Genomic DNA, 72,089 nt, shown 5'->3' with positions numbered 1-72,089 from the left:
CCATGAACTTTAAAACTGTTGATCCAACAATCGCTGTATGCTGACACCATTATGAGGTGGTGCCCTATTTATGTAGACTTTTAGGACACCCTGTAGATAGTGTTATCCTTGGCCATAAATGACTCGATGTTAGGAAGTTCAATTTTAAACACAACTTTGATAAATGGGACATATATTAAATCCTAGGTACCTGGTAGTCAGAAACACTTTTCAAAGAAGGAGAGCTTCCAGCCTGTTAGGAAATTTCCTTTTGATTAGGCATGAAAAGTAAAGTACTGCATGGGCGTAATATTGTGCGAGGATCATGGTGGTTCCAGATCTAAAAAAAAACTCAAAGGACAAATATACTGCCTATCTCTCTGACCCTCTATAGCAAACCTTCTACATGAGTATTTCAAATTCCTATTATTAGTATTATTATTATAATACAGGATCTATATAGTGCTAACAGTTTGCACAGCGCTTTACAAAATGAAGGTAGACATTACAGTTACAATACAATTTGGTACAAGAGGAAACAGAGGGCCCTGCTCGTTAGAGCTTACAATCTAGGAGGAAGGGTTCAGTGATACAAAAGGTAATAGCTGTGGGGGGATGAGCTGATTGAGGAAATAAATGGTGGTTTACTGGGTAGAAGCAGGATAGGCTTCTTTAAAGAGAGGTTTTCAGGGATCAACTAAAGGTGGATAGATTAGGAGACAGCCGGACAGATTGGGGTAGGGAGTTCCATAGGATGGGAGAAGTTTGGGAGAAGCTCTGGAGGTGAGCATGGGAGGAGGTGACACGGGAACTAGAGAGCAGAAATTCTTGGGAGGATCGAAGAGCACAGTTTGGTTGATATTTTGGTGATGTAGCTTTTAAAAGCTTCCAAAAATGTAAAGTATAATTAAAGGCACATTTTTTTAGCTTCAGATGGAGTGCAGAGAGACTAGAACACTTGCCAAATTTTTATTGCTGTCTGATTCCCCGTAAGGAAGATTTACCCTCTTTATTTGTTCTGGTGACCATTATCACCAAAAGTGAAAGAAAATCCCAAAATTTGGGTGTTCTTCCAATGGGAACATTAATACTGGTAACCCCTGTGTCAATCATGGATTCCCTCACTTTGGAGGGATTTCCTCTCACTTCCTGTTTTGATCATGGAACGGGAAGTTAGGAGAAATTCCCCCAATGGGATGCAGATGGAAAAAAAAGGGTTATTGCCCGCTCTTACTCTATCCAAAATGGAAAAAAAGAATTGCCTTTAGTTAAATTTAAAGCATGCTTCAGTCAGCCTTCTTGGAACTCCTAAAGCTTCCCTCAACTTCAGATTGTATTTATACACACTCAGTTCATATTTTAATGAGCGTGCTGAATGTAACTTTAAAGAGAACCTATCACCAGATTTAAATGAAAACCTGACAGCAGTAGAGGATAATAACCGCATACATGTTTCCCTACTTATAAGATAAAAATGTTTTTCGCCTGTTTTGACCCATGAAACTTTAGTAGGATTCTGGCCACTTCCTCGAAAAGTAATTTCCCGTCTGTGACATCCCCTGCTCCTGCCTCTCCCCATCTGGCTGCTTAGGGAGCCTCAAACATAAATAAACTATAGCTGGGTATGATTATGGAGTATCGTCTGACTGACAGCTCTGATTCTACATGGGGCTAACTGATGTCTAAACCAAGATGGTGGAGCTCAGCAGAAGTCTCAGGCCTTTTTAATATAATAATATCATGAACAATTACAGGGAGGTTAAATGCAGAAAACTATTTCATCTGCTTTATAATCTTATGGGAAGATTGTTGCTGATATTATTAGTACAGGGACAGGGTCTCTTTAAACAAGTTTTATTTTTATAGAATTCAGCAACAGATAAGCTGAGATTAAACAATGCTCATGTGCATGAGGCCTTAAAAGGTTAGTTGGCATTCAGTTTTGGGCAGATGCCAGTGTGATGAATTGTTCACTGACAATTCAGAACATGTTTTCCTGAAAGATTGTTCCCAGCACTTCCCACCCACCAAGGTCATTATTGTGTAATCAGACTTTATAGTTTATTTAGCATTATTGAAACACAATGAGGAAAAGTTCATTGCCAGGAAGGATAAGGTGAAGGGAGAGGAAGGATGGATGTATAGTAAAACCTAGTATACACAATAAGAATAATGGAAAACAAAACAAAAAAACCCTGCTAATCTGATCATTAGTACACAGCTTTCCAGAGCTGATCATGACAGTTCATACAAAAATATCTGAAGAGACAAGCTCAAAAAGTTTTCTCATAACAAAACAAATGATTTTGATGTGATTAGTATAGTATTTGTATGGGAAAAAAACGCATTAAAAAAGAATACGTTACAATACAATATGATACATCACATCACTTCTGAAGTTGTATTTTGCCTTACAAGAATTTTCATAATTTTATTAACCTCTTCATTTTCGATATGAGACTAGCATGCAAAATAAAAAACAGACAATCATTCGTCCGATATTCTCATTGTACTAGGTTTTAGTCTTTTCAAAAAACTTTGTAAGTGGAGTTTCCCAAAATCTAAAATCGAATAGGTGATTTAGCATAATTTAATCAAAACTGGAATACTGCCCTGTAAATTGCCTTGTAGTAAAGATTAGATCCATAGAAACCCCCTTTCCCTCCTGACATGTAACTACTTTGTTCAGTTTATGCCAAGAAACTGCCCAGTAGACCTCAGTGCCTGGTGTTAGTGTTGTATTTAAGCAAACTTATTACATTAAAATTTCTATCTCACCTGTAGCACCCTCTAGTGTGCTACTTGAATAGTGTAGAGTATTATAGGCAAAATCATTGTGGGTGACTCATGGTAGTTGTGTGAGTCATGTGATTGAGGTCGGGTTATTGCAGGTTAGCTGGATGACTCAACAGGTTATGGCTCTGGAGGATAATAGAACCTTCCGGAAGTCAGTAAGAAGCAAGGGGTGGAGGCCTAATCTATATATTCATGAGGGGTCCAGCCAGTCCCAGGTTTGGAGGCCCTGGTAGAGTGGTGGACTGGCCTATAAATATAAGAGGGTCAGGCTGACAGGGGAGACGGGTGGAAGATGGAGTGCTGAGGAGACTGCTGGTGCATAAGAGAGGTCCCCTAGGTCTGGGGGAGGGTGGCCTCTAGGCTGGGCTCAGGCTGGCTCAGGAGGATACATTCTGTGGAGAGGCTTGGATACGATCAAGGCCTGGAGCAGTAGGGAGCAAGGAGGACAGTGTGAGTACAGCAACACACTTTGAGATCTACAAGGCGAAACACTGCCAAATGTAGCAAGCTTTCCAAGGACAGCGCTGGGTTCAATCTGTTATCCTTGTCCCAGGAGATCTTCTGAGAAGCCAGGAGGGTTGGTAGTGCTTGCAGGCTGTGGAGCTGGGAGCAGCTCTATAAGGGGAGAGAAGACATCTCTGCATGTAGCTATGAGAAGTAAAGTGATATTTGAGGGGCTACTTGTTCCTCACCCGTAAAATGAAGCTTCTACTGATCCATAACGACTGACGACTTTCAGGAAAAGAACAGTCCAGGATCTGCCTTTGTACATAGAAGGGAAGTGCCCTCCTTCTATTGTTTCAAGCCAAACTGGGCATCCAATAAAATAACAAAACCAAGCCATGGACTGATCATTGTCTTTGGCTGCAAGTTGGTGCAAGAAATATCTGTTGCCTGGCTGTGCGGAGAGAGGCTTAGGGATACCCAAAACACAGCGGCTCTCATGAGGGTAGCGTTACATACACATTCAACACTCCAACTTAGTGTGTGTTTAATGTGATTTAATCACTTTCTCTATAAACAGCTTTGCTGTAGGAGTACATCAGGATCACTCACACACTAATATGGGCACTCTTTTACTATAAACATATAAATCCGCTTATTTGCCATGAAAAATTATCTAGCAACACCTTTGGATAATGTGAAAAAGTGGCGCACACACTACACAGTGCTAAACTAATCAAAGAAAATTTAAATTTAAACATATTCCACCTTACATAATAATATATATACTGAAATCAACTTCCAGTGAAAATATAAAACAAAAACTGGAAGTTGATTTCAGTATATATATTATTATGTCTGGGAGAGTATGTTTAAATTTTATTTTTTGTATGATTAGTTTAGCACTGTGAATTGTGTGCACCACTTTTTCACATAATCACTGTGGGTTTAATATTAATTTTGGATTTATGTATATAGTGGCAGGAAGGGATGTGCAATATTTACACATGATTTAATTCAATCAATTTAATTTATATATTTGTTGCATCTAGCGCAATTTGGTGTTATTCACAGTTTTTTTTACTGTTTACACTGAGAGTTTGATTAAGCCTCTGGATAGTTTGTTTTCTAAATCCGTTTTTCATTCAAGAAAGTGTTAAATGTCAGCACAGAGGGGCTGAGAACTTCCTAGGTTGAAGGAATGCAGGGAGAGCTGGTAAATCTGTCATGGCAAGGAGAGATTGAAAGCAGCAGGGAGAAAGAGCCAAGGATTATTTTAAAGTGGAACCATGCTGTTAAAAAAACATTGCAACGTTTCCAAAAAACTTTCCTCTGTCTCACAGCAAATCTTTTTTTTACTGTACACTGTATATAGCGCATGTTCAGTGTAGTGTACACTCCAAGCCCCTTTTCAGCATTTGCACATACGCAGGTTTTACATCATCAGTGCCCAATCAATGGCAAGAGAGAAAAGCTGGCCATACACTATTAGAATTTGGTTTGATCATTTTTGTTTGCAGGACGTTTGTTTGATTTACTAATCATTTGTGGGGTCAAAACGACATTCGTTTTCAAACCTAGTTACGAGAAAATTCAAAGGAGCATGATGGAATTTTCCTTTTCTTGAAAACAAATTTCCAAAAGGGAATGTTGTTTTTTGTTTGAGGAAATTCTATTCATTCTAAAAGCTAAAAGCAAACAACATTTTGTACTTTTAAATGACATTCATCAAGTCATCGAATGTACTTATGAACGTTTTCATATAAATGTTTGTACAAATGTCCAATCCTAAACCTATTAGTGTATGGCCATGATCTGATCAGTTACTGTCCTGTCAACCTCCACATTATAAGGCCATTCAGACTTGGCTGGAGAAGGGGAACACCAAGCAAAACAAATAGACTAGTATGTGTAGAGAGACAATATGTATGCGTGATGTGTGTGTCCTATGCAGTTATTTTACTCTTTGGAAATGCATATGCATCCAGTTTGAAACTAGTAACAGTGCCTGACTCTTTGCGAGTGCTTACAAATATGACTAAAACACATGCTGAATATAAAGTAAATCTAAATAACAAGATCACCTTGCAAAAGCACCAACTATGTTTTATATAAAAGCATACTCAAAGAAAATGTGTGTGTGTGTGTGTGTGTGTGTATATATATATATATATATATATATATATATATCAGATAAAATAAGTATTAAACACGTCACCATTTTTCTGGGTGTATCTGATTCTAAAGGTGCTATTGACATGAAATATTCACCACATGTCTGTAACAACTCATGCAATCCATACATACAGAGAAACCAATACAAATAAGTTCAGAAATTAAGTTGTGTAATTCAATGGAATGACACAGGGAAAAAGTATTGAACGCTTGAAGAAAGGGAGGTGCAAAAAGGCATGGAAAGCCAAGACACCAGCTGAAATCTATCAGTAATTAGAAAGTAATCCTGCCCCTTGTCAGTGCAAATTAATATCAGCTGGTTCAGTCTCAATTGATGGCCTATAAAGAGGTGTCTCATTACCAAGGTGTCACACAAGAAATATATTGTGATGGGTAAAAGCAAAGAGCTCTCTCAAGAACTTCACAACCTTATTGTTGCAAAACATACTAATGGCATTGGTTACAGTAGGATTTTTAAACTTCTGAATGTTCCAGTGAGCACTGTTGGGGCCATAATCTGGAAGTGGAAAGAACATCATTTCACCATAAACTGGCTAAGACTAGGTGCCCCTTACAATACTTCTGACAGGGGAGTGAAAAGAATTATCAGAAGAGTTGCCCAAGAGCCAAGGACCTGGAATTAGCAGGTACAATTGTTTCAAAGAAAACAATAAGTAATGGACTCAACCGCCATGGCCTGTATGCACGGTCACCATGCAAGACTTCATTGCTGAAGAAAAAGCATGTTGAAACACAATTGCTGCACAACATTTAGACAAGCCTGTGAAATACTGGGAGAATATAGTCTGGTCAGATGAGACCAAAATTGAACTCTTTGGATGCCATAATACACACCATGTTTGGAGGTCAAATGGCACTGCACATCACCTCAAAAACCCTATACCAACAGTGAAGTTTGGAGGTGGGAACATCATGGTGTGGGGCTGTTTTTCAACATACAGTAATGGCAAACGTCATGTCCTTGAAGGAAGGTTGCATGGAAAAATGTACCAAATCATTCTTGATAAAAATCTGCTGCCATCTACCAGGATGATGAAGATGAAACAAGGGTGGACATTTCAGCAAGACAATGATCCCAAACTCAAAGCTAAAGAAATTCTCAATTGGTTTCAAAGAGAGAGAATACTGTAAAGCTGCTAGAATGTCCCAGCCAACCACCTGACTTGAATCCAATAAAACATCTATGGATAGAACTAAAGATCAGAGTTCATAGAAGAGGACCATGGAATTTTCAAGATTTGAAGACTGCTTGTGTGGAGGAATGGGCAAAAAACACACCAGAGCAATGCATACAGGAGGCGTCTTGACGCTGTCAATACCAACAAAGGATTTTGTACAAATGAAATACATGAAATACATTTCAGTTAGCGTGTTCACTTTTTTCCCTGTGTCGCTCCATTATATTACACATAACTTAACCGCTTTCCCACTGCCCTATAGCAGATATACAGATATACATATATATATATATATGTGATTTTGCATTTCCGGGTAAGGGGCACGTGAGCCGCACACCCTACCAGCACCGCCATTTGTGGTTGCGGCTGTCAATCACCGGGTCATTACCCGCCGGCGCCCGGTGATTACCGAGCATCTCCGAGGGGGAGGAGGACTGTTTTGTTTACTAACAGTTCTCCTCCCTGTCAGCTTGGGCACACTGCTCTGGGTGGCTGTGCACAGCCATCCAGAGCAGTGTGATTACAGTGAAGCACACTGACACCGCCCCCTACTAAAACACTCCCTGCACACAACACAGTTAACCCTTTGATCGCCCATCCCTTCCTCCTCAGTGCCATTAGTACAGTGTCAGTGCTTTTTTTTTAGCACTGATCACTGTATTGGTGTCACTGGGGATGTCAGTGACACCAAATCAATTCCCCCCAATGTCAGAATGTCCACTGTAGTCCCACTAAAAGTCGTTGATTGCCGCCATTTGTAAACACTATAACTTTCACATAAATCAATTGATTTACACGTATTGATATTTTTTTTTTAGCAAAGACATGTAGCAGAATACATTTTGGCCTAAATTTATGACTAAATTTGATTTTTAAAATTTTTGTACTGGACATGTTTAATAGCACAAAGTCCAATATATATATTTTTTCTCAAAATTGTCAGTCTTTTTTCTATAGTGCAAAAAATAAAAACCGCACAGGTGATCAAATACCACCAAAAGAAAGCTCTATTCATGGGAAAAAAAGGACGTAAATTTAATTTGCATGCAGTGTTGTGTGACCATGCAATTGTCAGTTAAAGTAACACAGCGCCATAACACAAAAAATGGCCTGGTCAGGAAGGGGGGTAAATCCTCAGGAGGGCAAGTGGTTAATTTCTGAACGTATTTGTTTTGGTTTCTTTGTATGTATGGATTGCATGGTTTGTTACTGACATGTGATAAAAATGTTATGCCAATAGCACCTTTAAAAATATATTTACTGAGAAAAATGGTGTCATGTTGAATACTTATTTTACCCGCTGGTATGTACAGATTATTGTAATATGATACGAATCTGTGTCCTGCTTATTGTAGCTAATTAAAGACTTGTTTTACCTTGTCATTATCTTATTTTTCATTTTCTTGTTTTTATAGTCCCGGGACAGGAAGCTGCTGAGAGATGTGAATGCTGCAACCAGCTATAGTTCCACGGCCCGTTCCTTAAACATTGCCGCCACCGTTCTCTCTATTTTGTTTTCAATTGTCTTTATGATTGTAATGATAGTTGTAAGTTTGAACAATCAAAAAACAGACCTTAGCTACATAAATGAGTACGGACATGGAAAGTGATAACAGCTCAAAGACAGCAAGTGTCCGAGTGTAATTTGGACCCTTTTTCCTTTAAATTTTAACTCCTATTTTTAAATCTCTGAATGTTGGACTAATATGTTATTACACCAGCTAATCTGTAAAAGGGTGTGAAGGTAATATGGCATTCAAGCTTCAAGACAGCTGTGAAAGTCTCCTTTCATTTCTATGACTGACTGGAGAAATCAGTTGCATCGGGGATTAACGTAAGGATGGGTTTTGGTGGAGAGATGTGCAGTCCATGATGCTATCTGTTGCGATTTTGCACCTGGTACAGCTGCTTTTGAAGCTGGTTTAATTGTAGTGAACACAACTCACCCCAATCAAACAAATTCAAGTCAGTCTAATTCAATGAACCACACTGTTCTACTTCTTTAAAGTGAGCCATCGTAAGATGTCCACTATTACCAAAAACAATTCTGTACCTCTCTTGGATTTAGTTTTATGTTGTAATGTGAGGCCTGAATTGATGGCTTAGCCCTACTAATTGCCATTCCATTGTGTAATAAGACTGCCACAATAGCCACCACCAAGATGGCAGACAGTTATGCTAAGTCTCAAAACCAGGCTAAATCAGATAACATTGAAGTACACTGAAATCAGGGAGTAGCTAAAAAGAGGTATCTCTGCCTATGAAATGTAAAATGCCAACCTGTGACATCTGTTCATAGGCAAGACTTTTTAAAATTGGTATTGGTATACTGGTTTACTTTATGGTATATTTAAAAGTAACAGTTGGTATGATTTTTCTGTTAAGTTTGAAAAAAATTAGGTATCCACTCTCCTTTTCTTTATAATTCTTATAACACTTGTTCTAATCCAAAGATTGTTAGAACATTTTTTGATGTACATTATTTTATTTCTTTTTAACCAAAGTTTAATGGCTGTTGGTCATCACCTTTTCTATACATAAAGGGTTTATTGTACCAAATGTTTTTCTATTCACTTATTAATAAAACTGATATAAAAATTCTTGTAACTTTAAACTTTTCTAAGAAACTGTATTTTCTATACAAATGCTATTGTATTTTAATTATTCATTAAGAGGGCTGCTGTGTGTTGTAAATCATGAGAATAATTGAGAAATCAGTTTGTTCTGTGTATTTGGTATAATAAATTGAATACCACTGCTATTTGCATTTTTTGTTTTTTTTCTGTAAATCTAATGTTATTCATTGAAGGAAGTATGGGAAAAGGTCATTTTTTTTGTCTTTATATCTAATTGTAATAGTTGTTTGCAACCTTGTTTTCTGCGACAACGCTTTATGGGTTAGAACTGTTTTCTTTTTGTGGTTTTGCAATATTCCCAACAACTGCATGCTAAAAAAATAAAAATTAGAGTGTATCTTAAAACAACAAGCATTGTTTTGTGCTGTATCAAGCCAAAGAGGAATATGGAAAAACCTTGCAACAGGAATAGTATATAGAAGATATTGATTCAATAAGAAATTGATGCAATAACTAAAAGTTAAAGCAGGAAAAAATATACTTGGGCCCCATGAACTTTGGTCCTTTAGCTCAGCTTCATGGAGCTTTGGCATTTAGCTGTGGGTGGGAGGGCACAGGCGTCTGTTTTGGGCATCATGCACCCAGGGACGAATGACTGAAATGCATACTTTCTGCATTCTAGACATTTGTCCCCGGACACATACTGCCCTAAGCGTTTGTACAGCTAGGTGCCCTGTTCAGCCACAGAAGCTGTCAGCCTCTCATAGAGTTTAACAGGCTGCTAGCAGAAGAACTGGACACTTGTGCCCAATGCCCACAGCTAACAGCCCAGTGTGCATGGGGTCTAAGTGGCACCTAGATATGAATATGTCTAAGGCTAGGTTCACACCTATGCAGATTGCGTTTGACCTGTTTTCTGCATTGTGTTTTGTGTTTTTGCACCTGTGTTTTTTATGTGGTTTTTTTTTCTTCATTTATTTTTTACTTTTCTTGCTGCTAGGCAGATTTAAAATACAAAACGTATCAAAAACATGGCAAAAACGCACTACATGATTTTCTGCAGCATTTCCATTGAAGTCTATAGAGCCAAAAATGCCACTTTTTTCATTCAAAAAAGTCCCTGACCCTTTCCAAAAAAACGCACTGGGTGAAAACGCGGAGATGTGAACAGGTCCCGTAGAAAATCATGTTAAATGGACTGTACTGCTTCTCTGCAAAATGCTGCGAAAAACGCTTAGGTGTGAATCAAATAAGATGTATCTACAAGCACAATATCGAATAATATAAAATATTCATCATAAAAGGAAGAGGTAGTCCTAAAAACAGTCATAACAACCTGAACCTATGTATAGCAGCTAGTTCAAAAGAGAGGAAGTGGGAACTCCAACACAAAACTGTAAGGGCTTATTCACACCACTAGGCATGCTTTAGTGTGCACATAATGCGCATGAGCTGGTACGTGTACTATGATACATCATTAATACACATCATAGTTCGTGTTTTGGATCACTGCACAGATTTACAAGAAATACACAAAGAACACCAAGGAGGATATTTACTAAAAGTGGAGAGTGCAAAATCTGGTGCAGCTCTGTATAGAAACCAAACAATTTCCAGATTTATTGTCAAAGCTTAGTTGTACAAGCTGAAATTAGAAGCTGACTGGCTACCATGCACCAGATTTTGAGTGCCTCAATTTTAGTAAATGTCCACCCAAGATTCAAATAAGAATACACACCCCTCTTGTATTTGGACAATATTTGCTTATCCCGGAGTTCAGCTTTAGCCTGAAAGTGCCAACAGCATATGACAGCAATTCATCATTCATCAAAAATCATCTCTGGGATGGAATAAAAACCTTTGCAGTGGAGCCCCCCACATTGAAAAGGTTAACTTTGAGGGATAGAGTAAGAGGCTGTATTATTTAAATTTCCCCTCGTTCTGGCAGACTCTTGAGTTCTCTTCTTCTATCCTCCGGTCCAGAATATGGGTGCATCATCTCCATTATAAAATACAATGCAGGGCTATTAGTCCTGCATCGTCTGTGAGGAGGTAAGCGTGTGACCACAGACAGGTTACACAGATGGAAGGATGGAATAAGTGAGGACAAATGTATTTCACATTACTCCTCTATCTACAAATCAGCATGCAAACTGTATTAGTATTATAAACAAATATCTCAAACAAAAATTATTTTCCCCAAGTATTTCCACTGCTGTCACCTTATCATATAAAATATAAATACAATAAACCACATCCACAATGAATTACAGATCTGAGATGGCTCAGGGATTTCACTTCCCCTTCCATAATAGATGATCATATCAAAAATATTAACAAAAACAAAATGAAAATAAATCACACCGAATTGTCCACAGCACCCGTGAAACAGTGATTCCTGTGCTTCACACAGATGTTACCTGTCCCCAATCAATGTCAGTTCTTCATGCAATTCACCACGTGATTCATGATCAACCACTTCCCAACACTCAATGGCACTCACCGAACATTTACGCCTCTAATAGAATGGCATATAAGGCTTTTCCTAGGATATTGTTCCCAATTTTCCTATGATGTCACACTTCCAGCCTATCTTCTCCGTTAAGGGATCCACCAGACATCCAGCATCAACAAAAGAAGAAACTCTGTGCAATACTGTAAAATACTATAAAATGTTTTCATAATCTAATTAAAACCTACTTGCAGACGGTCAGTGAACATCAATAATGCAGAATATCATAAAGCAAGTATTGCTGTCAGAATCTCCACCACCGGCTAACATGTTGAGTTACCTACACCTCGCCTGGTCCCCTGTTCGCATCACTGATGACACGTAACGTCCGGACTGGCTTTAGTCTGTTAGTGGATGGCAGATATTCTGACAGCAATATTTGCTTTATCATAGTTGCCAACAGTCATGGATAATCTGGGACACTCACGGATTTTAATAAAATGTCACGGCATGTCCATATCCTGGAAATCAGACCCGCTCACAGACACTGGCCTTTTTCTGTATCATTGCCCGCCAGAACTGCACTGTAATTGAGGCATTTCAACATTGCTGTCTGTATAGTGGGGCACATTGATTTGCTTCTTTTGCTGCTGCGATCATATGGACAGACAGAGATCGGGGTGAATCCTCTCCCCCTCCCCAGCAGTAACTTTCATTAGCTCCAGCTCTCTGGTGGAGGACCAAAATAACATCCCCCAGTAGGAGCCAGCCTCCTCCTTGCTGGATGAGTGGGTGAGGATGTGGCCATCTAGTATTATGCAGACTCCAATGGTGACATCAGTGGGAGACTGGTCAAGTCAGAGTGAAGCATTCCAGCGGTGTTTTCAACCTCCTGCCATGCTTGGCACATGACAGCGGTCTGGTGCCCAGAGCCCCAGCACAGACCGTTCTGCTGTACTGCAGTGCTCTCCTGATCTCTCAACTTGTGAGTAGAACCATTGTTATTTCAATGTTGTTTCCATCCTCTCAGCCCTCTCCTCACCTGCCCTGTGACATCTAGAATGGGAAGGCGTTGCAGCTGTTCAGGAGACACTAAGAGAGTTACTTTGCTTGGTCAGTCTCGTCACATTCACAGTGTAGGCAGTCATGAAGTCACCCTCCACAGGCTCTGTATTCTCCATTTAGCTAGGTAAAGATGCGTTAATGGGGCCATTGCTAACAATACAGCAGTACTAACCTTCATATCATAGATACTACAGACTTGCCTGGAAAGTGGGCATTGTTGGGACACTGGCTGCCTGTATCATATGAACATTTATATTGTGTAATAGCGATTTTCTACAATATGCAGTAAGGCAAACTTTTGTACAGACAAAAGAGAGGCATGAAGAAATAGTCACCATGAAATAATGGGGTAAGAAGGAATGAGGATGAAAAAAAGAAGGAAAGAAATTATGAGAGAGAATTGAAAGCAAAGGAGAAGGAAAGACAGAGAGAGAGGAACAGAAAAAGAGAGAGATGGTGAGAGAGAGGAAAAGAGAAAATGAGGTAGAAGTAAAGTTTGAGAATTTAAAAGACAGAGGCAGTAAGAGTGGAGTAGAAAATGAGGAGAGAGAAAGAAGGAATAGAGAGAGGAAAGGAAAGAGAGATGAAAAGAAAGGGAAAATAGGAGGAAAGAGAGAATGAGAGAGAGTAACAAAGAGAATAAGAGAGAGGGAGAGGAAAGAGAAAATTAGGAAGGGAGAAGAGAAAATGAGAAAAAGGCAAGAGAGAATGAGAGAGAGGAGAGAGAGTGAGTCCCAAATGACCAACGTTCTGACCTAAATAAATCTCAAATAAAGAACATAATGAATGATTCCCAAGAAAATCTGTTTGGAAATAGAGAAATGAAATAAACTCCAAGAAACAAATTGTTTACTAATCACTGCAGAGAGACTACAAACTGGCCCTGAACCTGGAGGTGCTACAAGATCCGAAGGGCAGACAGACCCTGAGTCTGTACAGACAGCATCCACAGCTTGGAAATCGAATCAGGAAGGCACGGACCAACCTACAAACCCAGGGAGAGTAGACTGTGCCAGCAATGTGACCAAGAGGTCCTAGAGAACGAGGACTATTTTCTGCTACAGTGCCCCAAGTACTCATCATTAAGGGACACTCACTTCCAGAGACTTTCCACTCCTGGACTTCACTTCTATAGAGGAGAGGAGGAAACTCCAAATTCTACTGGGAGAAGAGGAGCCAATGGTGAAAATAGCTCCACAATATGTGATAGCATGCCACAGGCTGAAAGGGACATGAAAAATTGGGGACCTAAAAAATCCTTTATATGGACTCTTTCCCTATCCCCCCTTATATTACCCCTTATCCCCCCTTCCCAATGCTTTGGCAATGCTAGAGAGAGAGAGAGAGAGAGAGAGAGAGAGAGAGAGAGAGAATGAGAGAGAAAGGGAATGAGAGAGAAAGAGAATGAAACACACACAAAAGGTGTCCCTAAAAACCTTTTTGAAATGTTGCCAACTATGCTTTATGATATTTTGCATTGAAAAAAAGAGAAAAAGTTATGCTTAAAGCAGAGCTAAACCCGCTATGACATCCGAATGTCTGTCCGTGTTGAATAAGATAATGCTGTCTCTTTTTCATTAGGGGTTTGGTGAAAGGTATTGTGCTTTTTTGTTTAAAAAAAATTGAATTATTGATATACTGACATATCTTTGATATACTGACGTAACAGTTTTTGCATTTTCATATATACGCTATGTGAGCCGTTTGAGGTAACCTCTGTCTGGACCAGGTGTCTGTGCATGAGTCCACTATTGTTTTACCGATGGTAGTTTTGGTTACACAGACCGCACAAACATAGTGTGCTGGCATATATCTTACTTATTGATCCTGTATTTTCTTTTAGTATTTTGATATCTTTATGTATTAACAGACAAGATACTGACAAACACAATAGCAGATCTGCGCCTCTCTAAGCCTGTAGTGTCAGGCTACCAGGTTTACACTCTGTATTCAGGTGCTGGCAGAAATAGAGCACACTTCACTCACAAACGTAATCTAGTATACAGATACCGCCACACACTGTATTCAACTCTAATTTAAGGTGAATGAAAAACTGGCTTCAGCTCAGATCCCAGCCCATCGGTCACACCCCTCTGACATGTTTCACCCACATTGGGGTTAATCACAGAGAAAAGATACTGGCCACTTAGCAAAGTGAATGTTCATTGACCTTACCAAATGCAATACATGAGTTTGTTTATTCAAAAAGGTATAAAATTTCAAAGACAGTACAATACAATTACAAATAAATCAAAATAATCTGTTTGACATGGTGAGCTCAGTACATCAAGGTATACAGGGTGCACAAGTGACAGATCATCCATTATAAAGCAGGATAAATCATTGAATAGTCATAGACACATGAGGAGCAGTACTGCATAGAGTGGGGGGGGGGGTATGAGAGGGAGGAGAGAGGGGAAGGGAAGGGAGAGGGAAAGAGAGGGGAAGAGATGGGTTGGAGAAGGGAGGGGAGAGGGGAAGAAATGGGAGGGAGAATGGAAGGTGTGACGAACACGGTGCCCAACCCCTGCCCTTCCCCTCAACTCATGACAAAGGACCAGCCAATCTCACACCGTGCTATCACTTACGTAACAATGCCAGCTCCTGGAACCACAATCTAGGTGCCAGCAGTCTGAGAGCGATTGTCACTGGGTTAAGTTAATTAAGCAATTAACTCTATAAGCTATCACCACCACCACCTTTTGACTGGGAAGGCAGAAACTCACAATCTTAACAAGAGCAAATATGAAAAATAGACATCTGTACACACACTGTCACCACAGACAGGTATATTCAGAGATTTGTCATATGCAGTAGCACTCGTCAACAGACAGGAATTCTTTAGTTTGCAGTAAAAGCCTTAGGGAAAGTTTTACTACTTTTCAAAATAGGGTTTAATAATTAAAAGGTCGAAATGGTGCAAATAAAATATTTACAGGAAAAGGGTGTTCCAAAGAAATAGAGAGACAATAAAGCAACAGAGAATTAAAAAAAGAGTTAAAAATGGTGTCCTTGGTCCTAGCAGAATCCAATTGATCAAGCAAAAACGGTACAGTGGCTCTCTCAAGTGCGGTTAGGCATTCCTTGGTTGATGTTAAACGAGAGCTGTCAGAGGGTCCTGACATTTCCTTTTTCTGTGGTATCAAAGGGGTATTGAAAGAGACCATCTGACCAATTACCCAGTTTAAGGAGTGGTGACTGGGAGGTCATCACGTTTTTGACTGCGTCATGGCCCTCCCTTACACACAGTTTTATACTAATATTAATACCTTCCACTATGTACAGGTTGCATTCTGGAAACTGGTAGATCATTGTTCAACATTACACAGTATTTCATGTCCAGGGATACCAAATGCAGAGTAAATCCTGTATAATAATAATATTTCAGATGGGTCTGTCACCCAGGAGATAGGAGGCTGCTTTCTCCCTTTTCGTATGTGCTAGCTTAGTCATGTATGACCTTGATTTGTTCAGGATGATATTCTCCATTCACATATATACTTATTATCAATGTGTCTTGGTCCTGGTGGATTTTATGAATTGTGTGTGGATTTTGTTAAGTTGTGAATTGGGCAGAGGTCTCGGAGAGGTCGCCCCCACCTAGCTGTTTCCTAGGTAGATTTTTTTATGGCACGCTACAAAGCATGCATAACAGGGCTGATGGATTTTGTCATAGTTTTACAATAGGTCACTCAAAAAAGTGATAAACTGTAGGAGTTGATTGCTAGCAGGCCCTGCTATATCTCTGGCCTTAGTGGAGATAACTGGTCCTCTGAAGACCCAGACCCATGTTGACTCAAGGCGCTGCTGAAACTATAGGTATATTCTGGAAAGAAGGGGGGGGGGACTTAGAACTGCTGGATCTCTGGTTTTAAAATGACAAATAAAATGTTATGGCTGAATTCTGTAACAACATGGCTGCTACAAACACAGCTATTCTTGTGATCAGTATGCATGACCATTACAGAAGGGACCTCCAAAATACTATCTAATGGCGCAAAGCCCAGAATATGGAGAGGAGTAATACACAATCATTAGCCCCACTTCCTGAACATCCAGGAAAGTCACACTTTATTATATTTCCATTGACAGCCTCTATTCAGACGCATCTATCATGGCTTGCCAGGATGACACCGTAGGCCACTCTGCCAAAGTCCACTTCATCAGGATTTCCTTTTTACCATAATATATGAGGTAAGAAAGTAACAGTTTCAAATGAGGGGACTGTTGTGTGTCATCATGAAGTCCCAGTAAAGTCAAATCTGATGAGACAGGTAGATATGGTGTTCATTTTAATCAATCTATTAAGTCCTAGAAAATCTGACTTTTTTATTTCCAGTGATTGGGTATTCAACAGAAACACTAGTTCAATATTTTTTACCTTCTTTACTAATGTTTACTTGCCAAATAAACAGATGTTTTGCTAAGTGAATAGCATTAACCCATTTAATAAATCACCTCTAGTAAATGGAAACATTCTGCCATGTACTTCGGTTTCCTAGTTGCTTTGATGCACAATTTTACCCCTATCCCACCCTGTCCTTCTCCCCTCCCCCATCTTCCAATATCCTCAAAATAGAAAGTGAACAAAGTAAAACTAAGTTAACCCTGTGAAAGAAGGGTTACATTTTCAGCTGGCCACCTTGCTGATCTCCAGCTACTGTGGTCATATGACACTACTGTGTGTGTCAAATATCCATGGAAATATAATAAAGTGTGACTTTCCTGGATATTCACGAAATGGTGCTTTGTAGTCCCTTCCACTCTTAAGAGGCAGTGATGGGACCTGCAGCGCTCAGAAGCTGATCAGGTATTTAAGTGGATGGGTCGGCTGACATCAGTAGCTGCTAAGGACATTGAGAACTAGTTCCTATGGAAGACTTATCACAGCTTTCCTCAGCCTTTTAATGCCAGAGGAACCCTTGAAAAAATGTTCAGGTCTCCGGGAAACCTTGCTTTAGCCAATTCATGGAGGGGGGGAGGGGGAGGGGGGGTTGGGGCAGCGGGAACAATTCCATTTACATGGGTAGTAAATAAAAAGAATGCCCCTCACAGAAAGCTAAAAAGATTACTGATGTCATGCTGCAGGCTCTCACAAGGTTTATTGGTCTCAAAACTTTGCAGGCACCATCAAATGGGATATCAAAGTGGAACTAAATGCTCTCAATCCTCTCAATGTTCTAAATTGTCTGTAGTAAGTAGGGTACCCCAAGGCTCTGTCCTGAGACCAATTCTGTTTAATATGTTCAAAAACTACAGTATATAGAAGTTGGTATAAATTGTTCAATCTCAGTGTTTGCTGATAATACAAAACTAAGCAGGGAATCACAGCAGGATATAGAAACTTCACAAGAAAACCTTGATAAAATAGAGGGGTGGGCAGCTACATGGCAAATGAGGTTTAACTGGTTTCCAACCGCACTATAGCTGAAGGACGGCTACAGTGTGGTTGTGTAATCCTGGGACGACGTCCATGGATGTAATTCCAGGACACACCCCCTGCGCGCCCCCAGCGGTGAACACCCGACCCCACTAGTGATCGCTGTGTCCTACGGACACAGCTGATCATGGGGTACGGTAAACGGCCAATTACGGCAGCCTTTTACCACGTGATCAGCTGTGTCCAATGACACAGCAATCATGGGGTAAATACAGTTGCCGGTTATCAGCAGCACTTTCCTCTTGCTGTCACAGCATGAGTAAAGTACTGCTGAGAACCGGCAATTGTTAGCGAAGGGATCAGCACTGATCATCAGGGCACTGATGATCAGTGCCCTGATGATCAGTGCCCAGCAGTGTCACCCACCTGTGCCCAACAGTGTCGCTCACCTGTACCCAGCAGTGCCACTCACCTGTGCCCATCAGTGCCACCCACTTCCATCAGTGCCACCCACATGTGCCCATCAGCGCCACCTACCTTCATCAGTGCCACCCACCTGTGCGCATTAGTGCCACACACCTGTGACACTCAGCAGTGCAACCCACCTGTGCCCATCAATGCCACCCACCTGTGCCATTCAGTGCCACCCACCTGTGCTACTCAGCAGTGCCACCCATCTCTGCCACTCAGCAGTTCCATCCATCAATGCCACCCAGCAGTGCTGCCCATAATTACCACCTATCAGTGTAGCATCATCAGTGCCAGCTCATCAGTGCCGCCTATCAGTGCCTCCTATCAGTGCTCATCAGTGCTGCTTATCCGTGTCACCTCATCAGTGCCCATCAGTGCTGCCTATCTGTGCCCATCAATGCTGCCTATCAGTGCCCATCAGTGCTGCCTATCAGTGCAGCCTCAATGCACATCAGTGAAGGAGAAAAATTATCTGTTTTCAAAATTTTATAAAAGACACAAAGAAAAACTTTTTTTTTCACATTGTTTGCTGTTTTTTTGTTTATAGAGCAAAAAATAAAACACCCAGCGGTGATTAAATACCACCAAAAGAAATCTCTATTTGTGTAAAAAAAAGGATGACATTTTCATATGGGTACAACGTTGTATGATCGCGCAATTGTCATTCAAAGTGTGACAGCGCTGAAAGCTGAAAATTGGCCTGGGCAGGAAGGGGATAGAAGTGCCCGGTAGGAAAGTGGTTAATGTTGAACAATATAAGGTAATGCATTCGTGGGCTTAAAATCTGAATGCAAGTTACTTGCTAGGGGAGAGCCTCTCGGGGAATCGGGGAGGAAAAGAATCGGGGGGGGGGGGGTCCTAGTAGATCACAGGCTCACTAATAACATGCAATGTCAAGCTGCAGCAAGCAAGGCTAGCAGACTTTTAGCATGTATTAAAAAGGATATTTACTCAAGAGCTCAAACGTGCTTCGGCAGCACCCCCGTCCAGCCGTTTATCTACATGGGCCAGACGTGAAGTGGTTAAACACACTCACAACATCACAGGTTGAACTGGATGGAAATGTGTCTTTTTTTTCAACTATGTAATTTTATTTATTTTCAATGCCTTTGATACTATCAATAAATAGATAGAAAGATATAATATATATACATTTGTGTTATATTTTTCAGTTATCAGTTCCAGTGATCTGACTGCAACATTACAGTTTTGTAGCAAGTCACAAGGTAAGAGGCTGTAACAGTGGCTGATCTGTGTTGGACATTTGTGAAAACAGACAAGAACTAAACGGACAACAGGATCTATACTACTTTGTCACCACTGAGTCAGAATTTCATTCCATAAAGTAGATGCTCACCATGGATGATTCCTGAGACATTGTCCTTCTGAGTAAAAAAATCATACAAAGACATTGTCAGTATTCTGTTCTCTTTGAGAGTTAGTAAATACCTGAAAGTATTAGGCTGGGTGCACACAGGCCAAATATCAGTCAGTATCTGTCGGTTCAGTAAGCTGACATTTGGTCAGTGTGTACATTTCTCTTTCTAATAGAAGCCGGTCTATCCCTGTGTGTCAAATGCACAGTGAGGGAGATTGCTGCACTAACATCACTTGTTTAGTATGGGAACTTCATTTTTTTTCCCATTCAGCTTGCTAGGTTGAATGAAAAAAACTTTTCATGTACACTTACCTATTATTTAGAAGGCATTAAACATTAGACAATATACCATATTGATGCTAGGTCCACTTTAATAATCTAATTATTCTCCACATACTTTTTTTTTGCAGAACATCATTTTAAATGGTACCCTGAATTATATGTTTTTTTCTGTATTTGTTCAAATGCTTTGTATAGGGGCAAAATTGTTATTTTAATATAGGAGAATATCCTTCTAGATTTATAATCTTCAGACTGACTTAAAAACTGTTATCAAGTCCATGATCTCCAAAAATGCCTAGATCTGTCTCCATTATTTATTTGCCTAACTTTACTACCCTTAGATTTTTATGTTGCAAACATATTTTAGCACTCAAATGGAAAATTTTGCATTTTTCCATATTAACCCTCTGTGAAAAATGTAAACCCCTTCCTGCCCCCATCATATCCATTTGGCATTTTCAAATACCTTCAGAAGTGACCCTCATCAATGCCATTTCCAGGGAACTGGTAATCTAGAGCTGCAGATGTGTTCTCTAGCTGGTCTCCATCACTGACTAAGTGAATCTAGTGCACGGGCAGCACAGTGGCTTAATGGTTAGCACTTCTGCCTGGCAGTACTAGGGTCATTAGTTCAAATCCCAACCACAGCACTACCTGCCTGGAGTTTGCATGTTCTCCCTGTACCTGCTTGGGTTTCCTCCAGGTACTCCGATTTCTTCCACAATCCAAAGACATGCTGGTAGGTTAATTGACTCCTGTCTAAATTGTCCCTAGTATGTGTATGTATTAATGTAAGCTAGGGACCTCAGATTGTACATCCCTTGAGGGTTAGGTACTGATGTGAATGCACAATATGTATGTAAAGCACTGCGTAAATTGACAGCGCTATATAAGTGCCTGTAATAAATAAATTAAATCTCCTGGATCCTGAGAGGACACCATTGATTGACAGCATATAGGCAGTGTCCATGTCATGCAGGCTAGGACATGGACATCCAAATAAGAAACCTTCCTCCTGTGCAGACTCAGGAGCAGGAAGTCATGTGACCCTGGATTTAATTGCATAAAAGAGACATTTTGGAGTGCCTACAATTAAATGTTCATATATGTCAAGGGGATGTGGAACAATTCTGGTCTCCAAAGCCTCTTCTTCCCTGTACTCTAGGATCATCAAGACCGATGCTGTCACAGTAACGAGTCCTTACTCATTACTAAGTAATGCACAGTTCAGGGACCAGTAATAAGTAACACAGAGGGCAGACGTAAGTAAGGCAGAGTTCAGAGGTCAGCAATAAGTGATGCAGAGGTCAGAAGCAAATAAAGCAGGGGGCAGAGGTAAGTAGTAAGGCAAAGGCCAGTAGTATGCCACACATAGGTCAGAGATCACTGGCACACACTCAGTCGCAGGCAACCATTAGGCACGGTTCTCATGTACATCCTGCCTTTAATTCTTTGCCTTGGGTTCACTGGTCCTTACAGTCACATGCAGGCAGCCCCTGGGATCAGCTCTCTGTCCATTCAGTTCACCATCTAACTCCTCACTTCTCAGTCACCCTGCTTATATAAGCTTTGAGGTGGGGACCAATTACAAGTAAGATTACAAGTTTAAAAGTGGGGAGCCAACGCTTCACAGGCTGCTGCATCAGTTCTCTTTTCTCTCACAGTGAGAGCAGAGAGAACTGATCTACAGTTTTACTTTGTATTGCTTATTATGTGATTGCTGTGATTTGACACAGTAATCACATGGTAAAATACCACGTGATCACCCAGACACAGCAGTAATAAGATCCACTGTGTCCGGGTGACACGTGGATTGCCAGGCTCCTGGTTGCGCGCTGTGCGAGACGGGCAGGAGCCTCTGATGCAGACTGACATACAAGTATGTTAGCCTGCATCAACGTTGCTTCCCATCCGCAGTCTATAGGCAATGGGCGGATGGGAAGCAGTTAAACAATAGAACTGTCTTTGGGACATACCCAACCATAATAAGTAACTATTGTATGCTACTTTTAAAGTGTATATAAACGCAAAAACAAAAATGCAACATTTCGCAGCTTACCAGTCCTTAGATTGTATAGTTTTCTTTTATCTTTTTTTTCCCTCTATATCTTTTTACTTGTTGAACTTGCCAGTAACAAACTTCCTGTCCTATGTTAACAACGCTCACTTAGTATACTGTATCTCTGAACTAGCAGAGTTGTTCCTCTAGGATGCAAAGCATGTTAGGATGATAGAATACTTCCCCCTCTGTAGTCGACAAAGAGAACTGGGAACAATGCTATAGTATACCAGTGCAGCAAAGACAGAGGCACAGGATATTATCACATACAAGACTTCTGGAAGGATCAAGAGGTATATTTTGTACTTATTAAGAAGATATAACACAATACTTTCAATGGAATATTTAACAGAAAAAAATGAGCAAATAATAGGTCATCGTTAGCATTTCATACACCTTAAACGTGAGTTTAGTTAACTTGGCTTGCAACCATTATAGATAATGCAGAGGTGGTGCCATATGGTTCCACAGTTAACAGACCATACCTGCTACAGCTCATAATGTACAGTCAGGTCCATAAATATTGGGACATTGACACAATTCTAAAATTTTTGCTCTATACACCACCACAATGGATTTGAAATGAAACAAACAAGATGTGCTTTAACTGCAGACTGTCAGCTTTAATTTGAGGGTATTTACATCCAAATCAGGTGAACGGTGTAGGAATTATAACAGTTTGCATATGTGCCTCCCATTTGTTAAGGGACCCAATGGTTCCGCTTGGGTAAGTCTTGGCCTTGATACTTACGTTTAATGGCTTTAACATCCCCTTGGCAGAATGGGAGGAGAGGCTGGAGAGTGCCACATGCCTGTATCATGTCCAGACTAGTGATGGAGCTGGCTATTAACACTTTACAGAAGTATGCCCGCAAAGCAGTAATGTCATTGCCAGAGGAGAATAGGGCCACTGTAGAACAAATTGTGTCACATTTTTGGGAGAAAATACCGCTGCCATTGCTGAGACGGAGGTTCTTCAACAGGAGACAGCAGGAGGATGAAAACACCACCCATTATGCAGTGGCTATGCAGCACCTTTGGAGACACCTAGTGAAGTGGGACGTGTGTGGCTGCGTGCGCTGATATAACTGCCTCTGATTACACACTGAGGGATCAGTTCATCTCAGGCCTGAAGCATGGCCCATTCTGGAGAGCATTACATTAGAAGGTTAAGGCACAGCCTTCAACAACCTTCCATGTAGTGGATGCAGTTGCCTGAGAGCAAGAAGAGGAAGATGTAACTGTAACTTTCCCCTACCCCAACAGAGACTACTCCACCAACTACTGGAGAAACATCTCCTAGTGTTCGCCACTAGTCTGGAAGATTACGGATTCACTGAGCCATTGACCACCCAATTTACACCGGAGACACACTGCCTATCTGAGAGGCAGTACCGCCACATTCCCCCAGCTCTATGTTAAGAGGTCAAGGACTTGATCCGTAGCATGTTGTATGGGGGAGTGATCCGAGAGAGTCGCAGTCTTTGATCCGCCCCTGTTGTCCTAGTGCACAAGAAAGATGGTGGGTTGTGATTCTGCGTGTACTATCACAAACTCCGTGCATGCACCCATAAGAATGCCTACCCTATGCTTCAAGTAGAGGAGCCCCTGATGACATTGGAACAAGCAAAGTTCTTCTCCACCCTAGACCTGGCCAGTAGCCACTGGCAGGTCCCAGCCCAGGAGTACGGCACTACCATATATCTTGGAGGTGGATGCCTCTCAAAATGCACTTGGGGCAGTCATGTCACAACGCCAGGGGTTTAAAACCTTACTACATCCCATTGTATTCTTCTCACGAAAGCTTTCATCTGCCGAGAAGAATTATGATGTTTTTGACCGTGAATTACTGGCAATAAAGTCGGCTCTAGAGGAATGGCGGTACCTTCTGGAAGGATAAGCTCATCCTATTCTGATTTACACTGATCACAAAAACCTGGAATACCTGAAGACAGCCAGGAGACTGAGACCCTGTAATGGACCGCCTGACAGCACCTCTATCAATCCCCTGGCAGAGCCTCCCCAGAGTGCGGAGTCTAAGCACCGGAGCACTTGTTCACCAGGGCCCCTGATGGTGGGGATGGACTTGGAGCGCTCCGGTACCAGGTCGCAGCTGCTAGGTATCTCCAACAGGGGTAGAGGAGTCTGACAGGAGCTCCAGGGGGCTAAGAGTCTGATGTGAGGGAGCCTAGTGATCCCTGCGGAATGGATGGATGGATGGATGAGCTAAATCAGAGTCATACAGACCAGGTCGGTAACTAGCGGGTCGGTGAGGTACAAAACGGTAGGCAAAGGATAGTCGGGTCACATGCAGGGTCAATACCAAAAGATCAGATTTAAAGGGGAACATCCAGGAGCAGAGTCAGGCAGGCCAAGGGTCAGGACAGGAGAAGGCAGCAAGGTCAAACAATCCAGATCAAGATACTCACAACACAGGTAACAGCATACAAAGACCATTCGGCAACAAGTGTTTGTGCAGAGCTGATTTAAATAGCCCGCCCTGCACCTGACAGGTGCAGCCTAGGTCCTAGTGCCTGCCTAGTACTGTCAAGACGACGGGTGCGCCTGGGTCCTAGTGCCCTGCCACCTACACGTCTTGGCAGACACCTACGCCTGTGCCCATGCGTTGCGATGGTCTCTGACATTGCCCCCCCCCCTATGGGTACCCTCCGGGTGCCCAATTGATCTCTCCACTGCGGGTGATCACGCACGAACCCCCGCATAAGTCTAGGAGCATGAACATTTTGAGCGGGTTCCCAAGAATTCTCCTCAGGACCATAGCCTTTCCACTTAATCAGAACCTGAGTCTGGCCCCCCCTCCTCCGACAGTTCAAGATTGCTTCTACCTCAAATTCCTCCTGTTCCCCTACTATAATAGCCTCTGGGGGCCTGGATTCCCGATCCGGAAATGGGTCTGTGGCTACTGGTTTCAGCAAAGAGACGTGGAACACAGGATGAATCTTGAAGGTCTCAGGAAGGACCAGCTCGTAAGCTACCTCATTGATCATGCGTTTAACCTGGAAGGGGCCTAAAAATTTTGGTCCTAATTTCTTTGGGCACTGCAATTTTAGGTTAGTCGTTGCTAACCAGACCTTGTCACCAGGCTGCAATATTAATTCCCCCCTTCGTTTTTTGTCAAACGCCTCCTTGTTGTCTTCCTGGGCTTTAGCCATGGCTTCTTGTAATCGTTTGTTATTGTTTGAAAAAAAATCCATCATGTTTTGGGTAGCTGGGACCATGCTTTCCGCAATCAGGTCAGGCATGAATGTGGGGTGGAACCCATAATTAGAAAAAAACAGTGACTGTCCTGTAGCAGAGTGATTCGCGTTGTTGAATGCAAATTCCGCCAAGGGCAAGAGGGTCAGCCAATCATCCTGTACAAATGAAGTGTAACATCTCAGATATTGCTCTAACGTCTGATTGGTCCTCTCTGTCTGCCCGTTGGTCTGAGGATGGAAGGCAGAAGAAAGCTAGAGCTTAATGCCCAGGGCCTTGCATAGGGCCCTCCAAAATGTGGAGGTGAACTGCACCCCTCGGTTGGATACCACATCCTCAGGAACCCCATGTAGCCTAACTACTTCTCTGATAAAGATTCTGGCGGTCTCTTCTGCTGATGGGGTCCCCTTCAGTGGTACAAAATGGCCCATCTTTGAAAGTCTGTCCACTACAACGAAAATTGCTGTATGTCCTTGGGATGGAGGTAGTTCCACTATGAAATCCATAGCAATCTTCTGCCAACATCGGGTGGGAATGGGTAGTGGGCGTAGCAGCCCCCAAGGCTTGTTCCTGGTTGGTTTATTCCTTTGGCAAATCGCACAAGATTTCACGTAGCGTTTACAGTCCTTGTTCATTTCAGGCCACCAGAAGGTGCGTTTAAGTAGTTCCAATGTTTTTGCCGTTCCGAAGTGCCCCGCCATTGGGTGATCGTGACAGTGCCCTAATACCTGTGTCTGCACCTCCTTTGGAACCACAATCAGCCCCTCTTTCCGTATCAGTCCTTCTTCGCGGGAGAGTGGTACTGCTGGCACTGTGGGACAAGCCTCAGATGCGTCCTGCAACTTAGCTCTCAGTTCCGTTTGGAGAGCCAAAAAGTTTCCAGCAGACAGAATGGTATCCGGTTTGAGTTCTTCCTCAGGATCCTCAAACATACGAGACAGGGCATCTGGCTTTGTGTTCTTTGAACCTGGCCTGTACGTGATGTGGAATGAGAATCGCGAGAAAAACAGGGCCCATCTGGCTTGGCGTGGTCTTAGACGTTTGGCTGTTTTCAAATATTCAAGATTTTTATGATCCGTGAAAATCAAAATTGGGTGCGCCGCTCCTTCCAGTAGATATCTCCATTCCTACAACGCGGTCTTGATGGCCAACAATTCTCGGTCTCCGATGTCATAATTGCATTCTGCCGAAGTAAGTTTCCTAGAGAAGAACGCCACTGGGTGTAGCAGTTCTTTGGGCCCCTTCCTTTGTGACAAGATGGATCCTACTGCGTTCTCGGATGCGTCTACCTCTAGTACAAAGGGCAGTGCCGTATCCGGGTGACCCAGAATGGGAGCGGTGGTAAATAGTCGCTTCAGGGTCTCAAATGCTTCTTGAGCTCCTGATGTCCATCTAAAGCGACTTCCTGACTTAGTCAACTGCGTGATAGGGGAGACCAGACCTGAAAAGTTCCTGATGATTTTTTGATAAAAGTTGGCGAATCCAATAAACCTTTGGACGCCCTTTTTATCGGTTGGAGCTGGCCAATCAAGGATTGCCGAGACCTTTTGGGGATCCATTGCGATACCCGCAGTGGAGATGATCAAACCCAGAAAGGAAATGCTCTGCTGCTCAAAACTACACTTCTCGGCCTTGGCGTATAGGCCGTGCAAGCGCAGTCGCTCCAGGACCTTAACTACATGGCTTCTGTGGATGTCTAGGGATGGGGAAAAAATCTGAATATCATCCAGGTAGACAATAACAAAAATGTCCAAGAAATCTCTAAACACATCATTCACAAAATGCTGAAACGTAGCCGGGGCATTGCATAGTCCAAAAGGCATGTCCAGGTACTCAAAGTGACCAAACCTAGTATGGAAGGCTGTCTTCCACTCATCCCCCTCCCGGATGCGTACCACGTTATATGCCCCACGCAGATCCAGCTTCGTGAAGCAGACCGCTGTCCTTAGGCTTTGAAACAACTCGGGAACCAACGGTAGGGGAGAGCGGTTTTTAATGGTTACCCGATTTAATTCCCTATAATCCACACAGGGCCTCAATGTTCTGTCTTTTTTCTCCACAAAGAAAATACCCGCCCCTGCCGGTGAAGTGGAAGGGTGGATGAACCTCTTCTGGAGATTCTCCTCAATGTACTCCTTCAATACCCCCAATTCTCTCTCAGACAGTGGAAAGATACGACCAAAAGGGATCTCAGAACCTGGCAATAAATCGATGGGACAATTATATGGTCGATGTGGGGGTAATGTGTCAGCCCCCCGTTTACTAAACACATCTAAATACCCGTGGTATGCTGCTGGCACAACCTGTCTTAAGCTAGCATCCTCCTCAGCACATAAGAGGATTTGGGGGCCCCGGGGCCCCGAGGCATGGCAGTTTTCCTGACAATAGTCAGAGGAAAAACTAAGAAACCCGGTTTTCAAGTTGATCTGGGGGTTGTGGGCCTGCAGCCACGGAAGCCCCAGAATCACTGGAAAAAGGGGTGACGCAATAGCGTCAAAATGTAACAACTCCTGGTGGGAGTCCAATATGGTGGTGAGTATGGGAGGGGTTTCTTGGTCAACTAAACCTGATTTTATCTGAGAGCCATCAGCCAAGAACAAATTAAGCCCCCATTTCCTGGCCTGTAGTGGTATCCCCTGCTGGCGGGAAAAACCAAGATCAAGGAAGCAACTGCAGGCCCCCGAATCAATGATTGCAGTGGTCTCCACGGTTCTTTTCGGCAGCTGAAACAAGAGGGGTACTGCTAAGTAACTGGATTGACTTATGTTACTCAGAGACAAAGGAACTGTAGATCGTGACTTCCGTGTCTTTACTGGGCAGTTCCGCACAGCATGTCCAGCTTCCCCGCAGTAAAAGCACAGGTTCCTGGCACGTCTTCTCTGGCGTTCCTCGGGGGTGAGGGCCTGCCGAGCCAATACCAGCTGCATAGGCTCAGAAGTGTCAGTGGGAACGGCTGGTGGAACATCAGCAGGAACGGGGTGACCTGTGCCCCGAGAGGGTGTCCAAGTAGTTCCTTGACCCTGACCTGTCCTCTCAGACCGGCGTTCCCGTAACCTGCGATCAATTTGTATCGCCAGGTCGATCAGATCCTTTAGGGACTCGGGGAGGCCAACCCGGGCTAACTCATCTTTAAGCCCCTCCGAGAGTCCGACCCGAAATTGGTGACGCAGGGCTGCGTCGTTCCAATGCGTGTCCCCCATCCATTGCCTGAACTCGGAGGCATATTCCTCCGCAGCTCGACGACCCTGTCGTAGGGCATAAAGGGTGGTTTCAGCCGAAACCGCCCATTGGGGGTCGTCATAGAGGACCGACATGGCTTTAAAAAATGCGTCCAAAGTCTGTAATTGGGGGTCCTGCGTTTCCCTTAGTCTAAGGGCCCAATCCTGGGGTTCGTCTTGCAGAAAGGAAATTACAAATCCTACTTTGACCGACTCCGTGGTAAACGAACGAGGTTGTAAGTCAAAATATAAGTAACAGGCATTTTAAATGTCCTAAAACGTGCTCGATCTCCCCGAAAACGTTCAGGCATGGGCACGCGGGGTTCGACTTTTGGAGCTGCAGCCACAGTCCCTATGGGCGATCCAGAAGTTACCTCAGCGTCAACAGCTAAGGCCTGGCTCTGAGGGGGATCCCCGGACACAGTTAAAGTGTCAAACTGATCTTCCAATCGGGCGCATTTGTCCTGCAGGGCAGTTACTGCCTGCGTCAGGGCGGACAAATGTTGACACATCACTTCAAAGGGGGAAGGATTCCCTCCAGACTCAGTCATGGCCGAATGGTATTGTAATGGACCGCCTGACAGCACCTCTATCAATCCCCTGGCAGAGCCTCCCCAGAGTGCGGAGTCTAAGCACCGGAGCACTTGTTCACCAGGGCCCCTGATGGTGGGGATGGACTTGGAGCGCTTCAGTACCAGGTCGCAGCTGCTAGGTATAGAGGAGTCTGACAGGAGCTCCAGGGGGCTAAGAGTCTGATGTGAGGGAGCCTAGTGATGGATGGATGGATGAGCTAAATCAGAGTCATACAGGCCGGGTCGGTAACTAGCGGGTCGGTGAGGTACAAAACGGTAGGCAAAGGATAGTCGGGTCACACGTAGGGTCAATACCAAAAGATCAGATTTAAAGGGGAACATCCAGGAGCAGAGTCAGGCAGGCCAAGGGTCAGGACAGGAGAAGGCAGCAAGGTCAAACAATCCAGATCAAGATACTCACAACACAGGTAACAGCATACAAAGACCATTCGGCAACAAGTGTTTGTGCAGAGCTGATTTAAATAGCCCGCTCTGCACCTGACAGGCGCAGCCTAGGTCCTAGTGCCTGCCTAGTACTGTCAAGGCGACGGGTGCACCTGGGTCCTAGTGCCCTGCCACCTACACATCTTGGCAGACACCTACGCCTGTGTAGACCCATGCGTCGTGATGGTCCCTGACAGACCCCATCAAGCCAGGTGGGCACTATTTTTCTCTAGATTTGTGTTCCATATTACCTACCGACCTGGTAGTGTAGTGATTGTGGGGTCCAGTTCACATCCCGATTCTGTGAAACCCTAAGAATTGAACTTTCTTTTTCATCTGCATACCACCCGCAAACCAATGGGCAGACAGAGAGAAACCCTGGAGCAATATATCCACTGCTTCACATCTCTCTCCTAGGGTGATTGAGTATCCTTGTTGCCCTTGGCTGAGTTTGCCTAAAATAACGCCATCCACTCAGCAACCAAGCAATCCCCGTTTTTTTTCAAATTATGGTTTTCATCCATCATTCCTCTCCAATGAGCTGCCTGAATCTGCAATTCCAGCTGTCCAAGACACCCTGAATTTCTTCCGGCAGAACAATATGATTCTACAGGAAACTGTAGCGGAGGCACAGGAGGACAGAAAAAGAGTCTTTGACAGGAAACAAAGGGATGAATTAATTCTGGAACCTGGAGAATGGGTCTGGCTATCCACAACTAACCTAAGATTGGCATGCCCAATGAAGAAGCTAGGACCTAGATTCATAGGACCCTTTTCCGTCAAGAAGAGAATTAATAATGTCTCTTATGAACTTGTATTGCCTGATTCTTTGAAGGTTTGCCCCGTATTTCATGTCTCTCTGCTAAAACCCATAGTCCCTGATCCTTTTCCAGGTCGCAATACAGGTCCCCCGGAACCAGTAATCGTTGATGGTGAAGAGGAATATGAGGTGGAGACCATCTTGGACTGCAGGAAAAGAAGGAACCAGGTTTCTTGCCAAAGAATTAATTAGAGCATTTTTCTGCAGGCATCCTGAAAAACGTGCCCAGTTGGCACAGGGCTGTCAGCTTCGTTCATGGTCGGTCGGCAGGTGCGCATGCGCGTGTGCACGCTGTTGAGCATGTGCAACGGCACTTTGGCACCAGGCGGGCTATGTAAACTGAACTAGAACTCTGCCTCAATGCCGTTTGATATTTAACCCTGTGCATCTGTGTATCCTGCTACCTGTTTTGCTATTGCTGATCCGATCTGTCATTGACCTTGCTAGAATGCCGCCTGCCTCAACCTCTGCCTGCCCTCTGGACTATTCTTCTGCCTGCCGAATCTGTCTGACTTGCCCGCTTGTTGCTGAAATGGACAGCCTGACCTTGCTTACGCTGATCCTGCTCCTAATCAGCTTACCCTGCCAGTATCCTGCACCTGCACATCTGCCTGAGCGCCAGCTTCCTAACCACCCCTGCACCTTTGCCAGTGTGCCATCCTCCAGCAGCTCCTGCATTCCTGACGCTCATCATTCCCACGGAAATCCCATCAGGCACCTCTGTGCTCTGGTGCTCCCTGTCACTTTACCAGGGCCCCTGAGCCAGAGCCGCAAGGTAAGCCCTTCTCTACATCTCAGGTTCTACCATCAGGTACGTGACAGGACCCGAAAGCTTTCAACCATGCCGACCTCCCATCGGTACAAGAGGCACCCCTGGACTAGTTCTTGCCACCTCTTAAGCTTGAACCTCCAATCCTCAATGACCCTGAGCCCTAAGGCTCTGGAGATGAGAATCCAGCTGAAATGGCCACCTCGATTAATGCCACACACTGTACTGGTCTGGGGAAAAAATCCCACATGGAGCCCAGATGAGGAGCAGCCAGAACACATCAATGACACCTTACCACCTGTGACCCCCGAGTCACTACCTGAAGGTGAACCTTTACCAAGTAACTCTGATGAGAGCCCAGCCATCTGCTGCCCTGTACGACCTAACCGTGGGCAACTACCTGCAAGATTCTCTGACTATATTACTTAACTGTGTTTACTAGGTCTGTTTTCACTTGTTTTGGTTGCCTACTGTTGACATTCTATTGTGCTGTGATGCCGAGGACAGCATCTGTTAAAGAGGGAGGAGTTAAGGCAGGTTCGGTTTGTTTTCATCACTGCAGATAGCACTTATATCGAGTGGCACCTCAGCCTGGAAAGGATGTCCAAGAGAAACAATGTTTCTCTATGGTTTCCTGGGTCAACGGAGCAGTGTTCTGGTTGGCTATGCTGCACCCATGCGACCCTTTGTGGCCATCTTGGGTCAGCGGAGTCTATTTAAGTCCCTGCCCTGGGTTTTGCCATGATTATGGTGTGTGGGTAGTGTAGGGAGAGAGACCCAACTTGTTAGGGAAAGTAACTAGAGGTAGGGAAAGGTTTCTGATGAGGAGGGAAAGATTAGGGACTCGCTATCCTGGAAGGGAGCTTCCCTCTTGGAACTTGGAACTGGCCAGGCCACGCTTCACCCTCTGAAACAGTTGCTGTTGGCACCTCTCCTCTTTTACATCTGACTACATTGAACTGTGAGTTATTTAGCCGTACTCTCCCACCTGAGTGTTTGTAACGTTGGCATTCTGTTTATTACAAGTTCTACAAGTTTTACCGCATCATGCTGCACCTCCCCACATGTAGCGTGCAAAGCATATTTAGTGTGACCTAGTTTATCTTACAACACTCAGAATTTAAAATGACCACATAGTTCCTGTAAGTCTGAGTTTTAATGTTTTGTATCTATCTCTTAGATTGTAAGCTCTAACGAGCAGAACCCTCTGTTTTCTCTTGTACCATATTGTATTGTAATTGTAATGTCTACCTTCATTTTGATGCGCAAACTGTTGGCGCTATATAAATCCTGTATAATAATAATAATATCTCAAATTATCATTCTGTTTTTCAGTTTCCTTTGTACAGTATGCTTTTTGGGTCAATGGAAACAATAAAATTCAAAAGATGTAGCCAATAAAATCACAAAGTGTCTACAAAAATAACACATTTTGTAATTTGCCTTTTATTTCAGGAATTTTGAAGGCACTTGCTTCAAACGTGGTAAGTGAAAATTCCTCCAAAGAAACTAAAGCATTAGTAGAAGCTTGCTCCCTCATTATAGGTTACAGTAGTACAGTACATTACAGTATGGAGGAGCCTTCATTCCCATGGTTCATCCCTTTAAAGACCCTGCAGTTACAGAATATTATGATCTGCCAGAAATGCATATCCTGTTGTGTGCTGACAAAACTCATCATCTAAATATAAGTAATGTGGAGGATAGAACAAACCAAAAGGTTAATATAAAATCCAGGGGTCATTCCCCAAGGTACTAATCAATAAAGAAAAATGAAAAAGAAAGGGGACTATCAAGGATGACCACCAGGAAAGTATCCTAAACTACATAAAGTTCACACTTTTTTTTAATATATAGGTATAAAAATATATCTCAGTCATTTAAAAGTTCCAATATGAAAGCATGTCCAAAAATGTCTTATCCTTAGAAGTCTACTCATTTCACGGGTTGTTCACTTCTTCAGGACTGAATCCAAGGATTTGTGTATATTGTGGACTTTATCTTAAACAACAATCACAGAGAAGTTCCTTTAGTATCATACAACAATAAACATGGATTTATACTTGCACCTCATTATCTGTCTCAGATTAAAATAGAAGAAACATCAATCAATAAATTGCTGTTCACAAGGAGGATGGATGACAAAAAAACCCCACAAGCACACAGAGTGTATTTATTACAGTACATTACATTACATTACCTTACATCGAGTTTATATAGCGCCAAAGGGTTTGCTCAGTGCTGTACAATAGAGGGGGGGACAATACATGAAACAGTACAGCAACAACAAACAGCACACGAGGGGTTAGAGGGCCCTACTCTTTCGAGCTTTCAATTTAGGAGGGAGGGGGTAGTGGTACAGGAGGAAGTGGCTGTGGGGGATGGAGTGGTGAGAGGAATGAAGGGGAACGGCTGTTAGGCGAGAGTGGGGTAGGCTTCCCTGAAGAGGTGGGTTTTGAGGGAGTGCCTGAAGGTGAGGAGGGAAGGTGACAGTCTGATGGATTGGGGTAGTGAGTTCCAGAGGATGGGGGAGGACCTGGAGAAGTCTTGCAGTCGTGCGTGGGAGGAGGAGACCAGGGAGCAAGATAGAAGGAGGTCCTGTGAGGAGCGAAGGGTACGGGTAGGGTGGTATTTGGGTATCAGGTCGGTTAGGTAGTTAGGGGCAGTGTTGTGAATGGCTTTGTAGGTCAGAGTTAGTAGTTTAAATTTGATGCGTTGGGCAACCGGGAGCCAGTGGAGGGATAGGCAAAGGGGGGTGGCAGAGGTGGAGCGGTTGGTGAGGTGGATGAGTCAGTACATTCACAGGGTGGCACGTCTAATTTTATATATAGATTTTTATTTGATGGTAAAATAACATTATTATTTCATAATATTGTTTTTGGGGGGAAGTCACAAATTAATATATTATTCATACTTGCTCTTGCTACCATTTTTTGCAGTTGATGTAGTTCTGGGCATCCCTTACTGATATAGAAATATCCGTTCTTTTTCATGCAAGAGAATTTTTACTGCATTCGTTTGTTTAGCCAATATATATTTGCTCTTGTTTTTGGTTGTCTACCTATAGGTTCACTGTGGCATATTGTTATGTGCAAGTTTGTATAAGTCTCTGGTTTTGGTGTCCCTCCTTACTGCTCTCCTCAGTCTCCCCACAGCCCAGAACGGCCTGACCAGTCCACCAGGTTTTTCTTGGTGAGTGGTGTGTGTACATGTGGGTTTTTCTTGGGGGGTTTGTCATTCATCCTCCTTGTGGACAGCAATTTACTGATTAATGTTTCTAATTTTTTTTTGAGACAGATAATGAGGTGCAAGTATTAATCCATACGTTTATTGTTGTATGATAGTAAAGGAACTTCTCTTTGATTGTTGTTTAAGATAAAGTCCACAATAAAAAGAATTTAAAAAAAAGATAAAGTCCACAATATCTGCAAATCCTTGGATTCCGTCCTGAAGAAAAGGATAACTTGTGAAACGCATAGATTTCTAAGGATAAAGAATTTTTGGACATGCATTTATATTTTAACTTTTATATGACTTTGAGATATATTTTTATCTATATAATCTTATCTAGTAATTTTTGTCTATATAATAAAAAGTGTGAATTGTATGTACTTTTGGATACTTTCCTGGTGGTCGTCCTTGATAGCCCACTTTATTTTTGTTGACTCAGTACTGTCAGACCTGCCCAGTTTTATTTCTTGCTACTACTTAGGTCCATCCACACTCCCTTCTCCACAACAATAAGGGCTAATCATTTTCAGTTCCAAGATAAGAAGGATAGAGCTAATTAGTATTCTTGAACTAGTATAAATTGTTAACAAGTCACAGGTCAGTTGACATTCTATTGTGTTGTCTAGAGTGTGATCAGTGGCAATGGTGGGGGGGGGGGGGGTGGGATGAGTGGCAGTGCTGGGGGGATGGAATGAGTGACAGCGCTGCAGTGATGGGCTGAGAGGCAGTTCTGGGGGGGTTGGGTTCAGTGGCAGTGCTAGTGGAGGGTGTGATCATTGACAGTTCTGGAGGGTTAATGGAATCAGTGGCACCGCTGGGGGGAGGGGGGATGGCATCAGTGGCAGATTGGGGGGTGGGGGATGGAATTAGTGTCAGTGCTGTGAGAGAAGAAGGATGGGATGAGTGGCAGTGCTGGTGGGGGGGATGGGATCAGTGGCAGTAGTTGGGGGCATGGGTTCAGTGGCAGTGCTTGGGGAAGATGGGATCAGTGACAGTGCTTGAGGTGGATGGGATCAGTGACACTCACTTTCATCTGTCAGTTAGTGTCCAATCAGTTCCCCCTGCCTGTATGGGAGGGCGGAAGAGAGAGGGGGTGAGAGAGAGAGGGGTGAGAGAAAGGGGGTGTGAGAGAGGGGGTGAGAGAGAAAAGGGGCTGAGAGAGACAGAATGGGGCGAAAGAGATAGAAGAGGTGAGAAAGGGGTGGGGGTGAGAGAAAGGGAGGATGGGGGGGGGTGAGAGAAGGAGGGGAGTAAGAGAGATAAAGGGTGAGAGAGAGATGGGGTGAGAGAGACAGAAGGGGGTGAGAAAGAGAGAGGGAGTGAAAGGGAGAGGAGAGGTGAGAGAATGGGGGGTGAGAGAGAGAAGGATGGGGTGAGATAAGGGATTAGAGAGAGAGAAGGGGTGAGAGGTGAAAGAGAGAAGGGGGGAGAGGGGTGGGGGTGAGAGAGAGAAGGTAGGTGAGAGAGAGAGACCAGTGAGGGGAGAGAGAGAAGGGGATGAGTGAGAGATAAGAGAGAGGGGGAGCGAGACGGGGATCAGAGACAAGGGGAGAAAGGAGGGTCAGAGAGAAGGGGTGATCGGCTCCTTCCTCTGCTGTGCTGTCCCTGGCTGCCTGTGCTCCCGCCCTCCCTTGTCCTCTAGGCAGCCGTTGCTGTTGTTGTCGGAGTCACGAGCTGGGAGGTTGGAGGAGTCCATGCTCTGGGAGTCCATGCTAATCACCTCTCTGGGGGTCAGAGAGGTGGCGGAGGTCTTCTCCCTCCCAGGCTCTCAATCCTAGCCACCCTTGATGCTTGCCTTCCCCTGCTCCTGCTGCCACTGGGATCGGGACCCACCCTCTAACACAAGGGGCTCAAGGGACAGCTGGTTTGGACCCTACAACAATGACTGGGCCCAGGGCAGCTGCACCTTTTTCCCCCTGTTAAAGATGGCCCTGCCTCTATCCCTAATCACTGCAAATGTCCCTATTGCCAGTACCGGCTCTGTCATCCTGCCGGCAGCTGGCTTCTTTAGCTTTCATCTAGCCTTTCGCCTAGCTCTGACTCCCCACAGTACCCCCCCACTGATCCCCTGGCATCTGCTCTTGTCCCACTCCAGTCCAGCTCGTACCCAGGGCCCACTCTGGTCCTGCTCCCTCTGTGCTGCTGGCTGTGAATTGTAAATGAATAGGAACATCTAGACAGACCCTTATTCAATCATGTATAGTGCAGCTCATGCTGCAGAGAAAGGTACTGTCTTCAGTCCCTTTCTCTGCCTCAAAAAAGAGACATCATGGGTATGTTTAGACTTCTGATATCTCACCACAGCCCCCACATCCCCCACCTCCCAAAAAATACAAAATATAAAAAAATAGAATTGAAAAACAAATATAAAAATAAAAAATAAAATAATAAAAAAACCCATAGAAGGCCTTGCTCACACAGGGCATACTACAGCGTATGCCCCTGCAAGGCCTTGTTTACCTGTACAGGGAAGCACAGGTGTTCTGTGCATTTCCGTGCCGGCAGTCCCATTGATGTCATTTGGGATGTAGAAACTGCAGAGACACAGCTGTTGCTCCCAATTTGACATTCATGTGGGTCCGAGTTCATGTCATTTGATGAACAACTCTTCAACAACAAGTGCAACTATTGTGGGGCCTAAAAAATCAGTAGCATTTTTTTTTTATTCTACAGGTCATGTGCTTTCAAAAAATGTATGTCTTGGGGGGGGTCTTTTACAAATTCTGATAGCTATAAGTGAAAATGATAACCTCAGATTTTTAGTTTAAATTGTTTCTCTTTACAGTTTTTCACTATTTCACAAAAAGGTACAATTTAAAATTTACAAATATTTGTTATTTATTACCTCAGTACAGTTTTAAATTTTTATTTAGTGGGAAGTTTGTAAATTTTGCCATACATGTTTCCACTAATAATGATTATAGTGTATTTTTAGTGAAAATAGCGATGTGATAAACATTTGCACAAATATCGCGGGGACTAAAAAACAGTAGCACATTTCTTTAATTCTATAGGTCATATACTTTCAGAACATATATGGATTGGGGGGGGGGGGTCTTTCACAAACTCTGCAATCTGTAAGGGAAAAATAAAAAAGCAATGGAAAAACTGCTAAACTGGTCTGGCCACCTGAGTTTAAAAGTGTTTAAAAGGGCCTGGCAATGAAATGGTTAATGGTATAGTTGTTATATAGCAGACTATTTGCATGCTGGGCTGCATGTCCTCCACATGCACTAACAACCATGTAGTGGGGGAGCACCCATTCTCTTTATCCCATTTCTGCCTGGGCATAGTTTGGTCTCCTTAGACCAGGGGTAGGCAACCTTTGAGAGGAGGACATCTACCTGAACAACATGAAAAAGATCAAAGATCACCAGGTTTTGGTGCCCTTTTTAGCAAATAAATTAGCAAGGCCAAACTAAATAGTAAGGAAAATTTGGAAAAATATAATATAACAAATGTCACTGTAAAAAAATAAACTTATTCAACCTTAAAAGTCTACAGTGTCATTTAGTAGAGCAGTGGACAGTGTCAGTAGGACAGAGGTTGGTGTCAGTAGGGCAGAGGATGGTGTCAGTAGGGTAGAGGTTGTTGCCAGTATGACAATGGATGGTGTCAGTCAGTAGGGCAGTGGACGGTGTCAGTAGGGCAGGGGTTGGTGTCAGTAGGGCAGTGGATGGTGTCAGTAAGGCAGTGGATGGTGTCAGTAGTATTTTATTTTTATTATTTTATTTTTTTATCATTATTTACATATTATTTTTATTTTTTTTTACATTTTTTTAGGAGCCCTGTTGGAAGGCTTTGGTGAAATATCAGGTTTCTAAACAGACCCCTGATTTCTCACAAAGATTCACCAGTCCCTTTTTCTGCACTCTCAGCTGCACTGGACAGTAAATGAATAGGAAGCATTTTTTGCTCAGCAACTTCCTGTTCATTCACAAACTGAACCATAGTAAACACCATTTACTGTGCATAAGTTTTCAGTTATGAATGAACACAATGAGTGCTCAATACTGATCACTTACTGTGCTCATTCAGAAAAGGAAGTGGCTGGTAAATTACATCTTTTCTGGCCCCTTCCCCCACTCTCTATCCTCAAATGATCCCCTGTAGCAGCCGGCAGAAGAGAGGAAGAGGAAAGTCTGTAGCGCTGTGGGGGAAGAGGGGGACCAAGGGAGCACATGGGGGGCCTGGGCAGCAGCAAGAAGAGAAACAGGGACAGGAGGCATAGTAGAAGCATAATTTACTGGTATCGATCCCCTATATTTTCCCCTCGCCAGCAGCTGAATGCTGGTGGAAGAGGAGAAGAAGCCGATTTTCAGCTTCTGCAGGAGGAAAATACAGAGGATTGGTTTCAGAAAATGCAGCCCGGCAACCCCTCCTGTCAAGGTTCTGGGGGTCGGCAAGGAAGGATCGTAATCTACCCGTCACCTGCCCGCGACCAATGGGTTGCCAACCCCTGATATATAGAATATGAGAGGACAGGCTTACAGCGGAGTTCCAGCTGAAAAAAAAAATTAAAGTCAGAAGCTACAAAAACTGTATCTGCTGACTTTTAAATTACAGCCACTTACCTGTCCCTCGGTCCAGCGGTGTCCTCACCACCGCTAATTTCACCAGCCGTCTTCTTTCCCTGGCACCGGCATCTTTAGTGTGGGCACTCAGCTGTGACAGCTTGCGGCTTCAGCATGCGAGAGAAGCGCTGCGCTTTGTGAATGGACCCATAGACTTCAGGGACCTATCACGTGTCCCAGAAGACTACAGGGAGGGAGGGGGGAGGACATCTTCCGCTTCGATCACCTAGGCGATCGCAGCGGAAGTGGGAGCGGGTACCTGTCAAATTCGGGTACCCACTCCCCAAAGGTGCCAATCCTTAATGGGAATCGGGGGACAGAGCATTAAAGTGGAACTTTTGGGTGGAGCTCCGCATTAAGTAGTCTTATCTTGTTTCTGTTGTCATGACACAGAAGGATAAGTGAGAGAGGTCATCGTAGGACTGAATGTGTATTACCGGCAGAATCACTAGGTGAAAAAAAGAAACTGAAGAAAGTAAACTAATGCAGCCACCACATCTGGTGACTGGTAAACTGCAATGCAAAGCAGTGTTTCTCAACCTTTTTTTAGTCAAAGCAGCCTTTAAAATTAAGGACAAAGTCAAGGAATCCTCTAAGACTATGGAAAATCCCGAGGTACCCTTTAAAAATATGGACAGTCTTGAGGCACTCCATTCTATAATGTAAAAAACTGTAGTAATAGTTTTATATAAAGCAGCAACATCCACAAACGTAGGACACCCAACATTAGAGGTGATTTATTCTTCCAAAGCAAATACACTTTTGCACACTGGTACTGGCTAGTATCCCACGGTTTCTCCTCTCCCTCAGTTTTTTCCCATCGCTGAGCTAATGTGACCCCAGCACTGACAGAGAGGGGCAGGTGAAAGTCAAAAAATGATGCTGTGCAGGCTACCGACATCCTCCTTATCCACTGATGATGTAATTGGTTGTCAGGACGCAGCTAGATTGTTGTCATGGAGCACAATGAAAACCTGTGGCTTTGTGTAACTAAAAGGCAGGCTTGTTCCACCCGCTGGCTTGTATACAAGAAGCCTCAAGGTACCCCAAGGTGCCTGAGCACCCTGGTTGAAAAAGGCTGCTTTAAAGTGTGACTATAGGTAAAATATAAAAGTTACATACCAGCTTCAGTCTGCTACTAGTATTAAGGCTAGGTTCACACTGTTGCAGGGGGTTGCAAGTGCGGGACAGCATGTAAATCGCATCTATTTCTGCACCTGCAACCACCTACAGACAAAATGTGCTGCTTTTTTGCAGACACGTAGGGCTGCCATTCATTGTTAATGGTACCCCCATGCATCTGAAAATGCACCGTGTTTCTGGGTACAGGAAATCGCAAGGTGCAAAAGCAAAATGTGATTTCCCTGTGTCTGCATTTTTATAAAGGTGCAGGGACCTGTTTCCTGCAGGTACAGCAGCCCATTCAAATGAATGGGCTAGTGTACCCGTGCAAACGCGAGCCACAGCAAACACGTTACCTAGCATAACATGGCAATTTTTGCTTTTCTGTGTCCTCCTGTAGCATTGTTTTATTACATGTTGATCTTGCCAGTAGATCCATTACAACTTTCTGTATACCTTCCAAATTTCTGAGATGGGAAAGAGGGACACCAAAAAAGTATAAAAAAAAAAAGGGCACACCCTTTTACATGAGGAATTAAAGCGCAAACAATTATTGGTTAAACCGAAAAGTGTTTTTGTACCACTACCGTTCCTTTATACTGGCTTTCGAAATGTATGAATGAAACAATTTCGAAAATGGATGAAAGCTTTAGAACAATAAAACACTTTTTGATACATAAATAATGCATTTTAATACAGGTCCATACATCAGATCAAAATAAGGGACAAACAAGGAGGAAAGAAGGACAGAAGGATTTTTTCCAAAAGAGGGACAGTTCCTCCAAACCAGGGACAGTTAGGAGCTATGCTTTCTGTAACAGGCCATACTATCCAGCAAAAGTGGTAGCTACAATACTTAGCCCCTGTTTTAGCTGCTAAATAGTCAGAACAACTGTCAATCAACTAGCAGGCATTGACTGCAGCAGATTGATGTATGGATGGACACAAAGATGACCACTTTCCTGCAGCACTGGGAGCCAATGGTCACCCTATTAAAGAAGACCTCTGAGGGAGCATAAACTGGCAGGGTCAATGGGCATTTTTCAAACATTTACTTATATTGATATGAAACTAAGCCTACTACACCAACTACACATTCTTTGAAAATACTGTATATTTATAGAAGTGTGTGAGTGTGTGTGGTTATTGTGGTTATGGCATTGTAGCCAGCATGTCAGAAATGTATTAAATCAACACAAACAGCATTGGAGGTTAATTGGCTGCGACCTCTTTATTACTGGTATAAAATATGTAAACAACTTACATCATGTTATCAATAACCATTTAAACTTACTTTAAATAACATCAACCATTGAGGACAATCCAGCCACTATGACTCGAGTTGAAAATATATCCAAAGACATTTAAATCAACTGTCCCCAAATGGCCAGTTTTGTTCAACCAACAAAACTGGCTCAACCACCCCACACTGCAGCCTTCTCCACTGCTGTTTGAAGATTGGAGTTCAATATATCAAGAACAATTTTTGACAGATGAACTCCATCTTCTCTATATAAACCTGGCACACCTCCTTCTAAGTCGACATGTCGAAAAGAAAAGCCACTAATGGATGACAAAAACTTTTTGATTGCTCAAATAACTCTCCTTCTGACTTTTTCAAAAGGAGAATTAAGCCAGACTAGTCTAGGAATAATTTCTGAAAAGACCAACATCGTATCCGGGCAGGACATCCGTAAACGATGCAGGTCATCTTGAAGATGAGATCCAGTGTTTTTACCTTTCCTATATCATATCCTCCTACATGGAGAATTAGAACATCTGGGACTGGCCAATTCTGAAATATCAAACTCAGATCTAAAATTAAATCCTGTCAATGCATTCCTCTCCTGCCTTGCCAGAAAACGTATACCAAAGAAGGATCGAAATTAAAATTTTCAGTATAGATTCATCGCAAAGCTCTCCTTTCAGCCCAAAATATGAAAGAATGGCCGACAATCCAGACGGATGAGAATTGTCCTGAAATTAAAATAAAGTGTTAGGCCGAATATATAATTTATAAGAGTCAGACTTCCATCTCCCATTTTATTTAATGTTATTAGCATCAATGTCTATTCTAGCTGCTTCTGTGGTAGTTCCTATACGGAATGAATGTGATGTGAAATGCTTGTCATTCAAATTTAAAATGTGCAAACATTTACGAATTGAAATTTAGATAGGGGTGAACCATTTTCATGAATAAACAATAACTTACCTGTATCCGTCCTTAGTTTTAAGTAATCTGCTAATTGAGCTATGGAGCAAACAGGAGAATCTGGAAATGAATTTAACCATAAACAACTACCTGTTGCAACTTGGTCTGTCTTAGACCTGGGGAGAAAAATTCTTAATCTGGTTTGGTCAATAAAAACATTAGTAAAAAACATACCTACCTGAGAAGACTTGCTGGGCGGTAACAGTTCAGAGATTCTAAAATTTCTAATTTCTAAAAGAAAAGTAGTGAGAAAACTGACCTAAACATCAAAGATTCATAAGAAGAAAAACATACCGTCTGGGTTGTTTGAAGCAGTTGTTGCAATATTGCCGGTGTAACTGCTATTCTGGAATCTCTATGAACATGAGCTTTTTTATATATCCTTTTAGGGCCTGCTTAACAGAGAAGTAATTGCAAGCTGGGTGACTGCGCATTTTTTGAAAGAAGGAAATACCTGCCAAAGTTTTATTGATATGGGTCCATGATAAGGATCGGGACATGAAAGTTTCCAGGAAATGCAGTAGAAGCTGTTCTGAATAATCTGAAGAAGGCAAATCTAAGTCGCGTAGAAAATTCTGCCATTGCAACCACATCGCCGAATAGACATCCAGCGTGGAAGAGGCAATGGATCTCCTTATGCTGTTTCCAACCAAACTTAAATTAGATCCCATATAAATGGTGGGCAAGGGGCTCCCTTCTCATCCGCAGCAGGAAACAGGAACCTGAATCTGTGCATCTGCAAACGAGATAGAGTCCGCAATCTCATTTTGTTTTCCTGGAAGATAATTAGCTTTAACACACATGTTAAGGTTAAGACATTTGAAAATGGGAAATTACGGGGTGGGGGGGGACTTTGATGATAGACAATTAAGGACGAATAAAACTCCCCCCTATTGTCGATGCTAAAAACAATATGCTTGTTCCGAAAATCTTCACCCCAAATTTCTATGGCTACCAAAATAGGGAATAATTCCAAAGGAACTAAGTTTTTAATATATCCTTTAGTACACCATGCGGGGGACCATGACTCTGCACACCAGTGGGTTCTCCACAATGCCGCAAAACCCACTGATCCTGCTGTGTCAGTAAATAAAAGGAAATCCTGATCACAAACAAAAGGATCTTGAAAAATAGCTCTACCATTGAAGTGTTCTAAGAATTGTGACCACACTAGAAGGTCTTCTCTTAAATCTAAAGTCAGTCTGATATGAGAGGAAGGAGATTTTAGCCCAGAAATTTCCAAATAAAAACGTCTGGAAAAAACATGGCCAGTAGACAAAATTCTGGCAGCAAAAGCCAATAGGCCAAGCAGGCTCTGCATGTCCTTTAAGGAGACCTTTTTTCTTCTTATCAATCTATTTAACAACAAAGATAACTTAACAATCTTATCTCTCAACAGACTAAATTCCATAGATATCGTATCTATGGCGATACCTAGAAAAATAATGTTAGTTGTAGGCAATATAGTTTTTTCTTGTGCTAGTGATATATTGAATTCTTCACACATATTCAAAAATGTAGTTAAGATATTGTGGCGTTCCTGGAAGAAAAAGAAAATCATCTAAGTACTGCAGAATATTAGATGATTTAGAACGAGTCTGAACCACCCAATCCAGGAAAGTCGCAAAAGCCTCAATATAGTGGCAAGAAACTGAATACCCCATTGGGAGGCATTTGTCAAAGAAGAAGCATTCATCAAAATAGAAACCTAGGGAATTAAAGGACATTGGATGTAACAGAAAGAAATGGAAAGCTGATATAAAATCCGCCTTTGCCAAAAAGGAATCAAAACTCACCTCTTGAATTATTTTTAAGGCATCCTCAAAAATTGAATAATGTACCGAGGCTGACTCTTCACTTGTTTGATCATTTAACCAGTTTCCCTTGGGAACAGATAAGTGGTGAATCTGCCTGAAAGAATTGGGTTCCTTTTTTAGAACAATCCCAAGAGGATAAATTCTAAAATTGCAGAATTGGGGGGTGGGGGGGGCAGTAAATGGACCCTCCACTCTACCCTCTTGTATTTCCCTAAATATTTTTTCCCTTACTACTTCCAGGAATCTCGAGACTGATTTTAAAATTTTTTCAACAGTACAGCCAATGCCTTGAAAAGGGGAGAGTAAAAATCCTTTAATAAAACCTTCAAAAAGCAGCTGGGCCATCTTCTTGTCTGGGTACTGTTTAAGCCATGGAAGCATTCTTTGCAGGTTCAACGGGGAGGATGCTTTTTTGAAACTACACATTACCTGGCTGCTGGTTCCTGGACGCCAATTTCTTAAAACACTTGGTAACAGGATGCAATCTTGAACAGAATGCACATTTGTCTCGGTGCCAGCAGGAGCCGGGCCATTTACAGTGTAGAAAACGCAAACCAGATCCCTTTTTTATAACTTGGTGTATTTGTTGCTGTGGGATTTTGTTTGGTTAATTGGTGTTGGGGTAGAAAAAGATTCAACCACAATCCAATATCTTTGTCACCCCAATGTAAGCTGGGGTGGATTGACAATTTTGGCGAAATGATTCGTCATATAAGAATCATGCTATACCTCCAAAATTTTTATTGGCCTCTAATATTATGTCAACATGTTGAAACAGACCCATACTTTTTCCGGATGCTTTTCACAAATAATGCTAGCATAAATACAAAAGGCCTGTAACCAATTATTAAAATTACAAGAGACAGGCCTGTGCCTGTCTTCAGACCCGTCATCTTTGGCAGAAGGAAGGAGGGATAATAAATCGACAAAATCTCTGCGGCAAATGTTTTCTTTAATTACTGACACTAAGTGAAAACCCAATGGTGATAGGACACAAGGCATTGTTTCTTTCAAAGTTGTTTCAGGGATATTAGATAAATCTTGAGCGGGTATAGAAACGTTAACTTCCGAAACGTGTGAGACGTCATTGCTAACTGGATCTAACAGATGTTAGGAAGGACAGCCGGATTCCAAACAGCTGCAGCAGTGACAGGAGGCGCCGAAATATGCATAGCAGGAGTATTAACATTAAAGCTATTAATAAGGGAATCTAAGGATGTTGTTAAGACAGAAAGGCATTGTATTCCAGTAGACTCACCATCGTTCTGCAGAGTGAGATGAGCTGCTTCAGGGGAGCACACAACCGGAATCTGTTGTTCCTCTAGACGTAGGGTGCTGTCTTCATCAGCTGCTTGTGTGCCTTGGTGTTCCTGGAGTGAAGAAGCATCAGTGTTCATGCAGTGTGGCTGCAAAGCGCTGTCTATGTGGTGAGTGTGGGGTTGTTCCTGGTTCTGCAGGGCTGTAGCGTTCAGTTGCCATGGTGACCAAGCTGGTGGTGACATCACTGGGGGCAGAGCCGCTTTTTGGTGACCAGTAAGGGAAGCCTCGCCTGCAGCCATAGAATCCCCGCCCCTCCTGGATGCTCCTGACACTCGCCGGAGGAGGAGGGTGGGACATGCTGATTGGGCGGTTCAGGGAGGTAGCGCCGGCTCTGGCTCCTCCTGCGCTTGGCTGGATGTCCTTCCTCTGCTCCGCCAATTGACCATCTCTGAGAAGGTTCCTCTTTCCTGGGCTGCAATGTCACTTCCCCCGGCATCCTCGATCTGAGCAGACCTTTGCCGGGTGCTTGCTGGAGCTGCTGAATAATTGGAGGCAGCAAAGACGGACCCAGCGGCAGCAGCAGGCAGTCCTGATGGTCCTGGTAAGGACAGGCACCTCATCATCCATTCTTCGCCATCTTCATCCCCGGCTCTCTTGATCAGACGGCGCATCAGGCTCTTCATGTCCACAATCCCAGCTGACAGCTCCTGTATTATAGCCTCTGGAGCTATCAGACAGGGGTCTAAGGACTGGCTCAGAGCCCCTTTTTATAGGGGTTAACCCCCTTCTGGAAGGTTCCAAAAGGTCAGCTGACCCTAGGTTAAAGGTCATGTGACCTTCTAGAATATTCCCCAGGGTCATCTTATCTCCGGGCAGATCACACCTGTGCCACCTGACAGGAAATGTTGCTGGGCAGATTTCCCACAGCTGGACCAGGTGTGATCTGACCTCTTGACCTCCTGAGTGCCCGAGGAGCAAGAAGGGGAAGGGGCCTTGAAACTGCCTCATCTCAGCTATCACAATCCCATGAGTGCGGGGGGGCCTTAAAACAGGCTCCCCCTTACTTCCATTCTACCAATTTCATTCTGAAAATAAAGATTAAGGTCTAAGTGCAGCCACAAGCACGTGTAGTGATTACCCCTGAAGGGGCCACTGAGAAAATGCCCAAGTCTCCCTTGCTAACACAGAGTCAGTCACACGTATGGTTCCACAATTCAGGCTCAGTCTGAGGGGATGTCTTTTTACCATTTATTGCTAAATACCTTGAACATGAGAGGGGTTTAAGGTCACAGGATACTCTAAAAGGGAAATAGCAGTCAATGGGAGAACAAACGTCTCACAAATCTCCTGTATAGCAACCTCTGCTGGAGGCAATAGGGAATGACCGTACATCTAGGACTGTCAGAGCAGCTCCAGTCCATATAGCAATCTTTGGTACTTAGTTCCCTTCTGGCAGGACTTCAGGACAATGTCCACCAGCAAAAATATCCTAAAGCAGTCTTCTCCGGACATTTCAGCCCAGCTCCTGCTGAGGCCCAAACTGCAATCTCTTGTCTCTATAACTCTTTCCTAAGGGCAGCAGCCTCACGAGAACTGGAACCCTCTGTTAGGGCTCTGTCCTTGGCAGAGGTGTTAGGAGACCTGGCAACCCTGCCAGTACCTTGCATGGCCGCAGAAGTTCACATTGGCTCAAATTTGGTTCCAAACGGCCTTTATAAGAAATCCCTGCCCTACTCTCAGGTGCTGGTTGATCTCTGGCTTCCAAGTACCTTGTTCCTGTTTCCTGTGCTATTGTGATCTGTGATTTCCTGATACAGACTCAGCTTGCTATTGGACCTGTCTGCTCTACTTAACCCCTGATCTGACCTTGGCTTGGCTAACAGATATTCCCTCTTTGCTCCTCTGTGTATGACCTTGGCTATCCCATCTGACTGCGTCTGCTCTGATTCCCACCTGGTACCTGACCTTGGCTTTGAACCGGCTATCCAGTAATCCTCTGTTCCCCGGAAGGGCTTGCATACCTCGCACAGGCGCCACCTGTCTGCAGACCTCATCTCAGTGCATCAGCTGTGCTCCTGGGTGGACCACCAACAAGCACTCCTACAGTCGACCTGTGCCACTTTGGGCCTGACTCCTGCTGTCCCACTCTCAGGGAAGTCTGGAACTTAGCCACAAGGGATGCCCTCTCTCCATTGGCCTCTCACACCAGGTACGTGACACCCTCCCTGGAGAGGAAAGAACACTCTGCCAGGCCTCCTGAACATTTATCACCTCCCTAGCCACCTTCTGAAGGCCTCCTTTCAGGGATTGGCTGGAGTATGATAAATATTTATGCTGGATATTTTCATCTCCCTGTCCTATATTCTGGAAGCTTCTTCCAGAAGCAGGTGAGAGAAATCAAACACCAAGCTCAGGAAACCTTGAACAGACAAAAACAATGAATCAATGCTCTACTCACTACAGTGAAGACAAAAACCAAACTTAACCTAGCAGCCTGACTAAAGAAGGTGTGTCAGGAATGGACTGGCCAGCAATGGTGGGACTCACCTGCCTTTTGATCTGCAGTACCAGGGCTGGCCAGCGGGTGCTCCCAGCAATCAGAGACTCAACCTTTCAGCCAGCTAACACCTGGAACTGATGATACTGGTGTATTTAAGGGATGGCCAGACTTGCAGACTCTGCCTTGGTGTTGTGTTTGTCCTGGGCCCTGTATCTGTCCTGCATCCTGTTTCTGTTCCTTTGCTGACCCTGCCTGATCTGAACCGCTGCTGACTTCTCCTGCTCTGATCCCGGCTCGCTCCTGACCATCCCTCTGCCTGACCCTCTGTACCACACTGCTTGCTACCTGTTCTGATCCCTGGCTTGTGACCCTGACCATCCCTCTGCCTGACCCTCTGTACTATGCTGCTAGCTACCTGCTGAACCTGGCCTGTTACCCCGACCCATCTCCGCTTGCTCCCCCTGTACCTACCTGCCCTATTGATATTGACCCGGCCTGCCTGACGACGCTTGCTTGTATGTACTGTTATCTGCGGGTGGTTGGTTTGGTTTGTTTGCACTGTATTATGTTTTAGTATTGCACTGCGTTTATGTTTGTATGGTTAGTGTTAATAAATTATATTGTTTATCACATATCTGAAGTCTGTGTTTCCCTGCATCAGTCACACACCTCTGGTCACACCTGGGAGCCCTGACAAGGTGCTACACACAAATAGAAAAATCTTACCTAGTATGATGTCCCTTGTGTTGATTCTTCTGGTTTCAGTAGTAATCCTCCTCAGTCCTGCACTCCCCCACCCCTGCTGCCATAATCTTTTGGTGTGGTGGGGGTTAGTTCAACTAAAGAGCTATTAGAAACTCTCATCAATCGAGCCTGCCTATTACCACCATTTCCTGCCAGATCTGCCATTCACAGAAGCCATTCTACAGCATATATGAATGAGACAGGATCTCTGAATGAAGGGTGTGGACATGACCTATCAATCATCTGCCTGTCCAGCATGCATAGATTCTGTTCTATGAAAGATGGATTAGGCAGAAAGGACAGGCATAGTCATTTATAGAAGATGTAGTATGGCTTCTGTGAAGGGCTGATCTGGCAGGAAAGGGTGGTAATAGCCACGTTTTCTCGATGAGAGCTCCTAACAGCCCTTTAAGTGTATTAACCCCCCCTACACTGGAATATTACAGTAGTGAGGGTAGGAGGTGCAGGACCAAGGAGGATTATTACTGAAACAAGAAGAGTCAACACAAGGGACACATCATACTAACTGTAAGTTATATCCCTTATGCTGATTTCTTCATTTGTGTTTTTGCCTGCAGTTAGGCTTTTTTTTTCTTAGAATCTTAGCTCAGAACCTGTGGTCTTTGCTGGGTATATAAAGTGGTCTACACATCTTCCTGGCTTGAGAGATGGGTTTTTTTGCAGAGAAATATTAAACAGTTGCTGTCCATGCTCTGCACAGAGAGGCACGGATAAGGTAAGACGCTAACATACTGGACTATGACATTGATATAATATTGGTATTCTCATCTGTAGCACATCTAGGACCTCCATGTGGTAATTTGTTAATTTAGAAATTCATGTTATATTACTATACTTATAATGGCCACAAGTTGGTATTTGTATTTTGAAAAACGAGTTTGATTTATTCTATTTTATTAGAGGTTACACCAGTCCATTTCATCCTAATTCATCTTATCTGAAGAGATATAGCTTCAATTTTGCAACAGAACTGAAAATTTACATTACATTCTACTTAATAGTTACATTTTAATTCTTGGTTATTATTTGGAAGAAAATGGACTAGTTAGAAAAAAGCTTCCTGTAATTTTCCTCATGCAACTTTTACGATATTGGCTTAGATCTAGACATCTACCCCAATAGAGCTCCCTGTAAGAGAACCAGAACATTCCTCTTGGCTTGGCACTGAACTCCTTGACCAGCACCAACACCTGTTGAGACCTGGTTCTGTTTTAAAAATGTGTTAGAGCAGAGATTTGCTGATACATACTGTTTAAAAGTGTCAACTGGAAGTAGAATAGTTAAAGTTTTTCAGCAATAAGAAACTGCACTGTTCTAACAGAAAACAAAGCATAAAATAGAAGAATATCCAGATGCGCGGAACCTTCAGCACACAACCTGCGGGACATAGACTTTCTTTCAATGAATGCAGAATATTTTTAAAACTGTTCACACTATACAGCCAAAAATATATTTTTTTGTAATTAACATTCCTTAATGGATAAATTTACTTTAAAACAAAGTGAATTTATCCTTTTTACCTCCTTTCCTCCTCCACAGATGCATACTTACCTCAATTCGGTATCCATAGTTTCCGCTGTTTGTTTATATCCAGCCCTGAGCTTTATAGCCCAATAGATCTTTGTGGATCAAACTTTGATCATCTCCAGCCTGGGAAAACAGCCTCTTAAAGGTCAATGGGGCTGTAATGTGCAAGCGCAGACAGGACAGAGAAGACTTACATAGCTGGATGCAAACTGTGCAGCTGATTTTGTCAGATTGAGGATAAATTGGCTATACACTATTGTATTCTGACAGGTGGAACCTGTGGCTGTTAGAATACCTGAACAATCGGTGCTTCTGATTGAATGTAGACATTGTTTGGCCAACATTCTTCCAACTGGCTTCCTTGATTTTCACATTGAAGAATGTGGAGTGATAGGATGCTGGCAGGGCCACCCACAGCTTGAATTTTGTTAACGAACCAAACCTAGGCAGATATGCGCATCTCTAATTATCAGCTTTATAAATATGGTGGGGTTAATTACTTATTGTGTTCCTTTATGCTTGCTTTCAAAGTATATCTAAAGTTAACATTGTTATTAATTTTGGATAGAGTAGGGAATGGTATATATCATCAGCAATTTATACAGTGCTTTACATACAGAATATTACAGTATATTATTATTATTATTATAATACAGGATTTATATAGCGCCAACAGTTTGCGCAGCGCTTTACAAAATTAAGGTAGACATTACAGTTACAATACAATTTGGTACAAGAGGAAACAGAGGGCCCTGCTCGTTAGAGCTCCAGTATATATTACATTCACATCAGTCCCAGCTCTCAGGAGCTTACAATCTAAGGCTGTTAACTCTCATTCATACATACACATACTAGGGCCAATTTATATAGGAGAAAATTAACCTAGCAGCATGTCCTTGAAGTGTGGGAGGAAACTGGAGCACCCGGAGGAAACCCATGCAGGCACAGTAAGAACATGCAAACTCCAGGCAGGTTTTAGGCTAGGTTAACACATTCAGGCGCATTTTGCGTGGACACGGCAGCCCATTCATTTGAATGGGCTTCCGTGCCTCCTGAAACACATGGAAAGGGTCCCTGTAGCATTTTAGAAATCGCAGCTCGCACTGGAACTGCAAGTGCATTTGCAGTTCTCAGTGCGAGAGCTATTTCCAGTGCATGCAGCATGTCATGATTAATAACACCCGTGTGCATCCAGCACATTTTTCTGTGTGGGTGGTTGTGGCTGTGGAAACAGTTGCAGACCCGAAGCAGGAACCACCCGCACAGATGTGAACCTAGCCTTAGAGATTTTTACAAATCTAATACTTGTGTTGGTCTCATTTTGATCCAACAGAACATGTTTTAATGTATCTTCTTATTCTTTTACTGCATATTTCTTATTACCTTACAGCTCTAGTTACATTCTTTTTTCGTGCATTAGTAACATGTAGGAAAGAAATTAAACCTTCTCATCAGACTCATTTTGTTCCCAACAGCTCACATTACTAAATCCTCTCCAGTATTTTGCAGAGAGTCTTTTATTCTTTCCTCTGCTATCCGGGAGTGATGGAAACCAGTGGTTACACTGCTAGACTACACTCTACACCTATGCACACCAGCCATGGCTATGAGCAGGTGACAGGAGGGACGGAGTTACAGAACAGCCCAAGCCAGCAGATCCAATCCACTGTGGTGACAATAGCGCTAGAGGAGCCCCCTGTCCGAGATCACATTATATGGTCGCTCTTCAATGCCATGTATATGAACGTCTTCTGCCTCGGATTCATCGCTCTTGTATATTCTGTCAAGGTAAGATGGAGTCTTCAGGCTTCATGTCAAGAATTTAAAGTTTTTGTTTTGCCCACATTCTGCGGAAACAGATTTGATTTAATTGAGCAACTTTGAAACTTGGCAATTCATCATTCTGATTAAAGTGGGTGGTGATTACCAATTCATATTTGTTTTCAGTGAACAAATCACCTTTGATTTAAGATCTCTTCCACCTAACTCATACTGCAGAAAAGTTACAGTCATACAGTTAGGTTGGCCATAAATGACTTGATGATGATAAGTCCTGATTTTGCTCATGATTGAACCATATGTGATTTCCTTGGTTTCTGGCAGTCGGCAACACTAATCAAAGAGAGTTTACAGCTTGTTGGAACATTTTCCTCTGATCAGGCCTGATGATCCTTGGATGGGAAGAATAAAATACTGAATGTGCACACTAATGTGCAAGAATCAAAATGGCACCAGATCTCAAAGCAACTCAATGACCATACACATAAATAATGGTTATTCTTTGATTTTAACACTAGTCCCAGATCACTCAATTTAGCAAACGTTTATAAAACATTTTAAACATGCTTTAAATAGGTTTCTTAAAGCATTCTTCAGCTGCAGACTGGACTTGTTAAATACACACTTTAATGGGGGTGCTTTAAAGGGAACCTGTCCCTGGGGAGAAGCTAACCCGACTTCTCGAGACTACTCTCATTTCTCTAGGGCTCATAAATGTTATTCCCGTATTGATCATATATTCCTCCATACACGTTCACTTTCTAGACTTTTTACAGTTAAAATTCTTTTTACACCTTGGTCCGACCATGACCCGGTTCTTTTGATACTTTCGTCTTGGACACATGGGAGAACTGCTCCTCATTGGCGCCTTAATGAATCTCTCTTGGGTAACGCTTCTTATTGTCTTGATATCTCCACACATTTGAAATTGAATTTTGAAATGAATAAGGCAGATGACACGACTCCAGCTGTTAATTGGGCGGCTTATAAAGCATCGGCCAGGGGGTTTCTTATTCAACTGTCTTCACGACTTAAAAAGACTAAATCTCAAGTGTATACTGATTTTGTTGCCCAACATAAACAGACTCCTGATCCTGCTCTATTGGTTAAACTTGACCAGGCCCAATTGGAACTTAATTTGTGCCTTACTACAACGGCGGATAAACAGTTACGTTGGGCTAATCACACATTTTTCACTTGGAGGGACAGACCAGGCACCCTATTAGCGCGCAAGCTGTCTCCTAAACATTCTCATATGGCTCTTCCTAAAATCAGACTGACTACTGGTGCTTTATCTCAGGATCACAGTAAGATCCTCCAAGAGTTTCATTCCTTTTATACTGATCTTTACCGTTCACCTCGAGGGGACATTTCCTCATCTACCAACAGTTTCCTGAATTCCATGACTCTTTCTTCTTTTCAGGAGGCCCATTGAGAATTAATGGATCAGCCTATCGCTTGCAAGGAGATTCAGAACGCCTTAAAAACCTTAGCTCCACATAAATCCCCAGGACCGGATGGCCTTCCTGATTCCACATATGACCCATTATTTTAATTATTTACGAGACGCGGGAGTGGTGCCTTCTGACGAAAATAAAGTGTTCATTAGTGTCATTCCTAAGTCCAATAAAGAAACTACTGCTGTCTCTAATAATCATCCTATCTCCTTGATTAATTGTGATCTCAAGATTCTCACTAACGTTTTGGCTTTACACCTTCATAAAGTTTTAGCTCATTATATTCATGATGATCAATCAGGATTTATTAGCGGTCGACAAACACTTGATCAAATTCGTCGAACTTTGGCACTATTGTCAGCTGTACAATCTAATTGGGACAATTGCTTGTTGAGGGAAGTTCTGCTGTTGTCTTTAGATCTCCATAAAGCTTTCGACAGCCTGCCTTGGGATTATTTATTTCAGATGTTAGGTGCATTTGGGTTCAGCTCCTCCTTTTTTACTTTGTTGTTGGCTCTGTATTGTAATTCTTCAGCCCGGGTCTCTATTCATGGATACAAATTGCTCCTCTGTCTATTGGGAGAGGTACTAGACAGGGATGCCCCCTTTCCCCTTTACTTTTTGCATTAGCAATGGAACCACTTGCTATTGCTATCCGTTCTGACCCTGCTATCTCTGGTATCTACTGTGGCCAACTAGATCATAAATGTGCCTTATTTGCTGATGATGATGTCCTTATGTATGTGTCTTTACCTAGTCTCCTCCATTTACTTCACCGTTTTTCTATTGCCTCAGGTCTTACTCTGAATTCCTCTAAAACAATTTCTTTGCCCACTTCGGAGGTTTGGTATCTTCGGGACAATTTCGATTTTCAATGGGCCCCCCGCTCTCTTCCCTATTTGGTGATCCATCTCACGAGCTCTAGTTCATCGATATATCGTGCTAACTACCCCCCTCTTTTTAAACGACTCAGGACCGATTTACATAATTGGGCAGATCTCCCTTTATCCTGGTTTGGTAGAATCAATCTTTAGTTATCATCAAATTATGTCTTTTGTCACTAGCAAACTTAAATTACTAACGGAACCCTGTACGCTCACCCCTCTCGAGGTCTCCTGTGGGGCTATGGGGACGGTGAAAGGTCGTCTGTCTAATATATATGCTTCCCTTGTTGATCCAAATATTAAGCTCCCTTATATGGTACATTGGGAAAGGGATTTAAATATTTCTCTGGAGCTAGACACTTGGCGGATCATGGCTGATGCTAAAATCTAAAATCTCGATTAACACTACACTCATTGAATCTAACTACAAAACGCTTCTTCCGTGGTATTTGGTTCCTACACATCTTGCTAAAATGTACCCTTCTGTGTCACCCAGCTGTTTTCAACATTGTGGACAAGAGTGTACTATGCTCCACATATGGTGGAAATGCCCTGTGGTGACTAGGTTTTGGATCTGTTTATTTAACTTCCTTTATTTGGTAAAGGGGGTAAATATGCGTCGATCCCCTATTTCATTTATTGCCCACTGATATTCCTAAGAAATAGGTTAAACTGATTCTTTATATCCTGTTGGCGGCGAGCATTACGATAGCCAAAACGTAGGAAACAGTCAACAATTTCGCTGGTATTAGTTAAGCAGAAACTTAATTGGATTATGATTAATGATAAACTTACTAGTATACTTAACAACAATACTTCTAAATTTAAGAGCACTTGGGATCCATGCATTCGGTATATTTCTGCTATGTAACGGACTCTTGGCTGGCCCTCTCTCTTATTTTTTTTTCTGGGTTTTATTCTTTACTTTCTTCTTCAGTTCTTTCCTCATTTTTTTGTTCTCTATATTTTTGTCTATTATTTTAATGATATTATTCATACCACCTTGTTTATGGAGCAATTTGCTCATAATCGACCAAACTTTGTTTATGCTACCAGTGTATTTCTCATTACGCTCTCCTAGATTGTAAGCTCCAAGGAGCAGGGCCCTCGAACCCCTCGTGTATTGTACTGTATTGTTACTGTACTGTCTCGTGTACTGTCTCCCATTGTAATGTACAGCGCTGAGCAAACTGTTGGCGCTATATAAATATTGTATAATAATATTGGTCGATTCTGTTATTAGTTGCTACACATTGTACTTGAATTTATTGTCTTATTGTTTATGTTTTGCAACTCATCATGTTGGTGGGTTTCATCTCCATCTTTCCGTATAATGTTTCTAAAAATTCTTAATAAATACATTGAAATATAAAGGGAACCTGTCACCAGACCTCAATTGTTAAATGAATCCTTTAATCAGTAGAGGATAATAAGCACTTGCTTGTTTTTCCATGTTTTAAAACTTTTTTCATGTTGTGACCGATGTAAAGTTTGAATATTCTTTCTTCCCATCATTGATTCAACTAATTTAATTTCATTTGGAAGCCCTTAAGGGTCCATGCATGCTGGGCTTACAAAAACGCAAGTTCTTTTGGCTCATATAGAGCAGTTTTGTACACACAGACAATTTAAACAGGTTTCATTACAATGTGTATGATTTCTTCCTGAATGAAAATCACATTCACACTTAGAATGTTTGTTTAACCTCCCTGGCGGTCTAATTATGTCAATATTTTTGAATGTCAAAGCGGTACATAGTTTTTCATGTAAAGTTGTTTTTATTGTGGGCCTGTAATTTTTAGGAATAACTCACTTAAATCTGTCCAAACAAGAGCCTAGTAATCATCCCGGGTATGATAAAGTTTGAAACACAATCATAAATTATAATGTAATAAATATTTATAAAATATAATAATAAATTTAATTCAATAATGTAATCAAACCAAAAACACTGAAATTTCAAATAGAGCACCAAGTTTGCACATCACTGAGCTCAGTCGCAGAATCGTCGCTGTCTTCACTTTCAGTGTCTAATGACAAATTTCCCCACGAATCACTATTGCTCAATTCTGCAAGTGATTCTAATTCACTGTCGCTGTTTTCTTGCTGGTCTAAAAACACTTTTGATCTAAAGGGATGCTTTTTGGATGCCATGGACGTTCTAAAGTTTCCAGGCAGAAAGAACAGTGAAAGTGCAGGCAGGGCACTGGACAAAGCACTAGGGGCAAAACTGAGGTGAAATGGTTTGATACAGTAATGTACTCCTAACAGATTACAATGTATTGTGTGTATGTTATATTTTGTTTACGCCCTGTAATGACACTCGCCCAAAAAGGGGTAGACATGTGGACGGGGGCCATCCGGTTACGTCACCTGGACGGCAACAGTCGTGTTCGCCGGATGGCAGGTTATTTTTTTTCAGGTCGACATTTTTTTTTTTAATAAAGAACTTGTCAAAAACTGTTGTGTTTTTATTAACTTTGATTATTTTTTGGGGGTGAATAAGTAGGGGTACTGTGTACCTCATACTCATTCACATAGGAGGGGCCAGGATCTGGGGGCCCCCTTGTTAAAGGGGGCTGCCAGATTCCAAAAAGTCACCTCCTGCAGACCCCCACAACCATCGCCCAGGTTTGTGGGGAAGAGGCCCTTGTTCCCATCAACATGACACAAAGTGCTTTGAGAAGGGGGGGGCCCTTCCCCTAAACACCCCCCCATGTGGCCTGGTATGGTTTGGGGGGATGCTCGCTCAGCTAGGCTGCATGCTTGAATAAGGGTCTGTTGTAGAATGTTTTTTTGGGGGGGCATTTTTTAAAAACATTTTGGCGTGGGGTTCCACTTTACAATCCAGACCTGGAGGAGCAGAGCCAAGGCACTAGAGATCTCCCTGTTCTCTCTCTCTCCATCCTCTCATTCTGTTGCCAGTCTGTGTGTGGTCCTAGGCTATGGCCGGGCCCACACTGACCCCCCCCTCCCCTCCAGGACCCAGTGAATCATGCCGAGGACTTATCCCCTGCCATCCTGGAGTGCTGCCCATCTTTCCCATTGGGGAAGTTTACCTTTACTTTTTCTCCCATAGTCAAAACAGGAAGTGAGAGGAAATCCCTACCAATTCATTGAATCTCTTGGGCCCCCCCCCAGGTTTCCAGAACCAGTGTACCCACTAGAAAATTTCCACTTTATTACTGTTTATTACTGTCCAGAGGACAACCGAACATTTGGGATTTTATTTTACTTTCACTGTCAATAAACAAGACAAATAGAGAGGGTGATTCTCCCTAATGGGGGCACAGACAACAATAAAAACCTCACAGGTGTTCTAATCCACCTCCTCTCTTATCTAAAGCCAAAGAAAATTCCTTTAGTTAATCAATCCCAATGATTTTCATATTATCATATTTAGGTTTCTATGCATTACTGTTGAACTAAATTATCCAAACAGGTAGAGACTCCAGATTGGCAATTGTAATTTTACATTCCTTAAATACTGCATGCCTAGGCCACTACTTAATTACCACATGCATTTAATTATTTATTTCCTTTTGTGAATTGATTTTAATGCCTTTTCATGTGGTAAATACCATAGTAAATTGACAACTTCAGGATCGCATGCGGTATTTAGCAAAAATGTGTCTGGACACCAAAATACTGCATGTGGTCTGCTTTAGTGAATGGAGCCCAGTGTCTCCCTAATCCTTTTGCTGTCACCAATGTAAAGCCATCCATACATGGATTAAAATCCAAATAGTTCAGCAGGAACTGGCCTAATTTCAATACATGTATGGGCACCCTAGTTGTACAAAAGTCGCTCTATCAATCGACTTGTGTACAACCGCCTGTTGGATTTTTCCTGAACAATTAGTGCTATAGCCGGCAACACTAATCATTGTGTTCTGCTGGCAGGGAAGGCTCCCTGCCAGCAGAACACAATAGCACTGCAGGAGGGATTCCCCCATATCAACACTGACTGTGTTGATGGGGAAATCGAGCAATTTGTTTCCTTCTACTCATGGTGGAATATATTATATTATATGTTATATATTGCCGCACACACCAGAGATAATTAATTGTAGGGCCATTATTTATGATTAACTGTAAACCGATGACCTGTAAGACCTACAGACAATATAGTGCATGTTTGTTGTTGTGCCATTCCACAGACACGTAAAATTGTATTGCTTAAGTGGTTTTTTGCATAATTTCATTTAACTTGGGATACAGCCCTGTAAATCTTTATAGCAAATTTCAGACACTTTATAAACTCTCTTTTGCCCCTGGCGTGCAATTACTTTGCTCAGTTCATGCTGTGAAAATTCGCCTTAGGCTGCAATGCATATTGGCAGTGTTGCAATTTTATATGGCAGGTCACTTTTATAACAGGCTTTCTACTCTCTATTTTTACGGAAGTTCCTCCACTCTCTATTTTTACGGAAGTTCCCTAGTGCCTATTAACATTCACAATATTCTAATATGACACTTGATTCTTGCTTTATCATAGCAAATATCAGATGTGCTTTTCATTTTCCTATTTTTCTTTTTTATGTTTTGCAGTCCCGGGACAGGAAGCTGCTGAAAGACATGAATGGTGCAACCGGCTATAGTTCCATGGCCCGGAAATTAAACATCGCTACCACTGCGGTTTTTATTTTCATTGGTATTATCATAGCAATCGCTTTTATTGTTTCTTCAACTGCATCATACAGCTACGCATATGGATACAGATATAGAAATTGGTAACAGCTCAAAGGCTGTAATTCCTAAACATCTTTTGGCCTCTTTTTCTTTTCAATTCTATCTCCTCTTTTTATACCTCTGAATGTTGGATCAAAATGTTATTACACTAGCTGCGAGGTTTATAATCTGTAAAAGGGTATAATGTTAGTTTGGCATTCACTTTATAATGGAAAAGGTGACAAATGTGACAACAATGAATAGCTAATGCTGTCTCCTTAGCTCCTTAGGATCCATTCACATGTGGTCTGAACATGCAGCTGAACAAGTTTCAAAGCAGCTGTCAGAGCCTCGATTAATTTCTATGACTGACTGGAGAAATCATTCAGGCATGTTAGGGATTAATTTATGGATGGGGCTTGGGGGTTAGATGTGCACTGCATGATGCTATCTGTATGGGGACTCACAGCTGTTGAAGCTGGTCTAACTGTGGTGAAGGGTAACAGCAGTGTCCCCCATCTAGAGACATTTCCTCATGTGAATGGACCCCGTGAGCATCCATCTACTCAGATCTGAGAGATTGGTAATAGACCTGCATGGATTTATTGCCTATGAAATACAGATGTCCTGAAAGCACTTATTGGTTTCCTTCACACCAGTAAAAAAAAGAGCAAATAAACATGCCAGTTACCCAGCTCATTCATGTCAATCTAATTCAGTGGACCATACTGTTCTACTTCTTTAAAGTGAACTAACAAAAGATGTGCTATATTACTAAAAAAGCTTCTGTGCCTCTCTTGGATTTAGTTTTATGTTGTACCATGAGGCCTGAATTGATGGCTTAGCCAACTGCCTTTAATATGTCTGCCGCAAAAGCCACTGTTCTAATTGGGCAGCAAGAAGGCAACCAGTGACCCTATGTCACCAAGCCAGGCTAAATCAGATATCAATGAAGTACAATTAAAACTAGCTAAAAATATTTGTCTTTGCTTACTAAATGTAATAATTGCCATTTTGTAATATCTGTGTATAGGCAAGACTTTTAAAGTTTAAATCAGAATACTGGTGTGCTGAAAAGTAATAGTTAGTATGATGAAAAATATAGACTCCGCCTCTTCTTTTTCTTTATATCCCTTTATAAAAGTTGTTTGCAACTTTGTTCTAATCCAACGGTTGTTTTAAAGTTTTTGATGTACTTTATTTTATCTTTCTTTATAACCAAAGTTTAATGGCTGTTGGTCATCACCTTTTACATACATAAAGAGGTCAATGTACCAAATGTTTTTCTATTTGCTTAAAAATAAAACTGATAATAAACTTGTATCTTCAAAGTGCTATTTTCATAAATGCATGATAGTTTTCTTCAGACTTTGCAGCTTTTCCAAGAAAATATGTATTTTTGATACAAATTCTATTGTATTTTAACAAAATGTTGCATATTCAGTAAGAAAGGCTGTGTGTTGTAAAATCATGACAATCAGAAGTTAGTTTGTTCTGTTTGGTTGGTGTATTAAGATGAATACTACTTTCATTTTTCTGTAATCCTAACTTTTAAATTCTAAATTTTAATTTGATGAAGTATGGCAAAAGGTTGGCTTTGTTGGCTTTATATCTCATTGTAACAGTTGTTTCACAACTTGTTTTCTTTGGCAACACTTTCTTGGTTAGAACTGTTTTCTGTTTGTTATTGTGGTTTTGCAATATTCTTAACAATGGCATGCTTAAAAAATAAAAATTTGAGTATATCCCAATATGCCAACAATGAGTTGACAAATTTGTTATGTGCTGTATCAAACCAAAGAGGAATGGGGAAGATCCTTGCAACAGGAATAATGTTTAGAAGATCTTGATATAATAATAAGAAACTGGTGCACTAACATAATGGTAAAGCAGGAGAAAGATAATTAAAGCAATTCTAAAGGTTCATTTTTTTTACCTGCTGTGTGCAGTGGTTTTGCACAGAGCAGCCTGGATCCTCCTCTTCTTGGGTCCTCCGCAAGGTCTCCTGGCTCCTCCTGTCTGTCGGGTGCCCGCACAACAAGCAGCTTGCTATGGGGGCACCCACTTCTGCATGTGCCCATTCACACACGCAGCCGCAGCTTGGCCCTGCACCCTCTCTGTCCTCATTGGCTGACTGGCAGTAATTGACAGCAGTGGGAGCCACTGGCTCGTGCTTGCTGTCTCAGCCAATGAGGAGGCAGAGACCCGGGACAGCCGAGGCTGTCATTCACATTGCTGGGTCACGATGAGGCTCAGGTATGTATTGAGGGGGCTGGGGGAGCTGCTGCACACAGAAGGTTTTTTACCTTCATGCATAGAATGCATGAAGGTAAAAAATCTTCAGCCTTTTCAACCACTTTAAGCCCCTTGCACACTGGAACACAGGGCTCTGGCATTTAGCGGAAAGTGGAGGGCAGAGGTGTCTCGCCGTACTCTACTGCTGGCAGCCTGTCAAACTCTATGAGAGGCTGACAGCTGCTGCGGCTGCATGAGGCTGGATAGTGCATCTAGCAGTAGAAAAGATTGGAGCCGACTTCTTGTGTTCTGAGCATTTGTCCCTGAGCGCATACTATCCTAAACTTTTGTGTCATTAGGTGCCCCATCCATTCACAGATGCTGTTGCCTCTCACAGATTTTGACAGGCTGCCACACCTGTGCCCTCTGCTTGCAGCTAAACATCAGAGACCCATGCAACAGGGCTAAACACCCAGCGTGCATGGGTCCTAAGTGATGCTTATGTGTGAATGTGTCTAAACGTAAACCAAATGAGATGCAAATACAAACATAATGTAGTGCTAACCCCTGTTCAGATGCTGCCAACCCAAATACCAGTTCCAAAGCTGGATTTTTCCTAGATTGTAAGCTTTAACGAGCAGGGCCCTCTGTTTCCTCTTGTACCAAATTGTATTGTAACTGTAATGTCTACCTCCATTTTGTAAAGTGCTGCGCAAACTGTTGGTGCTATATAAATCCTGTATAATAATAATAATTTATTGCAGTAACTGAACACAGGTAGAAGGATGACAGTGCAGGATACTTCAAAACACACAAAGGCATTAAAGGCCAGATTCTCAAGCAACCACTTTAGTAGCAACCTTAAAAATCACTGGATGTAGAGGGTGTCACGGATCGCAAGATCGCCGCCACCAACATGCAACAATCTCACGATCGCGACCACCAAATACGTCATGATCGCAGCGTCAGACCCCAGACCTTCTCACCAAACTCGTGACTGAAGGACTGGCCGATATAAAGCCGTGATGTCACGTGCATAACAATGCCACACCCAGCTGCACCCTGCACGATTTTCCAGCTAATGGACAACAATCTATGTACCGGCAGCCTGAATGCGCTTGTTACTGGGTCAGGTTAATTACGCAACTAACCCTTCTTCACACTGCCACCACCTCCTTTTTCTCAGAGAAAGAGGAAACTCGGGGTACAGCTATAACACTATAATGATTGAAATAATTGTCTGTATAAAACGGTCCACAGGCCGGTTATACAGAGGTTAAAACAAACAGTAGCATTCTTTTAAAAGGCAGGGATTCGTAAATTGCAATTGAGAGCTTATAGAAACAGTTCAACACTTTCAGAAGGAAAGATTTATTACTAAAAGGTCAAACGGGTGCAATAAAAATATTTACAGAAAAAGATGTAACTAAAATATATATATACATACTGTATATAAAGAACCATAGCACAGCAAAGAGATAATAGGAAGGAAGTTAAAGGGTTAAGTTACTTGCCAGTACGCCTTGGTATGTAAGCAGATCCAAGTTGCAGAGCGAAAGGGTCTCCCCAGGTGGTATTGATGTTAAAATGGGAGATGTCTTTAACTTAACTCACTGAGGCCTGCTAGCCTGTTTTTAAAATGTCCCAGCAGGGGGGTGGCTCTGAGTAACTGACCAATACTCTGTTTACGGAGGGTTCATCGGCGGAACCCTAAATTAGAACCAACATCTTTCATAATTCATATTCTGGTCTATAACTTCTCAGCTGCACGAGCGATAGTCCCCTCGTGGGTATATTATTACACAGACAAGTCTGAGGATTATTTAGATATGAATTATGAAATTATATGCTGCATGGTTCACGAGATCTATGTTTCTGCTTCCCTGAGCGTGCGAAACAAGTTGAGTGACCTATTAAACGATTCGCCTGCTCATCACCCATCCGATGATATGTCTGGCTTTTATGTATGTCTCTCATATTCCAAGATATGAGGCATAGGATAAAAATTGATTTGAGGAATGTTCATTTAATTCTGTCACCTACGCTGCTAGGTTTTATGAGGTTAAAACCTCTTTCAATTCCTGGGAAAGCTACCTTATCTCTGTTACGAGGTGAGAAATTACACAGGTTCTTGGGCAGAGAGGTTCTGTCTCTCTTGGGGGGCTTTGTAGCTCTGGGCCCCCTGCTGCTCTAGCCTGCCAGTGACCCACAACCAGATGTCGCTGTGTCTGAACAGAGAGGAAAGGGGGGAGGATGAGGGAAAATATATTTCAGGATGGTTAGTCCCTTCGCCAAGATGGAGGTTGAAACCAAAATGGTTGAACCGCATCCATCTCTGATGCACGCTTTTGCGTCAGAGGGGACAACCAGTTATTCTAAGACATTGTAAGAGCAACCACAGTCCTTGTAACAACCTCCAACATCTAACTCTCAAAGCACAGTCACACCTGGAACTCTAGGCAAAAGGTCCTACTTGCATTGTCCACAGACAGCTCCCCTGCAACACTCTCCAGCCCAGCTTTCACAGGTGAAGTTTTCCAGCAAGTTTCTTTAGGTCCGGATTCCTTCAAGGCACTAAGCCAAGCACATGCTGAGGCCTAACAGCAACAGCTCCCAGGTCAGAGACTTCCCAAACATTTATCTTCTTCCCAGTAACAAGGTAATGGAATTTATAAAGATGGAAAAGGGCATAAAAAGATGTCCAAAGCCTTGAATATGCCAATCAGTACTGTTAAATCACCTAATATGAAGTGGAAAGTTCGGGGATCTCTTGATACCAGGGGCGGACTGACCATTTTGGGCTCTCGGGCGCTGCCCGAGGGCCCAGGGTCAGTAAGGGGCCCCATGAGATGTCCCTGGTACCTTTTATAGGCTTTTTTGGGTGTGCTTTGAGTATGGGCAAGGACACAGGGGTCCCATGATCTCATACTGCCCAGGGACCCCATGAGTTGTCAGTTGGACCCTGCTTGCAGAGATTAGCCAGTACTAACGATGCACGAAAAACCTATATAATAATTTCAGGAAGAAAGAAGGGATTTCGCTAGGGAGGTTTTATCCCGGGGGAATGCTTTGGGAGGAGAACATTTGGAGAAGGAATTTGTCTGATCCCCATGTTACTTAGTTTTGACCCCTGTACTTTGTGTAATACTTGTTTTGACCCCTACACTTGTGCCTGACTTACTCTTGACCCCAATGCTTTGTGTGTTACTCACTCTTGACCCTTGCACTCTCTGCATTACTTAGTTTTGACCCCTGAAATCTGTTGTGTTACTTACTCCTGAGCTTTATTTGTTATGTACTCCTGATCCCTGCACTTTGTGCATTACTTACTCCTGACCCTTGCAATATGTAACCCTGACCCTGTGCTCCCTGCATTATGTACTCCTGTCTCTTGCACTCTGTTTCATACTCCTGACCCCTGTGTTCCATGCACTATGTGCTCCTGCCTCCTGCACTTTGTGTTTTACCCCTTTGCGTTGTGCATTTTGTACTCCTGTCTTCTGTATTTATGCATTGCATACTCCTGACCCATGATTTTTATGTGTTTTATACTGTCTCCTGCTCCCTGTGCAAACTCCCGGACACTGTGTGTTGTGCATTACTTACTCCTGCCCTTGCACTCTGTGCATTGTGTACTCCTGACCCTTGCACTCGCTAGCACACAGGACACTTACCCACATCTCCTGCAGGGTGCCCCTAGGTCTTCATCACAATTAATTTGTGCTGGGGGGATATAGAAAAGGAGAGCATTTGCACTAAGGGGTGGATTTGTGTTTGGGAAAGGGAATAAGAGGATTTGTGCTAGGTGTGGTGGGGGGGGGGGGGGAATTTATGCTATGGGGGGGATTAGGAGGATTTGTGTTGGAGGGATATTTGGAGGAAGAGCATTTGCACTAAGGGGGAGGGGATTGATGCTGCAAAGGAGTAAGATTCATGATAGAGTGATACTTGGAGGATGAGCATTTGCACTAAGGGCATTTGCACTATTTGTGTTTGGGGAAGGGAATAAGAGGATTTGTGCTAGAAAGGAAGTGGGAGGGGTGGAATTTATGATGGAAGAAATTAAGAGAATTTATGCTGGGGGGGGGGTTGTGCTTATGGAGGAGTGTGACAGAGTTGTAGGTGGGACAGAACACACGCGGAGAGCAGTGGGGCACACAAGGCTTTTATTGAGTGATTTGGAGGGTGCACGATAGGTATAGCAAGGGTTAAGTCCAGGAGGCACACAGCAGAAGGGCAGACTCTGGCAGGCAAGGGTTAAGTCCAGGGGTACACAGAAGAAGGCAGTTCTGGAAGGCAATGATTAAGTTCAGGGGACACACAGCAGAGGGGCAGTTCTGGCAGGCAATGGTTAAATCCAGGGGCACATAGCAGAAGGCAGTTCTGGCAGGCAAGGATTAGGTCAACGGGACACACAGCAGAGGGGCAGTTCTGGCAGGCAATGGTTAAGTCCAGGGGCAAACGGCAGAAGGCAGTTCTGGCAGGCAAGGGTTAAGTCCAGGGGCACACAGAAGAAGGCAGTTCTGACAGGCAAGGATTAAGTCCAAGGTGCACACAGCAGAGGGGCAGTTCTGGCAGGCAATGGTTAAGTCCAGGGGGGCACACAACAGAGGGGCAATTTTGGCAGGAAGGATTAAGTCCAGGAGCACACAGCAGAAGGGCAGACTCTGGCAGGCAATGGTTAAGTCCGGGCACACAGCAGAAGGGCAGACTCTGGCAGGCAATGGTTAAGTCTGGTGGGCACACAGCAGAATGGCAGACTGTGGCAGGCAATGGTTAAGTCCGGGCACACAGCAGAAGGACAGCTCTGGCAGGTAATGGTTAAGTCCAGGGGGCACTCAGCAGAAGGTCAGACTGGCAGGCAATGGTTAAGTCTGGGCACACAGCAGAAGGTCAGACTGGCAGGCAATGGTTAAGTACGGGCACACAGTAGAAGGGCAGACTCTGGCAGGCAATGGTTAAGTCCACTTGGCTGTAGGGTCTGGCCGCAGCACAAGACCTCTCACAGCACCCTGGGTTACGAGCAGGGAAAGATATCCTGCCCAGGCCCTGAGCCAGTCTTTTATCTCCGGAGCAGGACACTCTCAGGTTGCCAGGCAATGGCCAACCTGGCATGGCAACAAGCCCCGCCCCTTCACTCCGGCCGCACACAGGGAGCATGGCCTTTGTCTCTGGCAGGTGCAGAGCATGGGAACCTCTGGGCCGCACTGTGCCTACCGAGACATGGGGAAGGGGCGCGCGGAGACATCTAGGTGGCCTGCATGTGGAGAATCCAGCAGAATCCAGGAGAATCTACATGCAAGCACAGTGGGGCGGCAGACTCCTTGTTGCCTGGCCGAGGAGAGGTGTAAGGATTCTCAGCAGGAGGCAGCTCCCTAGCGCCCAGCACACCACTTTATGTGGGCTATGTGCGGGCGCAGGGGCATACAATGGGAAAGGGGTGGGTGCAGAGATCCGGAGAGGGGGGAAGAGAGGGAGCAGGGGAGGGGGGGACCGTGTCAAAGGGAATGAGAGGATTTGTGCTAGAAGAGGAGGGGTAAGATACTGGGATTAGGAGGAGGATTTGTGCTGGGGGGGGGGGGAGTTATTTGGAGGAAGAGCATTTGCACTAAGTACACTATGGGGGGTGAGGGGATTTGTGCTAGGAGGGACGGGGAGAGAATTTATGATGGGAGGGACTAGGAGGATTTGTACTGGGAGGCAGAGGCATTCATATTGAGGAGTAAGTGTGCTGTCTCTGCAGTATATTAGAAATGCTGGAAATGTAGTTGTATTTGTGTAGTTGTTTAGTTGTTTTCAGTTATGCTGCCATCTTGTGACTATTTTATGTGTTGTGTGTGTTTTCTTTTACCCCTACAAGACAGACATTGGGGCTAGGAAAGCCAAAACTCATTTTGACCTCCTAAAATGCTTGAATACCAAGTCTATTGCATCAATGTTCTTCTGCATGCAATAAGACATTTGTGAATGCCAAGCGTTTACTGAGTTCAGCTATCTGATGAAGATTGCCTACAGTGATTGTCTCAGGAAGGGATAGTCACTATCACAACAACTGGAGTCAGAATAAGGAAATGTATGCTTGTAGGAGGATTGGGGAGGGAGGGGGGATAAAAGAAGAGGATTTGTGCTAGGATGGGGGGCTTAAAGATTATGGGGGAGTAGCTGAGAGGACAAGAGGGTTTGTGCTAGAAGGGGGAGGATTTATGCTGGGAGGCAGTAGTTTGGGGTGGTAAGAGGATTCGTGCTAAATGAAGGGGTCTGTGGGGAGAGGAGAATTTATGCTGTGATGGGGGATTTGTACTGGGGGGGGGGGATTTATTTAAGATTGGCATAGGAGGATTTGTGCTAGAAGGAGGGATTGGGAGGGGAGTATTTGTGACTAATGTCCAAACAGTGAATGTTTGTTCTGAACTTACATTCAGACTGAACATTCAGCTCATCTGTACTCATCCCTAAATATTAATTAATTCATATGATGATAGGTCTTCTTTAAAAATCCAGTTCTTCTTTTTGACATTCATTTTCTTTGAAGAGTAAATTTTTTTTAATAGTACCATAAATTACATAATTAAATTAGTTAATACAAATGCTTCTTACAGGGGCAAAATTGTGTCTAAGTGATTTTAATATAGTAAAAGCTCCTTCTAGATTTATAATCTACAACCTTCAATCTGCTACTAAATCTATGATCTACAACTAGGGTTGCTGTTAGAAATCATAGACTAACTCCAGACACACAAACAAATTGCTCATTCCCAATGTATGGCCCAGAGAACCTGTCACGGAATTCCAGTGAGACGTTCTAAAGGAATTCCAGTATGGCCACTGGCACATAAATATGCGCATGCACATAGTATTCTTCTAGTGTGTTCCCTTGTTATCCCTTGTTGAAATCATAGAATAACTCCAGACACACAAACAAATTGCTCATTCCCACTCTATGGGCCAGAGAACCTTGCAGGGATTCCAGGGGGGAAGTTCTAAAGAAATTCCAGTATGGCCACTGGCACATTGTTGCCAGTTACTGACCTGGCTTGTTCCTGACTTCGGCTCTACTTCTGTTTTGGTACTTCGCTGCCCGCCTGTTGATGACCCTTGCTAATCCTGTGACCTTGCTTCTGTCTCCAATCTTGGTTTCCCAGCCTGTTTAAGTGCATGTCTGCTGTTGCAGCTCTGCACCTTGCTGAGTGTTCTGGCCCCCAGTCTGCTGACAGCTTTGACAGGCCACAAGTCCGGGAAGTGGAGTGCCCCTTTAACGTCAGCTAGACTACTGAGCATGGCTGCTGTTCCTGACCTGATGGTTTACCAGTCTCCTTGGGACTGCATCTCCTACTGCAGGATCTCCTATCAACATCTGCTGGTGCTTGTGTTCCTTCTGTCTCTCGGCACCCTCTGTTCCACTCTCAGGGGGGTCTGGGCTGGAGAGAGGTTAATCTTGTAATTTCAGTCTCCTCTCAGGCACGTGACATAACCCATGTGAGTGAGCCCTTAATTTTTTTAAATAATTTTTTAAAATAATTTTTTACATTTTTTTAATTATTTTCACCATTTTTTTAATAATTTGTATTTATTTTTTCACAATGTTGTGGGCTTTGGTGAAATATCATGGGTCTAAACAGAACCCTGATGTCTCACTTTTGAGACAGAGAAAGGGACCGAGGATATACTGTATATTCCCCAGTCTCACTTTCTGTAGTCTCAGCTGCACCGAGGAGTGAATGAACATAAAGTGCTCTGTATAGAAGCTTCTGTTCATTCATAAACAAACATAGTAAACTCTGTTTATTAGGCTTCTGTTATGAATGAACACAGTGAGTGATTAGTATCAATCACTCACTGTGTTCATTCAGGAGGGAAGGAGACGGTAAATATGACATATTTACCGTCTCCTTCCCCCACTCTCCAACCTGAATGTATCCCCCGTGTGCCTGCTACAGCCAGCGGGAGAAGAAAAGAGGTAAGAAAGACCCTATCACGTCTGTCACATGTGCTCAGGGTGAACCTGTTCTCATCTGTGAAAAGCACAGGGCGCCAGTGACGGACTTGCAAATTCTGGTGTTCAATGGCAAATGCCAGTCGAGCTCTATGGTGCCGGGTAGTGAGCACAGGGCCCACTAGAGGATGTTGGGCCCTCAGGCCACTCTCATGAAGTCTGTTTCTGATTGTTTGGTCAGAGATATTCACACCAGTGGCCTGCTGGAGGTAATTTTGTAGGGCTCTGGCAGTGCTCATCCTGTTCCTCCTTGCACAAATAAGCAGATACCGGTCATGCTGATGGGTTAAGGACCTTCTATTGCCCTGTCCAGCTCTCCTAGAGTAACTGCCTGTCTCCTGGAATCTCCTCCATGCTCTTGAGACTGTGCTGGGAGACACAACAAACCTTCTGACAATGGCACGTATTGATGTGCCATCCTGGAGGTGTTGGACTGCCTGCACAACCTCTGTAGGGTCCAGGGTCCAGGTATCGCCTCATGCTTCCAGTAGTGCCACGGATCCTAGCCAAATGCAAAATTAGTGAAAAACAGTCAGAAATGATGAGTAGGGAAAAAAATGTCATTGGCCTCCACCTGTAAAACCATTCCTGTTTTGGGCGTCATCTCATTGTTACTGATCTAGTGAACCTGTTGTTGATTTCATTAACACCAAAGCAGCTGAAACTGATTAACAACCCCTCTGCTACTTAACTGACCAGATCAATACCCCAGCAGTTTAATTGACTTGATGCTACACTCTGATTAAAAAGTGTTCCTTTAATTTTTTGGAGCAGTGTAGTAGACTAAGGGATTAACCCTTTGCATTCAGATTCATGTAGCAAATGTCTGAATGCAATCTGTGCCATATAGGGCTGCAATAAGACACGTGTATCTCATAATAAAATATTAATTATGTAGCAAAATTAAATAATGATGGAATCATGTGGACTAATCTGAATGACATCAGGTAATCAAAATGAAAATAAATATGAATTGAAATAAATTAATACAAATTAAAAAAAAAGGATAACCAAAAATTATCCACTTGCCGCCTCACATGTACTGCGGGAGCGCACATAGAAAGGTAAAAACATAGAGAAAAGTGACAGCAGAAAAAGACCCAGTGGTCCATCAAGTCTGCCCATTTTTTTTTTTTCTTTTATTAGCTTTTTTTGTCTGAGTATATATCTATGCCTGTCCCAAGCATGTTTGAAGCTATTTGCTGTTGACTGGCTCACTACCTCTGATGGAAGCAGGGGCAGACTGACCATTTGGAAACTCGGGCACTGCCCGAGGGCCCGGGGTCAGTAGGGGGCCCCATGAGATACCCCTGGTACCTTTTTCATAGGCTTTTTTGAGTTTGGGCAAGGACATAGGGGCCCCATGATCCCCTATTGCCCGGGGGCCCCATGAGTTGTCAGCCCGCCCCTGGATGGAAGTGTATTCCAAGCATCAACTACTCTTTCAGTAAAATAGTACTTACTGAGATTAGTTTTGAATTTTCCTCGTTAGTTTGAGGTCATGTCCCTGTGTTCTTGATTTTGGTTTCGTGTTTAAAATACTGCCCTCCTGTACCTTATATTGTGTGCACATGTTGGACACAGTACGAGTTTGGCAGCTGATTTCAGCCAGTGATATTAGCTGAAGTCAACTGCTCGGCTGTGTTTACAGAACACAGTACTCTGTGTACTGCGAATAGAGATCTGGCTGTTTTTTTCTCCCTGCAAAGCAGATAGAAAAACAGCCACATAGTAAAGTAAAAGCAGCACATTTTACACACATTACACACTGTTAGGCACACAATTAACCCCTTGATTGCCCCTAGATGTTAACTCCTTCCCAGCCAGTGCCATTAGTGCAGTGACAATGTACAGTATTATCACCGATCACTATATTAGTGTCGCTGTTGATGTCAGTGCCAGTTAGTCAGTTTGGGGGAGATTTACTAAAACTGGTGCAATCAGGATCTCATGGGGCTGTACATGGTAGCCAATGAGCTTTTAACTTCAGGTTGTTCAGTTAGTCTTTGAAAATAATACCTAGAAACTGGTTTCTATGCAGAGCTGCACCAGATTTTGCACTATGCACTTTTAGTAAAATAACTCCTGTAGTGTACCTCCCAACCACCGCCAGCTAGCGCCAGATTGCCTGCCACACTATCACAGTCCCACTATAAACTGCTGATCAGCACCATTACCAGTATAGCTTTATAGCTGCGTAAATTCCAGTATACTGTATATAACAGTTTGTGGAAGCTATAACTTTTGCACAAGTCAAGTAATATACACTTATTGGTACTTTTTTTTTTATTTACCAAAGACATGTAGCAGAATACATTTTGGCTTAAATTTATGATGAAATTTGATTTTTTTTTATTATTTTTTTTAATGGATATGTTTTATGACAGAAAGTAGAAAATACTGTTTTTTCCTAAATTTCTGGTCTTTTTTGTTTTTGTAATAAAATATAAAAAGCCCAGTGGTGATCAAATACCACCAAAAGAAAACTCTATTTACATGAAAAAAATGATGTAAATTTAATTTGCATACAGTGTTGCATGACCAAGCAATTACCAGTTAAAGTAGCTCAGTGCTGAATAGAAAAAATTATCTGGTCATGAAGGGGGTAAAACCTTTCTGGGGCTCAAGTGGTTAATAAAGCTATGCATCAATTTGAGTGTGAATAAAAGAATAAGTGAGGGAAGTGGAAATAATGATATTAACCACCTTACAACTGCCTGCCTGCATAGTACTGAGGACAGGTGGCCGCTGTAGGCAACGTAACGTA

General features: G+C 42.9%; 2 protein-coding genes across 3 annotated transcripts in view; both read left to right on the top strand.

Annotated features, from left to right (window-relative positions):
- Positions 1-9,354, top strand: part of LOC149444072 (interferon-induced transmembrane protein 3-like) — a 10,562-nt gene extending 1,208 nt beyond the window's left edge. The window contains exon 2 of the mRNA XM_089655054.1: positions 8,009-9,354. Within this exon, the coding sequence (XP_089511180.1) occupies positions 8,009-8,203 (195 nt within the window). The 3' untranslated portion in view covers positions 8,204-9,354. The remainder of the gene's footprint in view (positions 1-8,008) is intronic.
- A 10,355-nt stretch (positions 9,355-19,709) lies between these two features.
- On the top strand, positions 19,710-60,845 carry LOC149444071 (interferon-induced transmembrane protein 1-like). 2 transcript variants are annotated; one of them, XM_089654950.1, is made up of 3 exons: positions 19,710-19,763; positions 51,803-52,091; positions 58,975-60,845. In XM_089654950.1, exons 2-3 carry the CDS (start codon positions 51,849-51,851, stop codon positions 59,158-59,160), a joined length of 429 nt encoding a protein of 142 aa, XP_089511076.1. In that variant the 5' UTR covers positions 19,710-19,763; positions 51,803-51,848; the 3' UTR covers positions 59,161-60,845. The 2 variants fall into 2 exon arrangements, with proteins under 2 accessions (XP_089511076.1, XP_089511075.1); XM_089654949.1 differs by lacking the exon at positions 19,710-19,763 and adding an exon at positions 49,421-49,491 and having other exon boundaries at positions 51,779-52,091.
- Positions 60,846-72,089: the final 11,244 nt, after the last annotated feature.

This window comes from Staurois parvus, unplaced genomic scaffold, assembly GCF_062004578.1.
Source record: "Staurois parvus isolate SC_StPar_1 unplaced genomic scaffold, SC_StPar_1.0 ptg000818l, whole genome shotgun sequence".
Lineage (NCBI taxonomy): Eukaryota > Metazoa > Chordata > Amphibia > Anura > Ranidae > Staurois > Staurois parvus.
The sequence above is the reverse complement of the archived record's forward strand: the minus strand, read 5'-3'. Positions and strand labels throughout refer to the sequence as shown.

What these genes read in the sequence shown, in the direction of transcription:
- LOC149444071 (XM_089654950.1), top strand. Translation starts at nt 51,849, where the DNA reads ATGGAAACCAGTGGTTACACTGCTAGACTACACTCTACACCTATGCAC. An exon ending in CTCTTGTATATTCTGTCAAG is followed by an intron (nt 52,092 to 58,974) that starts GTAAGATGGAGT and finishes TATGTTTTGCAG; the next exon opens with TCCCGGGACAGGAAGCTGCT.